The sequence below is a fragment of the Charadrius vociferus genome, unplaced genomic scaffold (assembly GCF_000708025.1).
Source record: "Charadrius vociferus isolate BGI_N301 unplaced genomic scaffold, ASM70802v2 scaffold192, whole genome shotgun sequence".
In the NCBI taxonomy this organism is placed as follows: Eukaryota; Metazoa; Chordata; class Aves; order Charadriiformes; family Charadriidae; genus Charadrius; species Charadrius vociferus.
In genome coordinates, this window is record NW_009647437.1 from 248327 (window position 1) to 320415 (window position 72089).

Genomic DNA, 72089 nt, shown 5'->3' on the forward strand with positions numbered 1-72089 from the left:
CTCAATACCCCTTGGAGGAAAAAGATATATTCCTGGCATTGTTTCATTTTTCTCTGCCCCTTAATCAGTGTCATCAAAGTATCAAATTTAAATGAGTTTTCTGCGAGCCGTCTTTTCACACACAGACACACACACACACACACACACACAAAGGCTCTTTCATGGATACTCATGTGAGAACATGTTGAAGGATGGTGTAGGAAAGAAAGAATAGCAAAGTAAAACCACTTGAAAGAGTTCCCCAAAACTGTCTTGGGGAGCACAGTTTTTGTCCCCTTTTTTTACCCAAATGTCTTATGTCCATACAAGTGCACATTAATAATCAGTACAATTAAATTAACTTCATGAGTTTTAAATATTTGGGAGGGGGCATTTTGTAGCATTACTATTTTACACAAGTGATACTTTTCTTAAAAATCCAGAAAATTGATCTTCTGTGTGTACTCAATTTCTCATTAGCTTTAAGTGTCTGCTTAAAATATTCCTCATCGTTAGAGTGTGTGCAGCTACTTCCTACTTCATGGGAGTTTTCTTTCTTACTTTTATTACTTAAAGTTTCATTATGGATGGTGTGTGAACAGATGTGTTTCATTATGGATGACGTGTTCATTATTGATCATGTTGGGCCTTGTAGAGACAGACATGCTTTGCATTGAATTTTTCTTAGGAATACAAATTTCAAATTATACCTTCTTATGAGTTGATTTGCTCTTACAGAGGTATATTCCAGTTTTTCCAAGATGCCCAGTAGTCAGTGGTAGCGTGCTTGACTTTGTTGCTATTGTTACTGTTCTTTGCATGGTGATGACTCTCCTGCATGCTGCGTATTCTCTAATCGCATATTGAGAGAGGAATTAGTTGTCATAGTCATAGAAGCGTTGGTTGCCCGAGACCTTTCAAGGTCATCTGGTCCAACATCCTTCTCAAAGCACGTTCATCAGATCAGTCTGGCTTTGGTTAGCTTTACTCTTGAAAATCTTCATAGATGGTGATCACAGAGTCTCCCTGGGTAACCTATTCCAGTGCTGAAGTACCACCTGGTGATTATTTTTTTTTCCCATTAAAGTCCAGTCTGAATCTCCTAAAATATTGACTTCAATGTGTGGCCATTATACCTTGTTATGTTGCTTGCTGCTACTGAGAATAATTTGGCTATATTATCTTTGTAAGTGTCCTTCATGTCTCATTAGATCATACCTTTGCTACCTCTTTTTTTTACTTTGCTGTTCTTGTAGGCCACATGCGGTAAGCCTCTGGCCATGTTAGAAGCCTGTTACTGGAACCTCTCCAAAGTCTCCATATTCTTCTTGGAGCAGGGGTCCAAAGCTTGATTAAGTTCTCCAGCTGCAGCCTCACCAGTGCTGTGCAGAAGATGGTGTCTTCCCCATCTCTCCTGCCCCTGTTCCTCCTGATATAGCCTAGTTCTGCAGTTTGCCTTTGTTGTGATGGAAGTACACTATTGCCTTGTATATAGGTTGGCATCTGCTGTAACTGCCAGGCTGTTTTCAGCAGGTGCTGATACAGTCTGTTCTTCTGCCCCAGGAGCTGAACTTTTCACTTCTTGCTGAACTTCATAAGCTTTCTGCTGGGCCAGTCCTCAGGTTTTACCAGGTCCCTCTGACTTGAAGCTCCACTGTCTCATTTCTGTTAAATTGTTTGAATTCCTGACAAAAATCCTGAATTTGCCATACACTGAATATTTGGGGCTTGAGAGAGTACAGCAGTCACCGCCTCGTGTAGTGTTTTTGCTCTAGACAACAAGAAAGTAATAAATGTCAGAGATAGTCTTTCATGTTAATATCCAAATGATATGTTTTGATTCATTAAACTCTCCCTAAAGACATTTTGGTTGATCACAAAGGCATTTTGGAGACAGATTTCCACATGGATATAGTCATTTCCCAGGAGACAGTGATTAAACTTGATGCATGCAACAGTGGGGGCCTTGAGAAAGAAGTGTGCCTTCTTTCTCAATGAAGTTTGTTTCTGTTGCAAGCAGCTTACAGGTATTTTGTAAAGTTATCCTCCTAGTTTGTGTTCACTAGCATTCATGAATGGTCAGGTCATACTACTTTACAACAAGATTAAAATCCTTAGCTGTTACCTGTTTGTTTTGAAAGCTTCCTATTAGGATGGCCAAATCTTTCTGACATCCTTCATGGCAGCCTCACGAGGACCTTATGTAGCCGGGGCCTGAACTACCAAATTTAAAGTCAGTAGATAGCATTTACGAGGCAGTATTAGGAATGTAAAAGTCAAGATGGCCTTTAGGCTTTTCATGTTTAGGAAACTAAAATTTAAAATGTGTTCTGTAATTGCATCACCTTCCTGAAATCCTTCTCTCCCACTGTGTCGACATCTTTGTTTATCTTCTGCTCAGTGTCTTTCAGAACTGTTTGTGTCTGCCAATGAATCTGGCAGTTACATTGCTTTATCATGTGGGGTTCTTACCTGCCAAAAGGCATACAAACACGGGGGGGCGGGGGGAAAATTATGAGTTTTTACTGGATGTCTTCAACTGTGCATAAAGAAACACCTGAGGGAGACTTGTAGACATTTTCTGAGGTGATAAGGTTTTTTCTGATTTTTGTGTGCTGTTTTAACAGTGACCGTTTTGATTGGTCTGCTTGTCAGTGATTTAGTTCTAAGATTTCCATAACAACAAGACTGTTGATCTGTTGTTTTAATTCCTTCATAGGAATTTCACCGCAGATCTGATTTCCAAGTGGTGCTACAGGAAAAGATCTCAAGGCCTTTAATAACGTTCCTGTAATGACAGCATCACTGTCCTTTTGTGTTCCTTTTCTTTAGGGAAAGTTATAGTGATGTGTTTCCATAAAATGTATTCCTTCTGTGCTACCCTTGATGAAATTAATTTTGGTACTGGAGAGACAAGAGACATAGTTGTCTCCCGTTTTCCTCATGCTGCTCCCCTCCTTTGTGTAAGGATCTGTGCTATCTTCAGGGATCACTGAGGAATCCAGAAGATGGGGACAATGAAGGGAGGAGGTGGTTCTATCTTGTGGCAAGGGAAACCAATCTTCACGTAGATTGCTGCAGTATGTTATATCTGATATAAGTGGCTATTTTTGGCTGTCAAAATGGTTTTGAAAGGAAAAAAAACCAAGCAGCACATATTGTGTTGGACTGTAATACTTATGGAAATACCTGCTGATGTTCCAAGAGAGTGGTCCTGGAACATCATCTATCCTGTCAACCTGACAGATCATTTAAGTAGTGTATATTTGCAGTCTTGGAATACTTAAGAAAGGAAACAATAATATCAGAGTGAATTTATGCATTCTGGAGATTTTTTTTTGTTTAAGTAGATTTAGAAAGTACTATACCAATTTCTGTTAAACGTCTAACCTGGTGTAGCTTAAATAGACTTCTGAACCTGCTACTGCTGGCTTCAGTGATGTATCTCTTTGTGTGGAAACCTTTGCATTTGAAATTAATGCATTAAAAAAAATAATCTGAAAGCCAGTTCAAAATTCTGAAATGGTTTCTAAGAAACAATTGGGGAAAATAATTTCTTAGCAGTTTTCACTGTTTTCATTCACACTGCCAGGTGCTACTCGTATGCTTTAGTTAAGTCCTGTTGGCTTGTGGATTTTTTTTTCCACTTTCTGCCCCAATTTCTAGGGTTATATAACCCTTGGCTGTGGAGCTTTAGCCTGTTCATCTAAACCTGAAGGTGTCAGTATCATTTTTGGATACCAGAGTGTTTCATCACAAGCAAAATTCCTGGTAAATAATTTTTAAAAATGGGTGGAGATTTATTGCTCTGTTCATTTTTATAGTTTCTTAATCTGGCTTGAGTCACTGGGAAGGAAGCCACGGATTCTTTGGTATAGAGCCTTTGAGCAGCCTGTGTGTTATTGGGCTGAATCACAGCACCTGCACCAGCCTAAACAAATCATTTTTCTCGAGCCCCTGGAGATTCTAGACTTAGGAATAGCAATTTTCTTGCCCAACAAATATAATTATAATAAAAGCATCAAATATTTTGAAATGGATAAATATTCATCTGGTTATACTTGGTCTGAGCATAATTAAATTACACCTGATGTTTATGATGCATTCTATTAAGACTTAGAAGTGATGTTTTTGTGGTATGAGAAATATTCTGAATGTTGAATTGCTTTGTGTGATACACTTTTATTATTATTTCCATATGCACAAACCCTGGGAGTTTTATTATTCATTTAACTTCTATAAATCATTACGAATTACTGAAACATTGTTGCTTAGGTCAGATTACATTTTCCATAGTTACATTAAAATATATTTTGTGGTGATATTTTTCTCTTTTTTTACATTCTTGCTGCCCTATGCATGTTTTCTATGCATGACTTTCATCACTAAGACTTTACAATTATTAAAAGTAAACAGAGCAGGAAAAGAGAAGAGGAGGAGGAGGGACACGTTCTTTCTCTCAAACTGACTTACATTTCCTGTGTGAATTTGGGCAAATCAGTTAACTTCTCTGCGTCTGTTTCCACATCTGTACAGCAGGAGTAAATTTCCCATGGGCTTTATAAAAATTAATTGATATTTGGAAAGTACCTAGAAATTCTGAAATAGAAAGGCCTGTAGATTCCAACATCTTATAAATTACATCATGATGGCATTGATTAGCTTAGGACTTTGTCAAAAGAATGGACAGATTATTTGTACTTTTGTGTCAATAGCTATAAGTGGAGCTAATTTATGTTTCACAATACTATATGGTTATCACAAGCTCTCAGCATTGTGCTCCATGGTTGTATACTGTCAGCAGTAAACCTGACAAGTGTTAGCCCAAGCAGATTTACATTACTCCTTGAAAGTTCAGCTACTAATAAAAAAAATTGGAGTAGGTCGAAAAGTCTGGACTTAAAATAAGAACTACTTAAAAAAAAGTATTTGTTATCAAGGTAAATTTTCTTAAAACTCTTTGCTTGCATTGTTTTCACTGTGGCTTTATTTTTTGTTCGCAGCTTCTCTAACCTGTTATCGCTCAGTGTTTAACCTTTCCCTTTTGGGCCATAAGAACAAAAAGGATTGAATATTCGCGAAGCAATGTTACAGCCATCTGGAGAGCTATGCCTTTGGCTTTTTTCTGTATATTTTCATGGCAATTGTACTGGGTTTCTCAGTTGACCTTGTGATGGGCATATTGACACTGATTTTTTTTTTTTTAATTTTTTTTTAGATATTAATGGGAATAGCAATTAAAGCAACCAAATGCACTTCAGATTTCTTTTGGATGGACCTGGGGATATAGCTAACTCCATGCTAAGCAGGAAGCGTCAGGTTTTCATCATCTAGGGTGTGACAAGGCAGTTGTCTGATGATGTCTTTGGTGTCCTTCTACATCCAGTCAACTGAAGTTGTCAGTCTGACCCAGCCTTTGCTGAACAAGCAAGATTTTCAGGTTCTGAAGACTTCTCTGAGCTGTAATGTAGAGCTGCAGCATAATGCATCATAATGTTGGGCATTATTATATGAGAATTACTCAATAGCAAGAACTGTCACCTGAGGCCCTGGGAACATAAGGCAAAATATAATTCTTGATGGACAGCAGTAGTAATAAACAGAAAGCCCACTAACAATTAGCTACATAATTACTCCAGCATAGACCTCTGGAAAAGCCATTTTCCCCACACCCTTTTCTTCCTCCTCCCCTTTGCAAATCAGCCCTTGCCAAATCTTAACATAAAGCGTTTGGCAGACATAACTAGTCATCTCTTACTCTGTATAAAGTACCCTCCATGTGAGGCACACATATAGAGAAAGTTTGGGTAATGGTTGGCTTGGCAAAGAGATTTTTTTGGACGGATAAAAATTCCCAAGGTCTCTGTTTATTTATATAGTTCTTGGAATAACCCTGTTTTCAAAAGGCTGCTAGCCAGCTGCTGAGACAGCGTTCCAGCTAATATATTCCCAACGCAATCACCACACTTTGCTTTTCCCATCATGATATCCCCAAGGCTGTTTTTGGTTAAATCTCATGACTGGAATATAGGAAAGTTCACATTAAGTCAAAGCTCACAATGCCAGAATGTTTCTTTTCTCTTTTTTTCCCCTCCTTTTCTTTTATTTCTTTTAACCAAGCCTTTTTAAATGGAAAGGTGCCTATTTCAGCTGCTTTAGCCCAGGATATTTCTCTATCTGTGGGGAGAATAAGGCATCTATAATGCAGTATACGGCTGCATATATAATGCCAAGAATAAATGGATTGCTACTGGGGATCTCAAAAAGTGTATGTGAAGAGGTCACTTCTCTAGCAAGTAGATTAAACATTCTATTTCAGTGACTAAGATAAAAGCAGAGCCAGTACTAAGGATCTCTGTGGTATAAATGCCCTTTTAGCATTGCATTGTTCTTAGCAACCAAACCACTAAGGCAATGAGCCAGGACAACAAACTACACTTTTTTCTGTTTGTTTTTATTTGAACTTTTTTTTTTTTAAGTCGGAAAATTAAAGAGGAAGACTCGTGTCTCATGGTCATAGTGCAGAGAGCCCAAGGGAATTAGAAAAGTTTACTTTTTTTTTTTCTGATTAGGTAAACTACTGTCATTGAAGAAAATCATTGCCCGTTTCTACTCTTCCTGCCCATGGAAAGTCTTGTATTTCTTCCACAGGTGTGAAAATAGAAGTGAATAACAACACCTACACAGAACAGAACAATGAGCCAAATGATTAATTTAGGTCTATGGTGCCCATCTGTCCACGTGATGAAGGCAGGACTAAAGGTTCACCAGGCAAAACCAATTCCTGTATGCTTTCACACCACAGCTCGGCCACAAGAAAGATGGTTGCTGTACGCTGGTCTGTGGGATGTACAGTCTTGGACTAAGCTTTATGCAAGAGAGTACATTTTTAGCAGAGGTTGGAGACAGGCAGAGAGTTGGGCCTAGCAAACCTATTTTGTAATATAACTTTACTCAAGGTATTTGAAGTGTCTGCAGTTCTCCTGCCACCGCTTGACTACACCAAGCAGCCAGTAAGACTGTTCTGGTATTTTGTTTGTTTTTCTACATAGCTACACTTCTTGATTCTTGTATCCAGGATAAAGCAACTTTTCACCACCGATTTAGCTAGTTTCTCTACATTCAGTGAGTGCCACCAATTTCTTGTTATGGAGATCCTGTCAAATTAAATGTTTAACCCTTCTTTCACCCCAAACCCATATGCGTAGGCAGAATGGAATTTACAGTCTGGGCAGTTCTTAAAATCCATGTTTTGTTTTCCTCCTTCCTAGGGCCTGTTTTGCTTATCGTTAACCACAGCTCATCCTCACTGTGATAAGCAGTGCCACAGACATCTCCTTCCAGTGATGGCAGGTCTGGCTTTGTGCTGTGGGGGATCCTGTGACAGACATTTGCTAAGACAGTAATTTTAAATAGAAAGAGATCACCCACCCTGAGAAGGGCACTGGAAGAAAGAGGTTCAGAAGACAGGGTATTTCACTTAGTGAGGGATAGCCAGTACTACAGAAGTGGCTTTGTTGAGTGTATTACTCACCTTAAATAGTTAGCCAGTAATAAAATCTGTGTTGGTACACACCTGCACATCTACAGAGCTCCATTAATTTCAGTTAGACTCCAAAAACATACACAGGTGAATTCAAGTGCTGAAACCATCAGCACATCCTGTGTGAGAGACACACAGGAATGGAGCCCTTGAGGACAAACACGTATTTTCAGTTTCTCTCAGGAAATTAGGGTGAACTGAATGCAATGAATAAGAGGTCAGCCATACATGGGAATGATTGATGTTTCATGTTGTTCAACATTTTAGGGCATCTTCCCCCTGTAGTGCTGTACCTTATTTGGGGAAATACATAGACAACACAGCTGTGCCCAGTATGCCTGGACTGGTTTACTGGCTTGTTCTACTGCTGTATCTTGAAGCTTTTGGATGAAGACATGCTGGTATATAAAAGAGGAAAATATATTTAGAAAATATAACAAGAACTTTTTGTCACCATATTTATGCAGAGAAACTAAAATTACTATAGAGCAAATAGTGGGAAAAGTGGCTAGCAAATAACAAAGTAATAGAAACTGAGTTGAGCCCCACGTTTCAATACCCGCAAGGGCTTCCAAACCCTGTCACTGAGAAGAAACTGCATAAAGCATGGGCGCTCCAGCTTCCATAGAAGTCACTCTACAAAGACAATTACTTTGAACTGTTATTTTTGTATTTTGAGAAAAGAAGTGTTCCTTTCCTCTTGCCGGTTATTATGAACATTGTTTCTTCTGTATTAAAATTTTGTTAGTTTAGAGCTATTTAACTCATCCCTTCTGGGCGGGATTAAGTTTTCTGAGCACCCAGAGAGATGGATGTGACTTTCCCAAAAGGCTGGATATGAACCTAAGGACACTGCAGATTGCATGTCACAGGCAGAAGGTTGTAAGATCACTGTATATTGAAGGTCTTGGCAGCAGAACTCCAGGGAAACATTTTTCTTGAGAACCCCTCTGTGTTTTATCAATGGCAATATTAAAAAGCCTGAATATTTTTCCTGATGTTCTGTTAAATACACAAGGGAAAGCAGTATTTTATGTGAAAAGGAGCCCAGCTCACGTGCACAGTCTAGTTTCTGTTATCATCACTTATATCTTTTGTGCTAAGAGTTTTTTATGTTTCCAAAATCTCTTATTTTATGTGACATCGAGTATCTATTCCACTTGGATTGGAGGACAATAAAAATGTCCCATCTTCATTTGTAAGATGCTTTTTGGGAAATATAAAGCAAAGCTTATGTAGGTTATTTTAGAATCTTTCCAAAATCAGGGATCATGGTAGATTAGGAAAAAACCACAACAGTAATCATGGCTATGACTAACTTTCCATTACTGAAAAAAAAACAAAATATTGCCCTGTTCCTTCGATCAACTTCTGCATAAGAATGTATGTATCTGAGATTATATACCTGTGTATATATGCGTACACTTTGTGCAGTGCATATGAACACTAGCTGTTCATGTGTGCATACTCTTATGGATCAAAAATTTAGTTGTCTTTTAACTTTGCACAGGTTATATTGATTCATTTTTCAAAAATGCATGGAAAAATTATAAACTATCATACTATAAGATGTATGCAAAGGCTTCACTAGCTCCTGCTTCTTTACTCTGCATATTTATACACATACATATACCTAGCCTAAAAGTTTCAGTATAAATAGCTGCTAGGGGAGGGAAGGGTCAATCAGGCATAATATAGATAGATGTGATTATTCATTTAAAAGCTACTGGCTGGGCTACTTAAATAGCTAGATTTGGTCAGTTATATCTGGTTTCCACATGTGTTTCCTGTTTTTCTTCTAAATTCTATACTGCTCGGGGACCTGGGGAATGTGAGTCCAGGATTTTCCTGAAAGGAAGGACTGCTTTGTTCATTACTGCCATGGGAATGTGTTAAATTTAAGCATGTGTCATACAGGTCTCAACTGTGTTTCTCAAATAGCAGGTACAAGTTTAGTTCATTAGAAATGTAAAAATGTAAGAATAAGGAGAAAGCAATGGTGGACTACTACTTTTTTCTTCTTTCTTTTTGTTTTTGAGTGGGTAGCAAAGAGGAGGGGATGTGTGAGTACTGTTTACGCTAGTCCTCTTTTGTTGTCTGTCAAAGTCAGTTCAAGCAAATTAAAACAGTGACTTTGAAGTATGCAAACTAAAGTAGCTCTGGTTTTCAGCCTAGCAAAAACAATGTAATATACATCAGTGGTCTGGTACACTCAGGAAGAGATAAAACATCCCAAGCAGAAAACCTGGGACCATATCAAAAATGTGTTTATTTTAAATCTGTGACAAGGCACAATTGTATTTTTCTCTCCTTAGACAATACTGTTTTAATTATGAGCAGTTCTGTCTCTTATTATGGTAATCCACTATAAGCCCCTAGAAATTGCTTATTAAGAATGAAGTTTCTGACTATCCAGCTAAGAGGAATAAGATGCTAAATCTGTTGCAGCCAGGTCATTATCAACATATTTTTCTAAATGTTGTGTGCACACTATTAGCAGAATTACCATAGTAAAAACTAGGATTTTTCTGACTAGCTTGTCATGAGGGAGGAGTATAAAATATATTCCAGTATTAAGTATCATAATACACCCAGGGAAGGCATTTCTGCAGTCCACTCCAGGCCTCTGATTTTAGGTGAAAAAGTCAGAGCATGACTTCTCTAAATTCCTTCTGCAGTTGATAGAAAAGGTGCTCTCCTGCAGAACAAAACACTGCAACACGCAGTTGTTGCGAGAAACATCATCTCCATCGAATCCTCAAATATTATCATGTTCAAACTTAGCCATCCCTAATGTTGTAGCCTCCAGCTCTCTGCAGTCAAGCAGCTCCTGCTTTCAGAGCACCTCACAGTCACTGCAAGGGACCAGGCACAAGCACAGCTGTAAAATTATTTTGGGTTGGTAGCCCCCAAACAGTTAGCTAAGCTTGGGATAATTAATTTCACTGGCTTCATACTGACTACCCAAGACAGCAGAAGAGGACCTAATAGCTTCCTAGCACACCCTTCTTCCCTGTCAACTCCAAATTTAGTTCATCAAATTGGGTGGAAGCGTATAGGTGGATCTGATTTCCTGACTCCGTGCCCAGTTTGTGACCAACCTGTACAGTCAGCTCAGGTCCCTCCATCTGGACTAACTCAAGACTGCCTCAGCACTGAGCTTCAGCAATTTACCTGATATCTAGGCAGGTGGGGAGACTCAATCAAACTGAAGAGCCAAGTCTTAATGGAGCCCTGGGTATTGCTTTTTTCCAAAGTTTCATCTTTAATACCCAAAGCCTGATAGTGAGTGCATCTGTGTGAGTGAAGGGGGGGCAACAGTTTGATCTCAGACCAGAAAAAAAAAAGGTGTAATGTTGAACTGATGCTGGAACCTGTATATGTTATCCAGGTGGCATAAAGAGAAGAAGCCATAGTGACAAAGTCATGTGTGTTAGTGAATTATGGTCTTTAGGGGAAGGGAGGTGGAAGCATTCTTAATCGCATATTATACACATTGGATTTTTGTTCAGCTGATTGTGGAAAATGTTGCCCAATATGCTGTTATATCAGGTCTTAAGGAATCAAATGAAGAACTTAGGCAAGATGAAAACTAAAACCATATTTCAAAATGTCAAGAGCTGGTTTGGGATTTCCAGTATGTCTTTTAAAAAAGGATTTCAGAGAATCATTCTTATTACTTTTTAAGGAAACCGCAACTTTTGGAAGAAAAAGACAAAAGGTTATCTGTATGTGAGTATAGTTAACCATTCCTTCCACTCAGAAGATTCTGCAGAAGGCAAAAGCTTGCTTGTACATCGTGTATGTTTCACCAAATTTCCGGGGAAGATTTTAAATAAAGGTATGTGACTTGGAGGGTGAGAAGCAAAACTAATCACCTCGATGAATGAGGGAAAAGGTGGATAATAAAATCATAGAATAGTTTGGGTTGAAAAGGACCTTTAAAGGTCATCTAGTCCAACCCCCCTGCAGTGGACAGGGACATCAACTAGATCAGGTTGCTCAGACCCGTGTCCAGCCTGACCTTGAATGTGTCCAGGGATGGGGCATCTACCACCTCTCTGGGTGATCTGTGCCAGTGTTTCACCACCCTCACTGTAAAAAATTTCTTCCATATATCTAGTCTAAACCTACCCTCTTTTAGTTTAAAACCATTATCCCTTGTCCTATCACAACAAGCCCTGGTAAAAACTGTCCCCATCTTTCCTGTAGTCCCCCTTTAAGTACTGAAAGGGTGAAATAAAGTCTCCCTGGAGCCTTCTCCAAGCTAAACAACCCCAACTTTTTCAGCCTTTCTTCATAGCAGAGGTGTTCCATCCCTCTGATCATTTTTGTGGCCCTCTTCTGGACCCACTCCAACAGGTCCATGTCTTTCCTGTGTTGAGGGCTCCAGACTTGGGTGCAGTACTCCAGATGGGGTCTCACCAGAGCAGAGTAGAGGGTCAGAATCGCCTCCCTTGACCTGCTGGCCACGCTTCTTTTGATACAGCCCAGGATACGGTTTGCCTTCTGGGCTGCGAGTGCACATTGTCAGCTCATGTCCAGCTTTTTATCCACCAGTACTCCCAAGGGGGCTGCTCTCAATCCCTTCATCCCCCAGCCTGTATTGACACTGGGGGTTGCGCTGACCCAGGTGCAGGACCCTGCACTTGGCCTTGTTGAACCTCATGAGGTTCACATGGGCTCACATCTCAAGCTTGTCCAAGTCCTTCTGGACGGCACCCTCTCCCCGAGGTGTGTCAACCACACCACTCAGCTTGATGTCATCTGCAAACTTGCTGAGGGTGCACTTGATCCCACTGTCTATGTCACTGATGAAGAGTATTGGTCCCAGTATGGATTCCTGAGGGACACCACTCATCACTGATCTCCGTTTGGACATTGAACCATTGATCACTACCCTCTAGATGCGACCATTGAACCAATTCTCATCCACCAAATGCTCCACCCATCAAATGCATCTGTCTCCAATTTAGAGAGAAGGATGTTGTGGGGAACCATGTCAAAGGCTTTACAGAAGTCCAAAGAGATGACATCTTTAGCTTTTCCCTTGTCCACTGGTGTAGTTACTCCATCATAGAAGGCCACTAAGTTGGTCGGGCAGGACTTGCCCTTGGTGAAGCAGTGCTGGCTGTCTTGAATAGATAGTACTGGAGAAAAACAGATCTCTGAAAACAGGATTTTGCTCCTCACTGTTTGAAGAAGCAACAGAATACAGAGATGCCGTAGAAAAAGATATTTTTAAAAACAGTAAAAGGAGTATTTAATGTTTGCAGATAAGCATAGAGCTGAACAACAAGATTAGGTGCTGTTGAGGTAGGAAAAGTTTTATAACAAAGTAACATAAAACCTAAGTTTGTGAAGGAAATTTTGTGTTGTTTTCTAATGATGTGCCACATAGAAAACACCAGGGAGAGGAAGAATCTACCATTACTCAAGCAGGAGTGAAGAACTCACCTAAGCTGCTACCATAATTATAAAGCTGTTTTGCTACCCACTCTGAAGGAAATATTAGAAGCCTCTATATGACTAGATTAGCCTTGCTAAATTATAGTATAAACAAACATGAACAAAACAGTGTGACAGATGAGGTATTTTGGCAGCTGTACGTTACAATATTAGAACTTTTCCTTTTGACTTCTCCGCAGTGGTCTTGACCTTGCTTCAGGTAGCAGTAGAGATTTTGTTCAATTCTAGTGGCCATGAGTTTTTGATATGTATAATAGCTTTTCTTTCAAAGTGAGTTAAATTATTTTTCAAGCAGTGCCAAGTTAGCTTTATCTCAGCCACATTAGACAGAGCTCTGCACCTGGGCACAATGCTGCTGCTGGTATGCAGTTACCCTATCTAGTATGAATACCTTGGCTATGTCTAACTTTGATCGAATTGCATTTCTTCTTTTTAATTTAAAACAAGTATTGTAGTACTTCATTTAGGAATATATATTAGAGTTCCTCTCCTCTGTGAAGAAATCTTGGTATAGTTTCCAGATAAAAAGTTCAAATGTGGCAATTTCTCTTTTGAGATCTGGAGCTCTCCAGTTTAACTCCTGTTTATGTTGGCTGAGATGATGTTTGGGTTTTTTGGTCTCAAACTGAGATAGTAGTGGGTACAGTTTCGTGGGAAAAACTTCCTTTGATCTGAAAGAGAGTAAAGATTACTAGTAAATTTATGTAACAGCTCGTGCTGTGTCTCACTGCAGGAGACAGGAATTGTCACTGTTCCTGCTTTCAGAGTTGTCTGTATTTCAGTACCTTGGTCAAAATTGCTTTTGTGATACTGGTATATAAGAACTGGTGCTAAGTTAGAGTAATAATCATACACTTAAACTACTGTGATATGCTATAATAAGGACACAAATAATGTAACTGAACACTGGATTGTTGACTCTTACAGTGACTTAAAATGAAGGGACAAAGGTTGTCATAAGGTCTGCTGGTACCATAGAGGTGGTTTCCATAAAATCGGAACATGCTTGATAGGTAAAGCTTTAAGTAAAAGTTACTAAAAGCAATCGATGTTTTTGTGTGTTACTGTGACGACACATAAACTGAGAGTGGTTGGCCCTCAGATGCTGCACCTGAGTGCTAGTGTTATTCCTGGTTTGATGTACACAGCCACAAAAATTGTGGGACTTTTTTTCTCTCTTTACTGGTTCTTGTGAAACCAATTTGACATACTTTGTGCTCAATTTGAATTTTGAAGTTCACGCTCAAAAGTTCTGGCAGCATATGATTTCACATTTTTTGTGTCACAGTTTAACAGCACAAGTCTGCATAGGACACCTTTTAGTAAAAATCCCAAGAAAATAGAAATGTATTGTTCCATATTTTAGATCTGGAAATCTCTTGATCTGGTCTGTGGGCTTACATATACTATGAAACTGTTTGCCATAGAATGATTTTTTTTCATAAGCTAAGTTTGAAATTCTGAAGTTTCTTAGAAGCATAACAGGCTTTGATGTTGGTGATTTAGGATTACTTGACCCATTTTAATGAATCTGTTTCTAAATTTCTTCAAGATCAGGCTGTCATAAATCAATGAATATTGAATTTTATTTTTTACATTTATGTCAATACATGCCATACTAAAGCTATTCTGTCTATTCAGAGGGTCAAGATAATAGTGGAGCAGTTCTTCTCTTGATGAAATTAAGTGTTACTGGGTTTTTCTCTGACCTGATCCAAGAACTTGAATGTAGAATCCAGGGAGCTTTCAGTTAGGTCATAGTATTGTCATTGTCACTATGTCAAGAAACGTGTATTAGAGGAAGAAAAAGAAATATAAAATGACAGTTCTTCTTTTGACCTGACGTGCCACAAAGCAAGCTGGCTTGGAGACAGGTCCTGCTAAGTGTTTTGCAAGCAAAGAAAATTTTGAAATAAGCTGGAATTCTTGATGGAGCAGTGTAATTATTTTTTTCGTTGTTGTTGCTATTGGTACATATTTCTCTTGAACTGGGAAAAAAATATTTTCTTATAATATAATTTATGGATATGAAAAGATGGTTAGAATGTCTCTTCTGAAAGTCTCTTCCTTTTAAATTTCCACTGAAAATATTTGTCTTCTTTCCTTTCTAGTAGTTGACAAAATTACAATTAGTGTTCATCAACATTCTTAAATCACCAGAAGGAAGGTAAATATTTGTTCGTAACTCCGTTTCCCAGCAACTATGTCATGATGCAGAAGTTAAAATAAGCTTCTTAAAATTGTAAAATGTGCTGAAACTAGTTTGTTACAAAATTCTACTTGTTGAATAACCAGCTAACAGTATTCAGAACAATCGTCTTACCAAAGGAAAGTAAATATCTAAGTGTAACTGATAACATGATGAATGACAATTGTCAAACTCTTTTTTTGAGGAAAGCTTGTATTCTATCATAGTTGACCGAGCATTAATGAGCCCAAGGGGAAGAGTCTGTTGAATTCTCTCTGGACCCACCAAAGATTTCTCAAAACAGTCTGGAAACTCAAGTTCATACACTAAACCAAATAACCCTGGGTGAAACCCAAAATCAACAATAAAATGTTAAGTATATGATGTTAAAGAACAATACCACCAGAGGTAGGTGTTTCACATAAAAATGCTGAAATTCGAAACAGTGACTGGTATTGTTGGAGTTCAATGACTCCTCCAAATTCTTATTTTCTTAATTTTGATCATTGCATCCACAACATGGATTCCATTACCACCTGGTTTCTTATTTTTCTACTCTGATTTTCTTTAGTGATTTAGTGCTTTGGGAACTCCTATAGTCTAATGGAGAACTACAATAAGAACGAGAAGAGAATAATGTAAAACCTCTAGGGGACAACTGGGCCTCAAAGGATTTTTAAGTTAACCTAAAAGTTTTCCTCTAGTAAATATGTTAAAACCCTGTCATGGTACTGTGCAGTGTGTTTCTGATTAAACAATGTTGACACCTCATTTATTTTGGCTATATTTGCCATTAGCTCTGTTATAAAATATACTTTGTTGAGTAATTTTTTTGCTTTTGATTATTGTAATGGCAGTGCTCCAGATACTTTTTGGAACTCTTTAGATGTTGCATCTCTCAGTATAGCTTGTATTTTTCTCCTGAGAACTGGACAACACATACAATGTGTAGAGGGTTTTGTTTGGTTTTAGGTTTTTTGTTTAGACTATTAATAAAGGTCTTTCTTCCTTTTGGAATTATTTTTCCTATTTTAGTCCTGATGTCCAATTACAAAGAGTTCAAGGACAATTTGCAATGGAACAGATTATTTGTTGGCTTCTAAATTTCACCTTAAATGGAGAAAATTAGTCTGGACAGAGTCCTGGGCAAAAAAGATGTGCAATTGGTCACATTTTTACAATTCATTAGCAAGTGTAACACAATAAAACATTTTTTCTTACTATTTGTTCCAAATATTGAGGAATTTCCCTTCTCAAAATCTGTTTTCTCCATCAGAATTAACTCTGAAATTCACCGTTGGTATGATCCAACAAAATGGGTCAAATAGGTATTCTGTGTAAAATGTCGTGTCCATGTAATGCTTAACTTTGTTTTAGATCTCCTTTGTGGTCTTAACTTTTGTTTTAGACCTCAAATTCAAATGAAAACCAAAACTAAAATACCATCAAAAGTAAAACTGAAAAACAGTAACTTCAAAATGTTTTCCTGTAAGAATTTCTGGAATTCTGGATGTTTGGCAAAGATGTGTGACCATACAGTTAAGCTTTATCTTACTTTCTTTATGCTGTCTTGTAAATTCTGTTTGTTTGAAGACACGTTATTTTTAAACATTATCAGCAAATAATATGGCCTGCTTGTCCCTTCTTTGCAATAGTTTTATAGTAAACTTTTAGATTGATACCAATTAGGTTGTTCTATAAATTTGTAAAAAGAACAAAATAAGATATATATCTGTGGGAAATAATTTTCAGTGCATTCCTCAAAAGTCAGTAATTTGTCCTGAAAGCTGGTTTGGGGAACTTCATTGAAACATTTTATCTCCCATAGATCTAAGAATAATGATTGAAAGAACGTCTGTGCTTATTATTTGTATTCTTCAGAAAGTCTTCATACTCTACAGCTGCAGACTTGAAGTCCTTGGGAAGTGTAATCTGTTTATACATCCTTATGATAGAAGGTTATTAAAAAGAACTTGATAATGCAGTTAAGAAAGCAAAGTTACTTAAGAAAGCTAAAATGCTGATAGTGACTCCTAACCAGTTGCTGGTATAACTAATTCCAACATAATAAATAATCACTTTGTATTGTGCTAAAAGGTCTTCCTGCCAATTAAACACAGCCTTTCCAGAGATGATCAGATAGCTGATCTGGGCCAATGGGTGTTATGGTGGTTGTATTTCTGTTGCTATGCGTGTCTTGCATACTGTCTGCTGGAGAGCCCTTGTAGGAGATTCTTTGGAATAAACAGAAGATGAGATAAATCTGGATTTTATTATTTATTTATTTCAGATTGAACGCTAATGTTGCTTTCACCAGTCACAACATTGGCTTCCCTTTAGCAAGTACTAATAAAATAAGAACATCACTGGATTTCTGGACATTCTACAAAGATGGCTTTATTTTCACACTCCTATCATCTTGACTAGCAGCTTAGAAAATTGGAAGTGTGATAGGCAAGTTAGTCAGAAAAGTTTTGCAAGCAAAGCCTTTTGTAAGTTTCTGTAGTCTGTTAGCCTGCTGTGATTAAGTTATATCAGTTTCTGTAGCTAGAATGGGATGTTTGTATTTCTATACACGCAAGCCCTTGCCTCCCTTCTTGGGTCAGCAGTAGGAAGGCTTAAGCAAAAGTTCTGAGCAAATATCAAACTAATGCCTCTGGATCCATAGCAAGATACTTAAATCTTTTTGAGGCCAGGGTTAGTAAAAGACAATATCCTACCAGAATCTTCTAGCTTAATTTTTGCTTGAATCCCCTTTCTCCTCAGGTCATGGACACGTGTAGTTTGCTCCTACTGTGCTGGGGTTCTTGCTCCATTTTTGTTCCTTGTGTAGCCATTCTGCAAGTGCCCTCCTGGGTAGCACACTCTCTGCACCCTTCAGACCTTCCTGTACCAGGCCGAGTCTGGACTGAAGCCCGCTACACGTGGTAGCCTTGCATGCAAAAGAACTGTTCTAGCAGAGCAAAGTATAGTCCTTAATGTAACACCAGGCTCAAGTTGGAGTTGCAAATTATTCTTATTTGCAACTCACCCAAAAAGCATCCTTTAGGACAGATGACAGAGGAAAGTGTGGGAGAACCAGGGGAAGAGGTGCCACTGATGCGGTCAAGCTATATTATAGTTGTTCATAGTTAAACAGCCTTTAATTAATTTGACCACAGCGTCAAGACCATTTTTCAAAGTCTTTTGTGTTACTGAAAACAACTTCCTTTGCAATAGAAAACTGAGAGGGAAAAGAAAGAGATACTAGTGCTGGCTGGGTAGCCTTTTGAACAGTTCTTGAGATGGGGTGAACTCTTGGACAGCTAAAATGTGCCTGCCAGATCTGGGTTGCTGTGGTGTAGAAGCACCCTGTGGGCTGAGCTGATGGGTATCCTGGACCATCAGGTACCTGGGGAAATGTGCATCCTGACCTGCTTGGGATGATAGATCTAAGTGGCCATTGAGCCTACTTGTATTTTAGCTCATTCCCATCCCACAGTGAAATGGAAGAATTAAGGGGGAATCGCTGTTTCTGGCTCATGAATAGCTCCTTGAGCTCCCTATCCACTGAGTTCTTTGCAGTATGAAATATGTATTATATAAGGTTCTTGGGTTTATGATGTGGCATGTAGGATTAATAAGGCTGGACATTCCTAACCTAGGGCATTTTTAGGTATTTGAAGGTTTCTCTTTACTAATTCATACTTTTTTTTTTAATGAAAAAATACAGTTATCAGATCAAAAGTTTGGTTTCTTCTTTGTTTATTGATCCAGATATCGACTGTGAAGACATAACTATGGTTTTATAAAGGAAATATGAATTAATGACAATCTTAAAAATGCAATTTACTTGACCTGTGTTGTATTACTGTTACACATTTTATTTGGCTATGGTCAGACCAAAACAAAACTTAGGATTGTTCTTCGTGATTATTTCTAAACCAGCAAAAAGAAAGAATTGTTTGACACTTAAAGCCGTCAACCTTGACATCCTCGATACTGTTTGTTATATACTAGAAGATGCTTCAACTTGGTAATAGAATGATGTACTTTGGATTTTTTTTTTTTAGTTATTTTTCCCCCCCTCCATCTAAACCTGAATGTTATGTTCTTCTGTGCCACGTAATAGTTGAAACTTAGATAAAGACTTTGGGAAGTCTGGAGTTTTAGTCTGACCAGAAAAAAAACTTGTGTCTTATATTTTCCTTTTCTAACTAGACAAAAAAGTCTCATATAAGATGTTGGCTTTGGAAGTGATGTGCAGTATTTGAAATAATCAGTGGTGTCATAAAATTATTGTGTAAGCTTATAAACTTCAATTACTTTGTACAATTTTTGGTTCTTCTGGAAATTCTACAGGCTATTATTAATGTTTAGTTTAACCTGCCATTGTGTGCATCAACTAGCTATAGCTTCATGACAATGCACTGTGTGGCGACCATGTAACCATAGTAAGATTCGGAATAAATTCATGGTTTTCTGATACTTTCATGCACTATCCAACTATTGTATAATAATCATGTAAACTAAAAGTTCTGGCAAGAGTTCAGAGTCTCAGGAGGCATGAAATGTTTTAGTCCTTTTCAGCAACAGCTCTGTCATTTGCTGTGGGCTTCTCCAGGAGAGTTGGCCTATATGTAAGAATATGGAGCCCCTAACTTTCAGGTATTTCTTTCACAATTCTATTAGTAGTTCATGCTTAAGATGTTTACAGCAATTACTTATTGCTGTTCTAGTGATAAGTTGGCACTTTCACTGTTGTCCTAGTCAGACCATCAACAGAGATCAAGCTGATTAGATTGATTTCTTTTTTCTTTTTTTTTCTTAATTATTCTTTAAGAAGTGCAATAGACTTTATAAACATGGCATTGTCAGGAAGGACAGACAGAATTTCTGTGAAATCTTGCCAATTGCTTTAATTATTTCTGACAGCTCGCCTGTCACTTTAATAGGCTTCTGTTTAGGAAAAACAATTTTTTCCCCTTTAGCTGCCATGAGAGAGGTCAGGAACAGAATAATTGATGTTTTATGATACAACATTTTACAAGAGTTTGTTGTAACAAAGGCAAAAAACCATCTGTAGCTGCAGAACAAAGTATAAAAAGTCAGTTCTTGTATAAACTCTGATCTACCCGTAGTTGGTATATTGCAGGGACTAGAAAGCAGAAAATAATACCAACAATAAAAATCACTACTCAAAAAGGAAAAAAAAAACAGTTCTTGGCAGCAAGTTTTCTTAGGCAGCTTGCCAGTATCCTGATTCAGTGTTTATGGGAACATCTTGAAATGGCTCCCAAATTAATGACTATATCTTCCATCACTCCAGTCTGATGTCTGAACATGAGGAGAAATAAACAATAGTTAATGATCTGGAAGCTGCTGGCAGTTACTGTATTAGTTCTGGTTCTTATTTTCACTTACTAACAGCAAACTGTTCTGATCAGATGTTTATCTTTGAAAAACATATGCAATGGAAAATTGCACCTCAGATTGCTATCCATTTCAATTTCTTTCACTGGGACAGTTTCACACAGAACAAAATTATTTCATTTTGATTTCATAGCTAGATGCTTTTAAGAGTAAAAGATCTGCTTTAAAACAGACTGGTTTTCTCCTTTTTTTTTAAAATTTTTTTTTATTTTTTTTTTTCGGCGAGGGACCCTAAGCACCTGAACATACTGTACTGTGGGGTTCCCTTGAGAACTCAGCAGGGATAAGCACACAACTGTGAAAAAAAGACTTTTTCCTGCCCAAAACCATTGGCCAGGCCAAGCTGCTGGGGAGATGCAATTAGTTTTTTTACACAAAGCAGTCAGATGATAAATTGCTGTAAGATTCAAGATCTCTCATTTTACATTGAGTGTGTATATATGATGTAAAGGGCTTCTGTGACATTAGTTGCAAACGCAAAACTGGCTTTTATTGTTGTCCCTTCCATTTATTTGGGAATGAATTTATTGCTTAGATGGATACTGTCATAATTTTTTTTTTCTTTTTAGAAGTTTTGCAGTCTGGTACAGTATGTAATTGTATGCAGAAGTAAGATCCATGTGGTAGATTTCACAATCATGTGATAAATGTTTTCAAAGTCAATTCTGAATTACCTAATTCTAACATTGGAACCAAGCCTCTCCAGGTCCCTTAGCAGCTTCATAGGCTCACGTGTTTCTGCACAACGCTTTTTATTTTTGCAAAGGACTATTCCATAGCGACTGGGGACATAGGACTGGAAGGGTGCCTTCATTTATCAAGCCCAGGCCCCTGGTGTTACAGGCACCACGTTAAATAACTCCTTCCCTGTATTTACAGTGCTGAATTTTAAGACTTCTTTCTCCTTTCCTGCCTCCCTAAATGTGGAATTCTTATCCCTCCTCAGAGAGCAAGAAAAATCATTCACTCCCTTATATGTAAAGGCTGCAGCTTTTTCTAATATCCTTTTGGCCAAGCAGAGAGAGAGGAAGAGTGTGTGCTTTATGTTGTCCACTCTCTTCAAAATACCTATTTCTAGTCCTTGAAGAAAAAGACTGAGGCATTATAATATTCTGCATAATTTGATTAAAAAGTTTGTCTTATCTGAAGGTAGCACATATCAAATTTAACATTGCTCTTTTACTGAGTACCCTTGGTTTTGACTTATGTTACGAAAAGACTAGAGCCTACAGTCACGTTGTATTGAGAACTACAATAATGCTTTTTATATATATACTTTCTGTGGTAATTATATCAATATGGTGTCTTAAAGAAGTTCTAGAAATCCTCATTGGGGATGACTCGTAAAAGGCATCATTACTACGTGTAATTTAGAGTTCTCCAGCTAAGACTGATGAAAATCTTTGTTGCATTTAGGAAATATTAGCTTCTTATATACTTTTGGGTCCTAAATTTATTTGCTGGCTTACTCTCCAATTGTTCTCATTCCAGCTCATCTTAATAACTTCCCTTACTTCTCCTCTAAGAACCGTTACTATTTTTCTAGCTACATTATGAGGAGCTATATCTCTAATGATATGCTTCATACACTGCTAGGGTGGTTGAAGAAATTGCTCAGAAATTTAGAGAAATGTGAATTTTTGTTGTCTTAATTTTTTTTTTTCTTCTTTGAACACTGTGTCCTGAAGTATGCATATCAGATGTCATCTTCAATTTTTTCCTTTCTTAGCTTGAGACCCCTTACCAGGGATCTTGTCTGCAAACATTGCTAATGACCTCCCAATCCGTTTTAATTTCAGAGTTTCAGAACTATGGTATGCAGTGTATCTAGTCCCACAAGAAAATACAGACTATTTACAGGAAGCTTCCAAAGTAACAAAATTGTTTTTATAATGGTGGCTGCTGAATTTCGGGTGCACATCCATTATTAAACTTCAGTTAAAATGTAGTTTAGGAAATAAAAATAGAGTTCCACTGGGGACAAAAAATTCACCGTTGTGTATTGAGTCTGGGTTAAAAATTTACTCTGTGTGAATTCATTGAAATATAACTATTTTCTCAGTTGAATGAATGTAAATCTTGACACGCAAGAAATTAGCCTGGACCTAAACATGGACAGAAAATGTCCTTTTAAAGAAGACTTCTTACAACTACTTTAACAAAAAATGAAATTAAGTTTTCAGGAGCCAACAATTACAATTTCAAGTATAGAGGAATGCTCATGAAATTGGGGCAACTTGCCAGACCACAAAGGCCTTTCCTGTTCTACAGTTCTCCTCTGTATTTGATATAGGAGAAGAGGCAGGATGTAGCCAGACCTGCAGCTGAATTTGAGAGCTCCTTTTAGGATTTGACAGCTTTAAGTTAGGTGCAATCACATCAGTCATGTTCAGCACCTCTGCGCTTTCTCGTATTTTTTGGTTGAAACTAACAGAGTAGATAGTTCTATAGATGGTCTCCATAGCAGAAATACTGTATTTTGTAGCCATAAATACATGCTAGTCTGCAATTCCGTTCTTTCATCTAAACTGCTTTTATCGACTTCATCCATTTCTGCTTGGGACTATATTTGGCAATAATCTCAAAGGCAAGTGGGAAACTCTGCAATTTGCTGCTTTGACTCCTGTAAGCCTGCCACAGAAATGAAATAAACATTTCTTATGAAACCACTTACCAGGCATAGACACATTCCTTTTACCCTTGTATAGGAAAGGTCTATAGTGAAGAGTACTCAAGGCATCAGGGTTTGGTATTCTGCTCTGGAGCTGGGGTGCATTTACACTTTGCCCTGGTTTTGCACCAGCAGTTATTTTCAGTTGATCCAGCTGCAAATAAGTGTAAGTAGGTATTTAGTGATTGGCAGAGGAGGGAAGAAGAGGCGATGGTACCTGGATACGATGCTGCGTTTTATATTAATAGCTCCAGAAACAAATCTGGTCTAGCCCTAGTTTCTTGTCTGGAAGTACATCTTTCACCTATTTTATGGATGGTTAGGTGCAGTGCCATATCCACATATGAAAACATGAGTTGGTGTCCCATATGAAGAGATGATGTCATAATACAGATGCAGTGGAGTTGCCCTGATTATGGCCAGAGATGATTTATGATTTTAATTTATAATTCAAATTAGTACACTTTTTCCTTAAGTGCAATGGAAGTGACAGATTTTTTGTAAAATCCAGAGGTATTTTCTTTATCCAGAGTAAAGATCACTCTGGATAAGCCTCACATGAAAGTATCTCTAGACAAAAAATGTGCGCTCAGTTTTAAAGTTTAACAAGAATTAAAAATCAAAAAGGACAAACCATGGCCTATTGAAAGAGAAATTTATTTTAATTTCCTGTCAACTATAAACCATACTTGGATGTGGGAACTGTGGACAAATGTAGGTTAAGGCCATTCCACCTATTTCACAGTATGACTCTAGAAATGGCATCTAAATTAGATAAATACTCATAGATTTTGGAACTGAAAGGATTGGTGTGTATCATCTACTTGGATATTGTCCCTAATGCAGGTGAAACAAGTTTGCTTAGTATCTGACACAAGGAGCCTAGACCTTCTGTTTAAGCTGTAACACATCTAACTATAAAATTCCAAACCTTAATTTAAAATGATGGTTGCTGAAACTTCTGCTGTGAGGTTTTAAATGGATTTTTTTTTTTTTTTTTTTAGATAGGCACACTTTTACAACGTGTACCTCATTGTTGGTTTTAATTTGACCATTGGCTCTGTTAGCCCTTTCTCTGCTGGCTGGGGGAGCTGAGGACTATTAGAAATTTCCTCTTCGTAGACGTTTTGTTTTATTACTGCTTTTGGCTTTGTGTACACTTTGCAATTTCGACAGTGCCAGAGTGCCCCCCACCTACTAGGATGCTTCACTGCTCTAAACGCTCAGGAGGTGTTCACCAGTCACCTCTGGGCTCTTTGCTGATGAGCAGCTTTAAGGAAACCCTTGAATACTGTTAATAAGAAGTACCTTGGGCTTTTACAAGATCTGTTTAAATAAATGTCCCATTCAATACTAGAACAGCACAAGAAACGTTGTGAACATTAAAGAGTATTATTTTTTTTGCATCAAACAATTTTCCCAGTGTATAATTATGCAATTATTTAAGTAATAAAGTTTTAAGCTGGTACACGCCTGTAACTTCCTTATACTTCTCTATTAAACCAAAATGCCCTTAAGCATTTCCCTTTGTTTTCTATTCACTTCATTTCCCAGAATAATTAAAGCTTAGTCATTCTTTATAATGTCATACAGGTAGCAACATAGGCCTGGTTTACAATCACAAAGGTAGAGCCGGGTACTACTTTCAGTGTACTTTTGTAAGAGTAAGAAATTTTCAACAAAGTTCTCAACACTCTGCATTACATAATACAAAAAAAATCAAATTCAGTATCAGAACAACGGGGGTCACATTCGTAGTTGTATAAAGAAATAGAACCCCCCTGATTTCAGTACAAAAATGAGGTTGCACTAGCTAAGCATCTGGGCCTATGCGTTTGAGCTAACTTTCTATTGTGTAAGCAGTACCTAAAGTTAAGAAAGGCAGAGGCAGATTAACAGGGTCACTGTTCTTTATTTACCTGTTTTATGAGACCAGAATTTTAAAACCTTAGTTGGGGTTTACAGGCAATGCATGAGTGCCCACTGTAGGGTTTGCACCAATGTTTATAAGCCTAATTTGATGAATCTCAGTGCGGGGCTTTGGTTCACGCGAGTCCCAAAGGCAGCTTTCCAGTTTCGTTTTACTTTTTTCTCTAGGCTGTGATAACATTCTTTCAGGGTTCCCTCTTACATGGCAGAACTATCTTGAAGCTTATCTAGTACTGATCTGTGTCATTTAGGAAATGTTGCTTTCATCTGAGAACTCATAATATTCAGTCAGTGTGTGCCATTCATAACTAAATAGTCTCTGCTTTTCATTGTTCCTTTAATTAATGATTGCTGATTGGTTTGACTTGCTAGACATTGTTGCCAGGCATGATCAAAGAAAATCCAAGATTAATCTGCTAAACTAGATGTCAGATTAGTAAATTCCTCTGTGCTATTATGAAGATTTTTCTCCCTCAGTAAGGACCTGTCAGAGGATGATGGCTTGGCTATACCTTTGACAGGTCAGTCCAAAGGTCAGTCCTTGAAAACATGCACACATTAATGCAATAGAGCGTGATGACTCGTTTATATCCAGTTTAGAACTCCAAGCACTCTCTTCAAGAATGTTAAGTCAGGTAATGCTGAGAAAAAGGTAATTTACTTTGATTGCTTTGGAATACAAGTGAATAAAAAATTTATACCCTATCATGCTGTGCCTACGTGCGGGTTTTTCTCAGGTCAGTAGTGGAATCAATCAGTTTAGGCCAGAGACTACAGTGTTGTGAGTGTCTTTTCATCAGCTGGCATACCTCCATTATTTGTATGTAACCCCTTTAGCCAGAAATTGATTGACAATAAGGAGGACCAAGCTTCCATTTAGTGGAAGTAATAAATACTGGGCTGAAGCCCCAACCATAAACTTTCATAAATTTCGCTGAACTCCCTAGTATTCAGTAATCTAATTTTCTCCATTTATAAACTGTCTTTTATGAAAGGGGCCCCAAAAAGATCCCAAACAAACAAACAAAAAAAGCCCAACCCCAAAACACCCACTAGCAAAATGTATAAATGCAGTAAATGCATATAACCATTTTATAACCCTGTCTTTTAGCGCAGCTTTTCTGGAAATCTTAAGTTGCTCCCTGTCTTCTACAAGATCAATTTTGAGTCTGGGATTGTCAGACCCTGCTAGATAGCAAGGCTAGATTTCAGTTGCTGATGATCCTGTGGTGCAAGCTGCTTTCATCCCTCTCAGCATGCTGCAAACCCTTCCTTTCTCTGTCTGCCACTTCATTAGCCACTGCAGTTTTGGTGTTCAGCTCTTAGCCAGAATGCAGGGAGTTTAGTACAGTCCTTCTGCTTAATACCTAAAAGATGTTTAAATGAATCTCCTGTTTTCATCCTTTCTTTCATTGATAACATCTGTGTCCCAGTGCTGGAAGCTATTGGTTGAGACGAAGGATTGAAATCATTTCCCCTAGTGACATCGATGTAGCGGGTTGACTGGGCTTCTTTCTTCCACTTCATGAAATACTTCCTTATCTCCAGAAATACCTTTTTAGCAGGAGAAAATAAATAGACGTGTTTCAGGCCTGCCCACTGGGCCCTTTCATTTGTCTCATTTTCACCATATATCAACAGAATAATTCTCCATTTTAGCCTCTTCCCAAGTGCAGAATGTCTTTCATGGTGCTGGCCATATTTGAAGCATACGGCTGCCTTTGCCGGTAGACCTCTGCCACAAAGCTTATAACTTACTTAATTTTGCTTAAGTTTTGTGTTGCCTTTCCCCCCCCAAAAAGAGATCCCAAGCTAACAATCACAGGCACATATCAATGTTTTAAGAATGTTTTCAGAGTTTGTTTGTGACCACCATATCTTTTGAGTTCGTTTATGTTGAGTTAGGGAAAGCTTGTCCTTACTCTGCATATAACTGAGTATTTGAAATGCCACAGTGTTCTTCCCAAATTGCTTTTGCTATTAGTTTATCACACATGGTCAACAGATTCAATATCATTATTTCTATTAAATGATCATAAAATGTTTGCTTTTCAGTGTAAAGGTCAAGGAAGAAAAATTTAGTTCAGGACCTGTCAAGTTGCACACCTCAGTTGCCTTTCAAACTTCTAGACTGTTATTCATTTGTCCTCCTACTCATTGAAGAATTTCTGGATCTGTCCTTTTTTGCAGCCTAATTAGCTCTCTGCCATGAACAAAAGATATTTTCCAAAACATCAGAGTAGGCAGTGGATTTATGAAGTGGCAAAAAATGCATAAAACATATACGTCTTTTTTGTAAGGGAATGGGTGGCTCAGGCCAATATTGAAGGAACACCGTAGTTGGAAAAGTGGAAAAGAAATTACCGCTTCTTTTATGTTTTTAATTTATAGCAAAGTTATTTAATTGGAAATGTTGTTTCTTCAGACAATTGTTGATTCTCTGCCAGCAGAGCACTGTTGCTTTGTTTTGGTTTTTTTTATGTCAATTCAGAATCCACAACAAAAGTAGAAGATTTAGCTTGTTCTAAAATCGGGAAAAGAGCAGTATCATCTCCTGACTTATATTTTGTTACAGGTCACAGTATTTCCACAGGCCATAGTACTTAAATGCTCCAAGGATAGTATATGGTTTCCTGTAAATCTGCAAACTGAACTGAGGTCATTTTGCACCTGAACTTTTCCATGCATGTCAGCAGATTGCTGTAGTTTCCTTAAGACAAAAGAAAAAAGCAGAGCAGCTGAAAATAATTAATATTGAACTTGACACATCAAAAATGTAATTTGTCGCTTGTGATTAAAGCCTCTATCTTTAGTTCTATTTTTATATTCATCACGGGTCTCCCTTAGCTATCATTAGGCTCCACATGGTTGGAGTTAGTCTGACCTTTGATCCATCACCATAGACAAAGGGATCTGTTGCTGCTAAATTGGAGGCCAAGCTAGTCAGCAACAGTATAGATCAACAAATGCTAGCTTGGTTAATAATAATCATCATCAGCTTAGCTACTCTGATTAATTTTTAAGTCTATGTGGCTAATGTACTTGCTGATCTGCAAAAGAAAGATTAGAGTCATGACAAAATTTAACATTAGGAATTCACGCTGCAGTAATTTGATCTGATGTGAAAAGTAAAGATGGTGAAAGTGATATATATTTTCAGCATACTCATATGCTATTCAGCTGAGAAAAGAGAGTGATAGTTTTACAAACTTTTCTATTGTTTTTCCCTTTCTCTGAAGCCTTCCAGAAGTTTGCTGATTGCCACAGATAGTGTGGTTGCTTATTTTGTGAGCACAAGGAACTGAAATGTTTGACACGTCTCTGCCCTACCACATCATTGTCCTACCACCACATCACGTTCTTGCTTATCACTGTAAACCCATTCTGTCAGACTGTATAGAAACTGAAGCAATTCATAAAATATGATAAATTAATATTTTCATTATCAGCTGTGTCTTTTTTCAGTACAGGCATGAGTAGCTGAAGCCAGCAATATTTTTATGGGTGATTCTAAGCAGTGTCTTTTTCAGAAGCAAGCCATTATTTAATTCACTATTTAGTCACAGAGAAAGGCTCAGACTGCAGTAGTGAGTCTCAGTGCCTCTTGTTTAAACTAATTTCAGTATCTCACTTAAACCCAGACTATGTGTTCTGTGGTGCACTTCATCGTGGATGTGACGTGAAACTGTTTCCTGACCCTGTGTGCTTACTGAATATGTCCCGTTGCTTTCCACAATAATAAAATCCTAAGCCAAGCCCTCACTTGGTCCCTGTGAAGTGAAGCTCCCTTGTGAATAGAGTGAAGACTATTAGATTTGTAGTCCTATTATTTTTGTGGTGACAACTTCATTATTTTAAGGTCGTTAACACACTTCCTCTTTTACTGCAAGTGATTGTGCCATTAAAGCCATTATTTTAGGCATCTATGTTTTGTTTATCAACATCTAATCAGAAATAGCTCGCAGTTGCTGGAAGTTGGAACAATAGCTAGCAGAGAGTTAGTATCCCGAAGACCAGTTTTCACCCTTACACTGGCTTCAGCAAACACCTCCACGCATGTTTAGTGTGGAAACGCTCATGACTAAATGTTTCAATCTGAGCATTTGAAGACTGAAAGCAGCGAAGCAACGTTGTGTTTCCTTGATGTGCATAAACACAGGGCCCGTTTTTTCAGCAGTTACCTCTGCATTGAGTCACATAGCTGCCCTTTGCTATAAAGTGCATCTCCTGCCAGGGATCTAAGGACAGCAGGCTGTCACCCTGTCCTTTGGCTCTGACAGTTAAGACATAATTCACTCTTGGTTTAGGTTCATTTTGGTAGTTTTGTCAACAGGTTTCGGTGTCAAGTTTACCTCATTGATGTGAATCTCCAGTTCTTCTTGTTTAAAAGTGAGACATATAGCACTGATACATGAAGAAGTGAAAAATATTTCTTCTCTGTGACCTTTAGATTTTCATTTGTTTTATGACTTCCTGAATCTGCATTTGTGTGGCAAATGTATTAGTTTCTTTGGAGACAATGCTCTGAGCAAATTAGTACATAAGTCAGTATTTCCACCACCACTTCTTGTACCAAGCCAAATAATTTAGAATGACTTGGTAAGGTCTAGTTTAATCTTCAGACACCTCAAAGAAGGCCAGTGAGAATTTAGAATGAGGGCAAGGAATGCAGGTTTCTGACACATCATAATACTGTGACAGCATTTTAAACCACTGTTAGTAATTTCGATCAAAATCCTATAGGATTTCTGTCATCCACTTCAATAGGCCAGGCTCTTTCTCACTTCTCCCCCCCGCCCCATTTTTTTTTAATTTATTTTTATTTTATTTTAGGTATGGTAGAACTCTCTTTTAATAGCTCGGTCCCACAGCCCTCACAAAACCATAGGATTTCTTCAGTAATGGTCCTGTACTTTCTTGCTTGCAGAAGTGCTGTTGGAGTGTTTTAGCCATTTCGGGATAATACCATGCTGTATAAAAGTAATGGAAAAATCTTACAACATGAGAAAATTTCTCTTTCTGTGATGAAAATGCTGTCCATCTGGAAGGAGAATGATCTTAAGACTTCAATATCAGACCCTAATCCCATCATACTTCTTTCCCATACTGCTGCTGTCCTGGTTTTTGGTTCTTACATTTTTTTCATGAAAAATCAGTAGTGATAATAGCTATTTGACAAAATGTAATTGCTCACCACCGGTTTATTTAATTTTTTATTAGTCAGATTTGTAAAATCAAGTGTTTTTATAAATCACCTTTCCTCTGTACACTCACACACACATAACACCCTCCACCCCCCCACCCCCCCCAAGACAAACCAACAAAAAGAAAGGACTTATTGTCACACTTGTCTCTCCTGCTTTTTGGATAATTCAATGTTTTGCCTTTTTGGATCCAAGGTGACAGTGTTTCTACTCTCTAATGTTTAGTAGCACCACAGAACCTAGATAACTCTCAATTTCACCATTTGTTTCACATCTATTTCCATTAAAGTTAAGGAGTCTTCCAGTTCATTTTTTGTTAGTGTAGGTTTTAAGTTTTTTGCACTTTATCAATAAACCAAATTATCTTATTTTTTTAGGTCTTCTGCTGACCCTGTTTCCTGCTTCTGTGAGGTCAGTGCTGACACCAGTGAGACCACCGGAGAAATAAGGTACTATTTGATATTTTATTATGCTCTAAAAGATGGTGTACTTTAAGTTTTCATTATTTTATATCTCTTAACAAATAAGGCTTAAGCAAGTTATTAATGAGAAAAAGAGCTAAATAAAAAGAGAACAGTTAGAGGATATAACTCTTATCTATTCCAGTTTTACCAATATTAGGCCTTATATAAAGAAAATATTTGCCATATTTTCAGCTGTTAAACTATGGTGGCAAAAACTGTTTATGCAGAGAAGCACATAATGAACAGTAAAACCAGCTAAGCGATTGTTTTACGATTTTCATCATATTCTTATTTGGGTACAGTAAGAAGTCAAAATGAACCTAAAAGTTTCCATTTAAAAAACACCTCTTGTCCCTTTTTCTTCCCCCTACCCCCACCCCCAGTGGTAACAATTTTCCTTGGGGGAAGAAAAAAAAAGTCTTATTTTCTAAACAATAAAGTATGAAGTTTTCTCTCATAACCAGCACCATTTATTTGAAGTCACATATGGTTACACTTCACTTGTGTAAATGTGCTTAGCACTTATTCAGCTTTGGAAGTGCGGTTCCAGTTTCATACCAATAAAACTGATCATTGCCCACTGGTGATTTTTAAAACGGATGTATTTCGGTTCAATTCATTTTGTTCTTTCCTTACTGTAATGTGAATTTTGCCATTTTGCTCTCTTTACTCCTGCAAAGGGCGTTAATGTGCTGCTTGGGCAACTGGTTGTTGCTAGCTAAATATAATCTCTGTTTTCGCAGTGAAATTGCCAAAGATATTACAAAAAATTAAATCAAACAAGTGTGTCAGCCTGGAAAGAGTTAAATAGGCCATATACTGGAGTACTTCACCGTGGGGGCAAAAATAAAAGTGTTTTTCCAAGGCAGTCGGTGGTAGTTTTACTGACACCTTCCCATGGCGGGGCTGAACGTCTCGGTTTGGAAACGGCGGTGAGCTGGAGCCGGTGGCTGCCGGCTGACATACATCTGTGCTGCCGTGCAGGCCTTGGGAGAACATCTCTCTCCATGACCAGGCCTCTTAGACACCCATTTTACACGTGGTGGGCGCTGGGATGTTACTCCTCCGAGCTCTCTGCAAGCAGGGGTGGTCCCTGGTGCCCTCCTACCTCAGGTGGCTCTGCCAAAAACCTTAACAAGCTTTTTGCACCTCTAAAGGGTGGCTCTGGCTTTCCAATCCTGAATCCAACTTTGAGTGCTCCTACTGAATATGGTGAGGAGAGAAGGAGAATTTGAAGAAGCCTATTGGGATATTTCACGGCCTTAGATATTCGTGCTGCATCTTATAAAAATACTGATTGTGAGTCCTGGTTATGGTGCTCTTTCCAGGACAGGCTGAAGGCAGCTCATGGCTGAATATAACCATGAATAAAAAAGTACATTAGAACACTGCCACCTTTTTTTTTTTGTTTGTTTTCTTCCCTATGTCCTTCATTCCTCCTTTGATTTTATTCTGTTTGTTTTTTTGTGTTACAAATAGTTTTGTTTGTTTTCACTACCAAATTACAGAACAAAACTTTAATTACGCAGTTTGTACAGAAAGCAATTAAGACACTAAATGTTTTTCTCTTGCTAGCTGGATAGTTATGTCTTGTCTGGCAAAACAGCAGTTGCAATGCCTGTTTGTGTAGGAGGTTAAATCTGGTGTCAGTGGTTTGTAACTGACAGTTACAATATGTTCCTATGGCAGTTACAGTGCCATTAAGAAAAAAAAAAAAAAAAGGATTTTGCTGTAAATGTCTCAGTAGGTTGAGGGTTGTGTTTTAAAACTCCTGATATGCAAAACACCAGGTACTAACATTTTGTGTTAAAGTGGCCGAAAGCCCCTCAGGAAAACAGAAACAGTACGTTCCAAAGACTGCTTATAATAAAGGGATTTACAAATGTTTAACTTGCTCCCATACAAACTAGCTCCAGTCAGGAAACCTGACTCGAATTGCACTGACTTGGGACACCAAATACTCCAGCAGCGTAAGTCACAGTAAGAGCGGGGGGGTTGCTCGAACCCCTGCGATCTTGTCATGGGGCCTTCACAGTTTCTTCTGGTTAAGATTGACCCCTATTTCTCTGAAAGGACACGTATCTTTTCTCACTCACACATTTGTTCTTGTTTGTACGGAACATTCAGCAAAAAGGTTCATAGTTTTAAGCGGAGGGTAAAAAGGGAGCGGAAAAAATTTGGACCTTTGAGTGCTTCTCACATGAAAATAAAAGATGTTTGTGCTAGCAGTCATCTTTATTACAGCCAGTTCTGACCTGAACAAACTGCGCTGGCATTAAAATGCATAAGAGGATCCAATGGTCTTCCAACCTGGGAACTGTAATTCTGTCTTTTATAAGCAAATCTCTCCTCTTTATGAACAGTTGCTGAAGTTGAGCCTTCTTCCAGAATTCCCAGGTGGTAGGGCAGCAGCTGTTGTGGGGCTGGGTCCACAGCAGTGAGCATGCTGTGTGTACTTAACTTTGTCTTGGCTTCTAGCAGGGCAAATGCATCCCTAAACTTCCTGGAGAAAGCATGGGGAAAATGAAAAGACCGAACAAAATTAATAGGAACTTACTGAACAGCTGTATAAACCGGCATTAGGAAAGCTGAGGAAGGTGTCCACCTTTTATCTTTCTTCTTTTTAGAGCTTTGGTACCTACTTCTGGGCTGCAGAGACACTTATGTCAGATGAGGTCCATCACATGAAACTGATATATATATTTTTCTCCTCTTTGAGGTCCATTTTATTTCTGTTGTAGTTCATAGAATCATAGAATGGTTTAGGCTGGAAAGGACCTTGAAGATCATTGGGTTCCAACCCCCCTGCTATAGACAGTGACAAGTTAAATATCTTGCTCATAATCTTGAGCAAATGTGGTCTGGATTAAATTTCTAATAAGCACATTGTTACCATGAGCCAAATTGTCTTGTGTCTAGGAATGTGGAATAATTGTAATTACCACTGTTGCTTAGGACTGGGAGAGAAAGCTTGGAGGTAGGGTAGAAGGAACACGTGTAGGGCATAGGCTGTGCGTCCTCTCATAGTGAATTGAAACTTCTACCCTGGAACCTCATATTAAGTTGTTCTTCATGCTAAATTAATACATATTATGAAAGGCTTGATCAAGACTTTCAGCTTCCTATAATGTCTGGGCTCAACTCCCCTCAATTCGTTTGTCATTTAAAGGGAGAACAAGAACAGCTTTTCAAGGAACCAGACAAGAAACCAAGTTGTAATGTTGTTTGTATCACCTCCAGGTGAGAAAAAGAATGAAGTGAAAGTAATGCTTTATATTATTAATGGGAAAATCTTTATATTTGTCATGTCAATGTGATTTTTTTTTTTTTTTTTGGATGCATAGACATTCCAAATTACAGTGTTTTCAGACACAGGAGAGTATTATTTAAGATAGTGTAAACCATTGCCTTTTGAATAGAGCTTTTTTTTTCCTGGTTTGACAGTAAATGAGGGACAATAGTCCTTCAACTCACTCTGTAAAGCAGCATGTGTCTCAACAAGTTTGTCAGGCAGTGTCTGTTGATTCATTATTTCAGACAGACAATGGAAGCAACACCACAAGAAAACAAACATATGTAGTAAGTGCATGGTAATTTTGCTAGGAATTGCAGAATACGCAAGGTAAAATAGAAACCAAAATAGGAAATAAAACGTGGAAATCCCCAAAGCTGAAGGTGGGAATCCAGAAAAGAGTAAGCATGTACGGTTCCCATGATAATGTAATGTATCCAACCGTGTGAGTGGTTAACATCTACAGTCATATGAGGAATAGGTGTCACTGTAGAGCTTTTATTTGTGATTCAGATTTTTATTCCGTTGTGCCTTTATGGTGTTTGCTTGGGAGCACAGATGAGAGGAAAATGAAGATGAGGTTTCCTCAGGAAGTGGCTTTTTCTTTCTTGCTTGTGGAGGTTCCCCGCCCCATTTTGATACTGTATACAATGAAGCTTAGCTATTCGTGATTGAGGGAGAAAAAGGTAAGTGAGTCAGAAATAGTGGAAACACTGGGGGTGTTCATGTTGGAGGCTGTATTGTCCTTTTAAAAGGAATGTGAGAAGGGAAATCTTAACCTCACTGAGGTCAATGACAAAATTACCACTGCTTTGATAAGGATAGCACCTTGTAGCTGGGAGCAAAGAGTTGGTGAGGAAGAGAGATAAGAGAGTCGGAGATCTTATGTGTCAGAGGGAATGAAAGACTAAGAGGTAGAAATGGCCTTCACAGAGCCACTGCTTATTTCTAGTGACATAACTAAGTAGGAAGCATTTGAGACACCACACTTTTTCTATGCTTTTCAGATTGAAAATCTATAGTCAGAACGTATTATCATTTTCTCCTTAAGTGAATAGTGCTTAAAAAAATACCGAACAAACAATCAACTGATAAAACAAGCAAAGAAAGACTAAGCTTTTTAGTTCACTTTTTGTTTTTTGTAATCCTTATCTAGAAGACAGGCAATGGTGAAGCAAGATATGGTAAGTATAACTGTAAGATATATTTTCCCAACCCTTTAGCTCAAACCCATCTTCCTCAAAAAAGCAAAAGAAGGTTCGTTTACAAAGCCTTGATAAAGATGTGGAGCAAGTATATATTCAGTCTTTAACTTGTTATTGATTGCTTCAGGAATCAGATCCTGGGTGAGTGACAGGCTGGCTAGCTTAGGGTTACCTGGTAACAAGTCAGAATTTCTGTTTTTACAAAACTTCTGGAGATTGCCTATTGGAAATATTCCAAACTTTCTAAAAGTAAACGCAAATGATCCAGAGAGCTCCTCACCTTACTTTCTCAGGATTGTCAGGCACAGATTTTGAAGGCTTGCTGATTTGGGGGTGTTTTCTCTTGGCAGCATGTCACTTGTTGCCATTAATTTTCTAAATTGATGGTCTTACAAAAGAAACAGTTACTGAAATTCAGTTATATTCCTTTTGCCTTTTACCAAACTGTTTGTTTTTGTACACAGTTTAAGACACTGCCCTTTCCAGTCAAAAGGAGTGTGTTAATGGCTTCTGCACTACATGATATACAACAAAACTAAAAAATTAAATACTATTCTTACTTACTGTAATAAAAGCCAATGTACGCTGACAAAGTTACTTCCTCAGTTTAAAAGTTATGTCTTTGTATTTTCTTAAGAAAACACAGAAATGTTTCAGAAATCATGGCATACAGTAGCACTGATTGTTTTTCTTGGAGAGTAAAGCTACAAATAAGTAGCTTGTGAATCAATAGCAAGAAGGTTTTCTTCCTGGTTTTTATTAATTCCTATGCTATTTGCCCCTGATGCACAGGGCCAAGGAAAAACAATTATAACTGAAGTGCACCGACCTGCTGAGCTACTGAGCCATTTTACCTTTGCTTCTCTAAACAAAAGACTATAAAGAACAAAAAAGTGGTTTAAGGAATTTCTGCATTAAATTGCCATTTTGAACTCATAACTACTGAGAGCTGTACCAACTCTCAAAAAACTCTGTGCGTATTTTTCATCATAAAAAGGATCAAAAAGGTATAAACTCTAACATGACATTGTCTCTGAGAACAATCAATAAAAAGTCATAAGAAGTTTGTTCAGATTGGCAAAAAACATTGTTTTAATGATATAAGTAAGATTATAGCAAGTCAAACACTGGATGTTTCAGAAAAATGTGCTGATCAGTGAACCTATCAAGAAAGGATTTACCAAAATGCCATTCTCTCAAGATGATAGGAGTAAATGAACCCTTTGTAGGATGGCTATTTTTAAAAAAAGTTATGGCACTCCATATATAATGATAATGAACTGTTAGAAAACCTCACGCTCACTATGAAGTTCGGATAAACATTTAGACCCTAAGTTAGCTGTTCGTGTTGCGTTACCTGTTTTAGACAGGAATATACAGGAAAAGTTTGTGTTCGGTTCATAATTGTGTCTGCATTATAACTTTAGAACCATTTTCTTCCCGTTTCTGAGCTATGTGGGAATGCACGTGAGGTGGAAGAGTTGCTGTGAGTTACCCTACAGATGCATCCAAAGCTCTGGATCTGAGTTCTGACGCTATCGCTTGAGTCAGGGCACTGTGTAACCACCGTCATTGTTTTATTGAACACTGTAGGAGAAATGTAGACAGGGCTATCCAAATGAATAGGCTATGCTTGTCTAAACCTGAACTTGCGTAGTTTGTGAACATATCTTTGTGGAACAGAAAATCTAATTTAAAATGAAAATTATTTATTTTCTTTTGCTGGAATGTTTACATTCTTCTTAAAGATTCTGGGGCCAGAATGGGGGGGGGCAAAACAGGATCTATAACAAAAAATGGATACAACTGTCTTAGGATGTGGACTGAGTACCAATGATGCTGTTAGACAAAGATTTTTTACATAAGTAACAGATGACTTGTAAAAATATCAAGAGGAAATAGTGTGAGAGAATGTCTCTGTTATTGCTGTGGAACAGAGGGCAGGATTCCTCCTAGAGATCTGTCTTTCTCCAAATATATTTTAACATCACTTGGAAGTTTTTAATTTTTTGTATTTATTGTTCTGTCCATTCTATTTGTTCTTTTTGTAACAATTTACAAAATATGAGGAAAATCTTAATGTGTACACCCACAACAATATGGTATCTTAGTCTGTCAGTTTCCTACATGTCAAGTTCCTCTAGGGTGGATCACTCCTGGTTGCTGCTTTGGATGTTTTTCTAAGAGTAATTGGATTCTAAATAGGTCGTGGACTTGACCACTATCAGAGCAAAATCTAAGCTCGCTGTCTACAGGGGTGGATCACTCCTGGTTCCTGCTTTGGACGTTTTTCTAAAAGTAATTGGATTCTAAATAGGTCATGGACTTGACCACTATCATAGAGCAAAATCTAAGCTCGCTGTCTACAAGCAGCTTAAGAAACGAATGTTAACTTATTTTCCCGACCTACGTTTAAATTATTGCTATACTACTTTTGCGTTATTTTTGTGCTCAAGGAAAAGTTATCTTTTAGTCAATCTTTATGGATTGTCTGATAAGGCATGAGTTTGCACTGCAGCCTTTTCCAGTTAGTACAAAGGTAATAGTATGGCCTTTTAATGTCTCATTGGTTTCCTGTTTTCATGGAATTTGTAGGTACAGTGCTTCTGGCAAAGTTGATTAAACTGGCTAATATATTCAGAAGTAGTTGACAGGTGTGATTCAGTGTGACTAGATAGATCTTGCTTCCACCACAAAAGGACTAAAAATTAAAATCCTGAGTACAGACTTTGGACAAGCTACAGGAAACTAGGAAATAGAATATATCAATTAATCTCAATGCAGTTATTTTCTTACTGCGACATTTTCAGAATAATAGTTTTATTATAGTATGCTATCCGATATTACTAGGTCAGAATCCTACAAACATCAGCACAGAAGAAACTTCACTGACAAATATTCTTAGTCGGTTTAATAGAACAATGTAGGTGCACGTAAGTTTGAAACTTATGAAGCTTTCCTTTCATGAATACCTTCATGTACTAGAGACAATTTAAAACAATACAAATCTGAGAAAACTTGTATATTACAGTAGTTAGGAATAGATTTTATTAATTTATGTGAAAATTAACTTGTTCTTCTTGAGCTTTTCATTAATTAGTATATCTGGTTTGTATCTGTGAAGTGAATTACTTCTGGAGAATATCTTTTACATAGTTTTAAGAAATATTCTGAAAGCATTTGAAGATTTGTATTTTAGTTTATTTTTTAAACTTCTCTCAAGTACCTTAAAAGCCAAATCACTTTAAAAAGAGGTTTAGCTTTGTAAATGTTCCCTTCTTTCCTTTCCTTTTCCTCCTTCACTAGAGGAAAGGAGAGAAAAAATTATAATAATAACAACTAACCAAACAAACACTCCTATATAAATAAGTATGTAAAGACATATAGAAACATGCACCACAATTTTTGTTATGTATGAAGTAAAAATATTAGATAGATTACGGAATGCTTCTAGTGTGAGAAAAAAGCTCTGTATCTTGAATTAAGAAGACCCTACCTTCCTCAGTCCGATTTAAATGCAAAACATACTCTGTTAGGAGAAACTCTGATATATGCTAACAAACTGGAATATGGCTGAGACAAAAGCAAGCAACAGAAAAACTGCTGAATTCATGTGTTCCGATACACTTCAATTTCGATTAATGCTGAAATGATCTCTAGTGTCTTATCTTCCCAGTCTAATGGAATTTCTGTATAGTGCATTGGCTGGCTATGCTTTTTTTTTTCTTTTTTTTTCTTTTTTTTCCCCCTAGAGAACCAAATTCAGTTGATAACCCCTCTTGTGAGCTTATTTTTGTTTGTAACTTTATTCCACTTCCGGTTGCATTTCCATATTCTCTGTTCTAGGGAGAAGTATCACTTCTGTTTTAGAACTGTGAAGACTCAGATAAAGCATAGCAATGGTGCTTTAACTTCTCTTTACATTTTAGGGACTGCTTTTAAAGGCAAAAAAATACTATGAGAGGCAGATAAGAAACAGTTTTCTTCCAGCGGGGAGGGATTTGCAAATTTAGGCTCTATACCCACCATGAGTGAGTGCAAATCTCTACTTCATGAACATATTGAGACCAGGTGTGAGTCTGATCCTTCCTCTCTTGTGGGTCATACAAGTTTCTATTCACTGCTTGAACTTGCACAATGGTTGTCATCAAACTATTACCTCTCATTATTTCAGAGACCAGTCATCATCCAGACTGAAAAACTTCAGGTTTGTCGCTTGCCCAGTAATACATAAGTCATAACATTGCTGTGAGGTAACACTAGTAGAATTTATGTGGCCGATCTCGGATAACAATAAATAGCAACCTCTTTGTAGTGGCATGTGCTCTACTTCCTTTTTTAAAACAACAATAGAGCCTTCAGGTACTTGTGAAGGAGTTGTGTTAGGCATGGCATGGGTTTTAGAGACATCAATATAATAGAAAACAAAGTCATTAACATAACATACATTCTTATTTCTATTCTTTTTAGAAGCAGTTGAAATAGCCTCTGACCATATGCTTTTCCCTGGAACATCACAGAAGGAATTTATTAAAATAGTGTGTTTGGGGGGGGGAGGGAAATTTGCATACCTTTTTGTGCTTTGCCTAGAGGAAAGCCCCAAGACTTTCTTTTCCCATCCCACTTTGGGACATTGGTCTGGATTTAAAATCTGTGGTTTTGCTAGAACTTCCTTTATAGTAATATAGTAATTTAACAGTATTAGATGAACATAGCCTAGAGCTAGGAGGACTCATTATCCTTATACCCTGTAACATAGCATAGGTACACTATGACTAGGTATAGAAATTTACCTCATTGTTTAGTTCCTAGACAGTCACAGATTCGTGATGAATTTCAACATGCCTAATTTCACTGAAATGAGAGCTTTAGAATAAAACAACATTGTAATTTAAATACAAGGTTGAAATCAACACAGTGCATCATGCAGTGTGTAAATAAACCCTCTCAGTTTTTTCAAAATTACCTCCCTTCTCCCTAGCTCTCCCCAGTGGATGTCTAAAGCTGATAAATGCAAGGAACACTTGAGCAATATTCTTTCTGTTCCTATCTGGAATAGGCTGTTCCATGACTGACAGTGTTTTCTCACTTTCCAAGAATACTTTTTAAAAAATTGGGGGGGGAGGGGATGTCTTTCTGAACAGCAGATATATTTTTAAAAAGGAAATATACTTCACCTTGAAAGAAAGAGCTTTTATACCATAAGAACAAACCTTTGACTGCTCTAGTACATTTATTATAAACCTTTAATATTTTTGCTTAGTGTTTTAAACCTCTGACTTTCAAAACACATTTGTTACTAAAATTCATTAACGCAATGTCATTAAACTCTTGCTTTTGGACAATATGTTCCTGACATTCTGCTGAAGGAAAACTTGGGAGGTTGTTCCTAGTCAACCCTCATCAGGAAATTTTATGAACGTTATGAAGTAACCTTATGCTTGTGAGAAGGAGTTTGCTATTGCTGCACAATCTTCCTCCCTCTAGGTTTTTGTTCTGTTTTAAAATGACAGTAGATAGATTTTTCTATCAAAAGTACATATCAATCCTTTGTTCTTCATAACAAGTAATTTCATGGACTTACATTTGAAAATAACTACCACAATGGCTCTCAACTTCTGAGGGCTGAAAGTGTTTGTTCCTTTTCAAATTGATAGTTGCATCTCACAGCTGTTAAAAAAGAAAATCGCAGTAGTTTTATTGAATGGAAATATCTTAGCAGCTCAGAGAGTCTAACAGCTAAAGAGACTTAATGAACTTTTTTTTTTAGCCTTTACATTCTGAAACACTGCCAAGTACTTACCAAGGACACTTATTGCTTTCTTCTGTCGGTCACTCAGGATCAGTCAGTACGTTGAAGGAACAGGCTGTAACAAGCCAAGGTGCACATACACGCTGCAGACTTGTTTTAAGGTCAGGTTCAGTGACAACCAACGCTGTGAGATTCAGTGCACAGCAGAATATCTTCTGGTTCTGAAGAGGGTTTTCGTATGTTTTTCTTGTCATTGTTTTGGGGTTTTGTAACTGCAAAGGTCAATTTGAGATTTTTGCTATAAAGAATAGCAAAACTTTTGCCACTTGGGCATAAATTTCATAGATACAGGCTGCTGGAAAATTTCAGCTATTTAAACAACGAGGAAAAAAAATTAAACCTCTCTTTGGTTTCTGATTTTTGTAGAAGAGAATTGGGGACTGAACCTGGTATCTGTGAATGTCATGTGTTTCATTGCACGTTTCTGTTTGGCAGCTTTTCTGGAGGATTCAGAATCCTGATATAGGAAAGCAGAGGGTTGTATATTGTGCCAGCAACCAATAACTGAATTGCAAGGCATAACAGATAGCACCAGGCATGGCAAATAGATGTGGCTCTCATCGCAGTAAAGTCTGTTTCAAAATTCCCATTCCTTTTGAAAGGCCATCAGTTTCTGTTATCCTCTATGGTAATTATCTTCTCTTTCAAGTATACTGAGACAGAAAGCTTCGAAGTGAGACTGGAACTGTGAGAAGTAGGTAAATTCCAGATAACATCTGGATCTCATTTACATAAGAAATAAAATATTGCGAAGAGACATAAAAACCTGTCATAGCCAGAGACTGAAATGCTTGAAGGGAATAAAGGAAGTACCATATTTTGAGCTAGCTAACTTTATCCCTCTCCAATTTACTCTGATACTGCAGTCAGATTTGTGGAGCAAACATGTTCTTCTGCAACTGTTATTTGTTCAACAGATTCAGCAGAGTTATTTCATTGTCTATGGAAATAATTAAGGTTTTTGACCTCAGCCATGGCTGGCACCGTGTTTTCTGCACTCTCAGTAGACTCAGCACCTTGCAGTATCAGGCTCCTTAATGATATGCCTTTGTATCTTGGCATAACTTCTTACTAAATATGACCATCCAGTGGCACGTTTAACGTCACAGTTGTCAGCCAGTCAGCACGCTCTGACCACAGGGACAAATACTGGCTAGCAGAAAATTTCCTTTAAAAACGAGAATGTGGTTCCTAATGCTTCAGCCAAAGGCTAATTTCAATGTTTAGGGTGAGAGCTCCCTGCTATTCCATAGTTGGAATGCATCTTATTTTGCTTGTGAGCTGAGCTAGAATATGCCATATGGACAGCAAACCTCCACATTTACAGACCAGCTTTTGTCCTGTCAGAAGGCTACATTTTACCATTTCAGTATGTCATATCCAGTAATTTCATTTACTACTTGTAATCACAGCAATTGTACTTGAACAAATAGAACAGGTACCACTATCATGTTCTCCTTGAATTTACAATTTAAAAATTACAGTGATATTTTTCAAATAAAAATGTTAACTCCCTCTAAAGTTGTCCCATAAACTAAGAATATTTAATTATTTCCTTAGATCTTCCCCTTTTAGAATAAAACCTTCTTAAAAAGTTAAGATTTGTAAAATGTCAAATGGCTGTAGCTGCTAGTTGGTGACTAATGTTTACATTCTCTCTCTGCACTATTATCTTCATGTCATTTAGTGGATCTTCTAGTATAAGTAATGTGGATCAAATAGCTTTCTGGACTTTATTTGCTTTAATAACAGCTTATGCTGAATGTCACTGGAGGAAGTAAAAAAGTCATGATGATCAATTTGCTGAACTGTTAATAACACTAAAGTCTTTAAAATGTTCCTGTGTATTTGGAATTCACATGCAGAGCTCTGCCGAGCTTTTGCTTAGAGCCATTCATGCTCCTTTTCTGCAGAGTGTGCACAGTAACTGCTTGAGACAAACTTTTGCTTGTTTTGAAGCTGCCTCTGTTCCTAAATAAATATTTATACTGGCAGCAACCCCATTTGTTTACCAGGCATTCACAGATTGGACTGCATTTGGAGAATTAATTGCCTTACATAAAGATGCTGTTTATTCTTTGACAGCATGTTTCTGCGTTGCCCCTCTAGATGGCATTTCTAAAAACAATTTCAGATGGAAACACACCAGATATTTCTGTATTCCCCAATAGCTTTAAAAATAGTTGCCTCTGCATGATTCACAGGGCTCTCTATGTGCACTTCTGAGTTGACCTGAGCTATAAACTCTTTATTTATAAAGTATGCTGAAACAGTAGATACACTTCCCCCCAGCCCCCCCGATTGTCTTACTGGTTTACTTTTTTTTTTCTTCTTTTTTTTGTTCTCAGAGACGTTAAAAGAAAACGATGCTTATGTAGAATTAGATGATTTTTAGATAAGAGTATCTTATGGGGCTTCCTAGGGTGTTTGGGTTTTTTTTATGTTTACATGAATGTTGTAATCAGAAGACATTCATGAATCAATCCTCAGTCCACAAACTGCAAATCTCAGTGTAATGTACCTGAAGATTTGACTTTGTGGTTTAAGGCAAAACATCCTCTTAGATACAGAAGCATGACTTGTTCCAACCCGCAGGAGCCGGATTATGGAAATGAAATCTTTCTCATGGTGTGGAACAATAGCGAAGTGCTCCAGCCGTTACTGTAGCCTGCAGGCTACAGGCAAGGAGGAGTCCTACTCCTATTCCTCTCCCGTGCACTCTGTACTACTAGATACAAAATGCAAGAAGTCAGCCCTCTATGGCTTATCTCGTGGTTGGATTGAGTAAAATCATTTTGATGCATTTCACACCTGTATTCTAAACATGCAGTAAAATCTCTGGCTTTCTCAAGCAAAGAGATCATCTGTTACAACATCATCACTTATTAATGATTTCCTTAAATTTCTTATTAAAAATAAGGTAGTCAGAGAGTCAGCTTTAGCATCTATGCTCATAGCTTGTGCCCATTAGGAATTCTTTTAGATGGCTATCCCGTTCCTGTCAAGGTAACACCATCAACCCTGGGGTTTTGTTCTTTAAATGCTAGATAAACTTTGGCTTGTTTTTTTTTCTAAATAGTTACTCAACAGTAAACTGCTGCTTATCAAAATGTTTCATGCCTCTTAAATACCATAGTGCTGTTCTAGCGAGCTTTTAATGGACAGTGTCATAAAATGTGGGCTTTTTTCTTAGCGAAAGATAACAGTCCAAATTACAAGATTGCCCAATAAGGCTGTAAGCTGCTGGCAGGGTTCTACTTCTCTGCTGGAATAAAGGAAATATGAAAGAACATCTGTTATAACAAGAACCAAACTCCTCCTTGTGTAGCAGCTGTGTAGTTAACGGGGTTACAGATATGTGAATGCTTCTCAACTGACCCAAGCTGAGAAACGCTGAGTTAAAACTCATAGCATGGGCTTCAGTCAACCTTGAATTATCGCGTTTTATGAAAAGGTGGTGTAAAATACAATCTGTATCTTTCAGCAAAGCTGAATGAAAGAGAAGCAGATTAATGGGTTGTGAGAAGAGTGTGAGCGGTCATGGAAGTCTTCTCTTTTGACTTGTTTGAGACTAAAGGATCCTTAGCAGACAAGCTGAGGAAGTTGGGGGAGGTCAACTCATTCTTCCAGTAAAGCTTTTCAGCATAGGGACCTTTTGCTGTATGAGAGCAGACTGTGACATAGGAAGACTTAAGCTATTTCCATTTAATTATTACCTATAGAGTCTGCTGGGAGTAGGAAGGATCAGGGATCTATGTGTCAGACCTGGTCCATTTCTGAGATGAAGGAAATGTGTTTCCAAAGGAGTGACAAGAATCAGCAAATTGGTTTATAAAATAGCAAGAGAGGAAAGGAAGATGTTATGTATTACTGGATTGTTCTTATGAGATCTGCTTTCTTAGGTGTCTTTGGATTTACCAGTGGGGGAAGAAAACTTTTCGGAAGACAGACAATGCTAATGTTGAGTTATGAATCGTTTAGTTAGTTTGCTGTGAGGGTTGGTTTATCCTAAATAATCAGGCAATAGTTTTTGACACAGTCCTGTGACTTTTTCTCCTGATTAGTTTCTAAAGTTTACAGAGTAATTTAATTATATTCTCTAAATCTTTTCCTGAATTAAAATATCTAGTAAAAAGATCAAATAACTTACAAAGGATACAATGGGTTTTGATTTTGTTTCCGTTTTGTTTTTTTGGGGGGAATGGGGGGTGGGATTGTTGTTGTTTTATTCCATACACCCCTCCCCCCCCAAAATAGTTACTGTTCTAATTATTCACAGACTTTGGCATTTGAGTTTAGAGCACTTTCAACTTTTCTAAATATTCTTATTTGCAAATGCAAAATTCCAGCATTACGTAGATGGTATAATTTTGTCTATTGATGTTTGATTTATTATTTTTGTCTGAACAGTTACTTCATTTTGATTTTGGAAGTGTTTGCCAGAAAACTGGGCATTTTTCACAGTCCCAGACATCACCAAGATTTAAGAGGTGATGTTAGTTTTGTAAACATTCACTGCGTTATGTATACCTTGTATTGCCCCATGCCCTGCCATAAAAGAAAGATACATGCAGTGTTAGTTCCAAAGGAAGGAATATTTTTCCCTTATCTTTCCAAGCCTGTAAAAGTAACCCCAGAGATATTTTAGAGAAGATTAGAGTACGTCCCACTGCAGACTTCAAATGCAATTAACAGCTGGCGTGCTATCTATTACAGCGGAATTGGCTGTACGTGCTATACCATTTGAGCTTCATGCAAGTGGATCACTTTCACGGACAGAGTAGGTAGTAAAGGGTAGCTCTGTGAATATACTCAGAGCACTGGAATAACTTACTAGAGGTTTAAGAGAAAGAAGCACATCAGAGCAAAATCACACCTGGTGTTTTTTCGCTACAGCAAATGTTAGAGATTAAGAGGCAAAAATGAAAGCCTCATCAGTAGGCTTCCTCTGCATCCTCAATATTTCCTGACCAAAGCTGAAAATGGTGTAAATTTTTCTTTTGGTACTCAAAGTAGAAAATGGGGAGGGTGATAAATCCTGTGTAGTTCATTACCACTAGCTGCTAATGATGGTGATTTAAAAGGATATCAATCAAATACTTCAAGGCAGAAAGAACAGAGATGAGCGAGTAGTGCACACTTAATAATTCTGTTTGAGTAAGTTGCTTCTTGGTAGCCACAAATTTTTATTTAAGAATTTCAGTGTTGCTCAATAGGATTCACCCCACAGCCTGAACAGCCTGTGTTCAAAAAAAAAAAAAAAAAGTAAGGACATCTAAATTAATGAATGAACTAGATCTTTATGGGCACAGACTTCTATTGTCAGTCTGTTCTAAGAAGGATTTAAGGGTTAACTGGAGCTAGCTATCACTTTGTCGTGTACCAAGAACAGTCAGAAAGACAGTTCTTGCTTTCTTGTCAATGCAAATTGAAATGTCAGTGATCGTTTGTACGCTTGGTTGTTTACCAACATTTTGAAGACACCCCTCACACCCTCCTCCCCCTCCTGAGCCAGCATTCCTGATTTGCTCTTTATAGCCCAAATGCCTCGACTGAATCCCAGGCAATCTGAAACCAACTGAAAAACTTACGTTCATTGCAGGGGGATTTGGATCAGGTCCAGCAACAAGAACATTGCAAATTAGGAATGATGTGGAAAAGTGGGTGTCATGACAGAAATATGTGCGTGGGCGCTTGTGTAAAACCTGTACACAATATGCTTATGCTGTGCTTTTCCAACTATTATTTCTTTTTAACTGGCTATTTAAAAAAAAGCAATTAGAACCTTTAATATGAATTTGATTCTGATTTTCATTTGAAAAAAAAAACAGGGAGAATCTGTATGAAGGTATTTTTCTCTTAGTCTGCAAAAGCAGGCAGAATTTGAAGGCAGGGAACAATTTGATTGAAGTACTCTTGAGAGACCCACAGGAATATAATCCTCCTTTTGAGAGAAGAACTGAAGTGCAGAACTGAGCTGTACCATTTGAAAAGGGTTCATATGGAATTGTTCAGCGCATGCCATGTGTAATTAGTGCACACTGGCCGAGTGATTATTTACACAATAAACGAAGATTTGGCCAAACAAACCTCTCTTTGCGTCACTGATATACTTTACTGGCTGTGCGTTTCTGGCTTCATCCTAAACTCTCCCTCCCCTGTACCTCTTGTTTTCTTTTTTTCTGCAAGGACTTCCAAATGCCTCCGAGTGTGCTGACAGCAGCAGGCATTCATTACTGGGAGACTCGCTGTCCAGACAATGAAACTATGCAGGGCAGGATGGCGTTGTCGCTATCTCCTTCAGAGTCTGCCTTCAACATGGGAAAAGTTCTCTGAAACAGCTTCTACCCTGGCTTCCCTCAGGTTGTTGCGACCTTTTGTTTTTGTGCAACTGGAGCTTCATTAGTTTGTTGCCGCATGCACAATTTCCAACGGCTGCTTTGAAGACATGTTAATTATAGTAATAATTTCCAACTCATTTACTAGTCATTGCCTATTTTCTTGCAGGGCAAAAGTGGAAATAAGATCTTGCCCGAACCACTCCTCATTGAACAGTAATGCCTTAAGTCAAATCTCTATCTGGATTTTTTTTTTTCTCCCGTAAATTTTGCCAGCAGCAGTCGTTTTTCCAAGGTCTGTGCAAGGAACTGCATAATGCAAACACTAATACTCTAGATCATTTCACACGTTAGTAATAGGGGAAGCATTTAGCCATCAGAGGAAGAAAAAAAAAATCTATTAGATAGAACACTTCATTTACTGAAAGCTAAATAAGCTGTTATTCTGTGCAAGTTTGCAGTTACAGTGCTTTTCCTTTAAGCTTGTGAACAAGCCTTTGGGCTGCACTGCTTATTTGATCATCATAACCATCAGTAGCTTCACTGTAGAAACTCCAACAAGAACTCTCTGTTTTGGGGCTTGATTCTGCAAGGAACTGAGTACCACCTGGAAAGTATTTTATGTCCACCGTTGCTGGCAAAGGCAGTTCCAACTGGCCTAGGCCTTTGGCCAGGATTGATCAGGAGAAATATAGGTATCTTTTCAGAAGGAGCCAAAGATAGTCATGTGTGAACATAATTGGTAAATGCACACTGCTGTCCATTTGCACATGCAAATTTGCTAAAGTAAATACATTCTTGCATGCGTATTCATTATTTTTATGGACTCAGTCTTGTTACCTGCTTGAATTTAGCCCTCAGCATTAATAGTTTCTCTGGTTGAACCATATATTTTGAGTAGATGCAACCAGAAGGTCTGAATTAGGGTTCAGTTTTGGTGTTGTATTCCATGAAGTGCGCTCATTGAAGATTGTTTGAATCCTACTTAGTTGTGTGATGCGCAAAGGAGAAATCCCTTTCTCCCAGCTGATCTATGGGAAAGGAAAGTACGCATACATCATCAGCCGTTCCCTCCTGCTGTTGTATGTGACTGCAAACGGAAAGTCTAACTATGTATTTCTTGTGGGCACTCTTTTTACAGATGATTGGTATCTCAAGCTGCAGAACAGCTGACCTTCGGTGTTAGCTGGTGGTGCGCAGTGATTTCCTTGAAAAGTCGAATGCAGTAGTGTACCAGCTCTTGAGTCGTTTTGTGCGTATTTTATCTTTTCTTTGTTTCCTGCACTTGCTGGAATGGCAACAGTCATGTTTACAATATGGTAGCAAGTTAGTCATAGGGTGGTATTTAAAGCTTTACAACCAAAGGTGACCACGTTAGGAGCGATACTAATGGTGGCAAGCCTGCTGCTGGGAGCTGGGGAGATTCCTCCTTCAGCTAAGATGATGCCCCAGTGCTTTTGCGTGGGGTGCTTGGGTAGTTTCGGTTTGAGACAGGTCGTCGTGTTTAATAGGCACAAGTACTCTGACCGTTGGCAGAGGGAGAGGAGCCATGGCTTTGGAGTGCCTCCAGAGGAGCCCACTGCAGCCATGACTTTGATGCTGTGCAGGCCCCCCACTTAGTAGAGTACAACGTTTATTTAGGCACTCTCTTAAAAGGGAAATGCTCAGTGAGGCTGATCATATAGTATGCATTTCAGTGATGGCTCCTTCGTCACAGATCTAGTAACTGAGCAAATAGTTCAGCTTTCTTTAGAAATGGAGGTTATTTTAGTCATTTTTAACAATAATTTATTTCCACTAATGCATATATGAATCCCCAACATTTTAGAGTTTTGTTCTGGAGAAGCATCCAGTAGTCTGATTACTTGCCTAAAAGTGTTTTGGTTTTTTTTTAATTAAAAGCACAACTCACACTGGATAAAGAATTTTCTAACGCTTCCTAGTTAAACTGTGCCACAAGTTTTTCAAATACTGTAATCATTTTTGAGTTTTAGAGGTTTCTACTTTTTCATCATGAGGGGAGGGCTTTAGTAACAGCTACTGAAAACCAGCATTGATTTTTTTTGTCTAGAATTTTCAAAGAGGATTATTTGTTATTTTTATTTGAATGGTGGATTAGAGTTATTGTTTGTGAACAGAGGGCAAACATAGATGAAAGACAAGTTTTAGAAGGATAATCTCTTGTCTCAAGTAATTATTGTGGATTTTCTGATTTTATAAAGTTTATAATTTTTTATAAAATTAATTGTAGCATAGCAAATTTCTTGTCATTTCAAGTATGATTTTACGTTTGGTTTCTTTCTGTGTGGCTATCCGTTCATTTTTGGAACCTGAAATCCGGGAGGAAATCTAGAACTTTCTTTTCCATATCTTTACAAATGAGTTAACGTTAGCACAGAGCAAGTGATGACACAGCTGGACCAAAGGGTGCGGGGTGAAGTTTGCTTTTGGTAAACTATAGATCAGATTTGCCCAGACCCAACTTCTGTGGCCAATACTGGCGACATTTGCTCAGGCATAGACCACTGAGCAAAGGGACACCTCTGCCTCTGTGGGCAAATCAGTGCAGAGGTGGTGGAGACGTTTTTTGAAGAGTGGAAGGAGGACGTTTGCAGGAGTGGGAGATGAGGTTGTGTTTGCGCACAGGTGGCTGAGCACCCACTATCTCCTTAGCTGCGTAGGAGAAGGAACATAGATGCAGAAGCTAGTTTCTGTCAGACCAGTTTCAAAAACCTGTTATTTCAAAGTTTATTCATATATATGCATTGTAGAGGGGAGATGGGGGAGATTGTTCTTTATCTAGCATAAGTCCATGAAAATACATTTCCGGATCTAGTCCAAGCCATGTATATAAATACACTCCTTCCTTCGTTATCAGGAAATTCAGAAAAAAGTTTTCAGTGTTTTTTGTTTGTAATTCACACGTGTCAAATCTCATAAGCGCGTAGTCATTTGGATTCTCCAGGCAGTATGCTGTCTGTTGTTTCAGGGTGTTGTCCCTTGCGAACCCCAAATGGGGTGCTTGTTGTCTTATTTCTCCAAAGAACAGAGATGCAGGCATGGACAGAATATTAAAAACATCTTTCATTTTTTTTCTGTCTAAAAAAAATGAGTGCTTTATTTTCCTTCCATATAGAGCATTTCATTGCTGTCTTAAAAAACAACAGCCTATGTAGATGATAAAAATGTCTATAGTCACATAAATAATTTCCCACCTGTAGTAAAATTCTGGCACAGCTGTGCCAAGCTATGCAATTTGACAAGGGACTGATTTCAGTTTGCTACATAGCTAAAAAAAGAAACCAGGTGAAACAACTGAATGCTGACATTTGAGTAGGACTAATAAATCAAACTGGTGGGTGGGGGAAAGGAATGTTCCTGTCTTCAGAAAGAAGCCTGCTTTTTTCCATGTGAAAATGAAATGCACTTGCAAAGGGTGGCTCAGTTACAACCCATATCATTAGATATTAAAGAAAAGACTAAACAAAAAAAAAAAGCAATAGCAGACTGTTAAATAAGTTCTGTAGTTTATCAGTATCGCAAATATAAAATTCATTAGAATTTTTTAACACAATAATTATCTTTTTTTTTTTTTCCTCTGTTGTGCCAGTAATTTCTGCACTGGTATTCCTGTCACAGCTATCCTTTAGTATCTGTTTCTCAGTAAGAGTTTTCATTGCAAACTGAATTGATCAGTAGTCTCAAAAATAATCATTAACTGAGGGATATCCCTAGGTCAACATTAATTTCATCCATGTTTTTTTCTGGCATGAAAGGAAGCACGGTCAGTGAGGTGAGATCTTGTATCTGCAGGAAACTTGCACGAGTTGGGTTGAGGAGCGAGGGGCAAAAAGCTGTAATAATTTTGAAATGGCTAGCATAGCACAAGCTTTTCATAGTAGGCAATAAGGGAATTTGCATTGTATAACACAAATGATTAGTCGCTTTTGGAAGATTTTGTTAATCAAGTTTCTGTTCATGTCCCACCCTACTGTTTACCTGTGAGGTCTATGTTCAGTTCTTTATTATTGGGCTAAGGATTACTGTTGTCAACCTGTAATGATTTTCCAATTTGTCTTTGGGGAATTAATTCTGTCATGGTCAGAGGGAAGGGGAGAAACAAATATTTTTTTCCTGAGCAGATGGATTCTTTGTTGGGTGTATGTAGTGCATACAGATAAACCTCTTGCCATTTTCCTCTTACAATTCCTCCCTCTCATGCACTAGGACCTACAGTTAGGGATGAACGCTTTTCATCATCTAGTGTAATAAATGTCATCTTAAAATTTTAGTCTCTTAACTTGAATATCCAAAACAAAACTTATATGTCTATAGGACTGAATAAGAAGTTCTCTTTCAAAAAGGAATCATGGTAAAAATTAGTCTAGCAACAATAAAAATAATTTCTAATGCATAACAGAACATTTGAACTCAGATATGATCTTCCTATCACTGATAGCCTAACTGAAATTTTCTTTGTATTTCAATTAATGGATTATTGAAGTATGTCCACTGTGCGTTGAGTTTACCAAACTTTTGTGTAATTTTGGCACTATTGCCCACAGATGAGTTATCCAAGTGACATATACAACATTTCTCATTTCCAAACTGGATTTGTATAGTTTTGTATATGAATAATGAAGCCTCTTAATTTATGCTGCGCAAAAATGTCTGTGAAATTTATTTGTAGCTGTTAATTTGTTGGCTTTGCAGGAGTACTTCTGTGCTAGCTGACCCAATGTGGTTCATCTGCTGGCTCATAGGAGAATTTTCAGCTCACTGCATCTCTCATGAAAGAATTGTTGCCATTGAATCCATATGATAGAAGATAACAGAGCTGGAAATATACCCCCTACCCTCCTTGGAAAGATCAGCCCTTTCAGTTGTGACATTTCAAGGACTGAAATGAATCATGGTAATATTAAGTCATGGTTATTTTTGCTCAGAGATGAATGTATGTAAGACTTCAGTGTGTAGATGGACTATATATATATTAAAAAAAAAAACAAACTTGTGGAAGAGTCAAGTGACAAATGGGTTTAAAGATTACTTGAAAGTATAGCTGAATGCCACTAGGTAGAATTGCAGTGTGATGTTACATCCACCCGGTGCTCCAAGGGACTCCTGAAATTAAAATTTAGGTTATTTCCCTCCGTGTTTCAGTGGTATATGCACTGCAGTTCATAGACTGATGACAATATATAATGTGATCTTTTAAAATTAATGTTAATAAGTGTTGTGATTTGGGCCGGACTGGCCACTGAAACAAATGACAGATTCTCTCTGACCTCTCTGCCTTCAGGGAGAGGAGGAAGAGAGAGAAAGAGACTTATGACTTCAAAAGAAACTAAATTACTTTAATGAAATATTAATAATAAAATAAAAAGAAAATAATGAAATATATACAAAACCATATCAAGCTTCAGGATGATGATCATGTCACTGGCAGGTACTGCAAAAATCCCAGACTGGACTGATTGACAGATGGGAACTGGATTCTAGTCTGGATTCAGGAACGCACAGATCGGGATCAAAGGCAGATGAACAGACAGAGTCCTCCTTGGACACCGGCCATTGAAGAAAGAGGGCTGACCCTTTGATCCCTCAGCTTTTATACTGAGCATGAGGCAGATGGGACAGAATACCCCGTTGGTCAGTTTTGGGTCCCCTGTCCTGTCCGCTCCTCCCCTCAGGTGGGACCCCTCTACTTTTCTGCTTTTCTGCTTCCGACCCTCCAACGGGGCAAGTGACAAAGTGAGCTGCCCTTGGCTGTTGTAGCAATCAGTATAAGCAGGAGCCTCTCTGCATACCATGCCTGGGCATAAATTATAAACAATGAGGTCTTATTGCACTGGAAGTGGACTACAGTCTTAAAAATACACTATTAATTTCAGAGAGTTCAGTTAGTTAGAAGAGGCTTAGCTGCAAAGTAAAATTACCGAACAGAAAATCAGTTCTGTTTTACCTCAAATCAGGACAATGAGTTATGTGGGTCTTACGTGGATTATAATAGTTATTATCATTACAGAAATGAGAGAAAGAAAGGGAAAAGGTCTGTTTTACAGAAGGCCACCAATCTGCTCTCACAGAACTAACGTATGAATATTAGCAATATTTGCAGTATAATAACATTCTGATAAGTAACAGATGAGATGGTGTAGTGTTGCAACTGTAGTGAAAGAGGTATCAATAGTGCTCATTGTTTGACACTAACGAGTGTAGATCCCCTGAGCTGCACCAGATTTTCACCTAGGAGAAGGCAAGGGAGATCTGCTCACAGGACTACCCAGACCTCTTCTGGGTCCTTGTTCTGAACCTGGTCGAGATCTGATAGATACCTGGAATTTGTTAATGTGCACAGAAAGCTGAAATGAAAGATGGTGACTGATGCCTTCAGTTCCATAACAAGATCTTCCTCTGAGCGTTTTAAAGAATCTCATTGTACTGCACCTTCTTCAAATTCTATTAAAAGAGCACTCTAATTTGGTAATGCCTAAGTTAACTTAATCTACAGGTAACATAGGTGGAAATAATTGACATTAAAGATGCCTAATATTTATAATATCCTATCTTCACTTGCTTACAATATTGCCAATTTTTAATCATTTCAGTTAATATTTTTTACGTGGGATGTCTGCCTCAGCCTAAATGTTCAGCAAGACAGGTGCAGCCACTGCTACAAAAGCATCGGGAGGGGTTAGTGTGCTTAGGTTTAAATATATGTAGCTAATGTATCAAAAAATTCTAGTAACTTCATGCTTTTAGGGGATGAGGGGCAAGTCAGAATTTGGTGGTTGTTAATATCTTTTGTCTTTCTGTGAGAAAGCTGTTGAGTTTTTTTTTTCAAATTATAAGCCTCTAAAAATCTCACATATGTATATATCTTATTGAGATTTGATAGAATTTGGCAGGTTCGTCTGATGGATCCATTCACATTAAGCATGTTCTGGCCCCATCTTTCTCTAGTCTGCTAACCGGACTGTGTGTCTGCCTCATGGCCATAATTTGTATTCTTGTCCCGAGCTGTAAGGTGCAATCAGGATTTTGCACTCATTTTTCTCCTTCCCTAGCTGCTTGGATTCGCTGTCATGCAAGTCACAAAAGACAATAGCAGAGATTTTTCTCTGAATGGAAAACAGTGTTATGCCCCAGTTAAAGACCCATATCATAGTACCAATTTGTGTCCTAACTTGACTGGGGGTATATATTAATATAGTTGCTGCACATGAAGCTGAATTCCAGCCTGGATTACACTTGTTTACTCCTGAAATTACATATAAAACCCACCTGTGGATATAGGTTCTCCACAGGGTTATTTGCATGCAGAAATATGTGTTGCTTAATGGCGTTTTGACTCATTACAGCCCCGGAATAACCATGTTAAAGGTGCATGACTGAAGTTTGTGGTGGTTGTACCATCTGGAAGCTTGAATTCATAGGCAAGAGCACTCCTGGAGAGCTGAAGGATAAACCTTCTCTCTGAGGTTTAAATAGTTTATATAGAGCAGTCTGGCAGTACTACATACTCTCTACCCAAAGTCTTCTCCAACTCCTATCTAAGCCTGGGATTTGGGAACATGCTTGACTAGTTAGCTGCTGCAGAGTTCTGTGTTTTCCAACCCATGATGAAGTTTTCATTTTAATCAAAGGAGTGAAGAGTTTCGTGGTGAGATAACTTTTTTCTGACATACACATGAGGATAAGGGAGAAACAGAAAGCTGCAGATATTCTACAGACACGAATTAATTATCCTACTTTCTCTAACTACTCTGTAGAGTGCTGTTTAGCAAGCTTTGTGTAACAGCACTCATCACAGTGTTGGTTCCATCATGGCAGCGGACTTCCTTCTTCTTTGAAAAAAGCATTAAGCAGATACTAAATTTCAGCTGAATACACAACTCCAACAAAAAAGAAAAAAATCCTTTTGTTTTCTTTTTTAATGGCCAGCCATTAGTGATTCTGAAAATAGAATGCATTTCAAAAGTAGTTTAAGAGCTGCTTTCATCAATCTTTATTATTTATTGGTTGACTCAGATGACAGATCTGAGCTGCTTTATAGTTTGAGGTGTGGCTGATGGTTTGCGTGCCCTTCTTGACCTTGTCAAGGGCAAACATAGTTTAAAGTTGTTTATAAACTATAAATTTAATGGTAAAGAATGATGTGAAAATAAATCTAGTGTACTTCTTAAATGATTAAAAGTACATTGAGTAAACAGGATACTGCAGTGGGGAAGTCTCTGAAGAGTGTGATTCTACTCCTCAGACTATTCTGAATGGACGTGTAGTACAAGCTGATCTTTAAAAAAGATTTCTGTCACTACACTTGGTGAGAATGGCAAAAGTTTTGTGGGTATTAACAATAGCAATGAAACTACTAGGAGATGTTGATATTTGCAGTTTTAAATAAATTAGGTAAAGGCAAGTTCCACTAATATTTCAAGAAACTATTCTCAGCGATTGGAAGAGACTGCTCTGTTCCTGATCTCCTGAGATTTTAGAGGCATATGGCTTCTCTTTAGTAAGAGCAGGCTGCGGTGGCTAGGACACTCAAACTCAAATTGTATGCCTATGGCTGTTAGGCATTTGCCCTTTAATTATATCGATTCCAAGACCTGCATTGTTTCTGGACAAGATTATTATTTCTACAATACTGGACATACATCTCCACAATCTAAACATATATTATACTTTTTGAATGTAATCAGTGTATAAAGGGTATGTTACTGATTGCTACACCGTGCATAACTTAAACAAGGCAGGACAATGAATAAAGAAAAAAGCAGGATTAGAGTAGATGGGAAAATGATTTGAAATGTTTTTTCAAAGCAAAGACTAGCAATCGCAAGACTTGAAGCTCTAAGAAAAACAAGCTGTATGCAATACTAAATGGACTTGCCACGGCATGTGGATGAATCTGCTAGTTTATTCATGGTTCACAGGAGTGTACAAATTACTGTGACAATATTAGAAAGTTTTGATCCTAGAGAGCTTAAACTGGTTGCAAAATGGTATAAAACTGTACAGTTTTGGCACTCTAAAACTACTGCGATAAACTGGTGAAGAAAATTACATATTTACAAAAAATACATATTACAAAAAGGATTACCTGCTCACATCAGTTTCACAAGCTCACCTTTCATCTGAACATAATATGGAATTTGCTTCTCTACTTCCTGCATGAGGCTTTAAGTCTTCCCCTTGTCTATGGCTTTCTAAGATTGTTTTTGAATGACATATTATAATCCTGTGTTATTCCTCCCCTCTCCACCCCATTGCTAGTTCAGCCATTGCAATTCAATACCTAATTTATTTAATTGCAAAAGTAGAACTAAATGACTACTATGACTTCTACATAGTTCCTACTTCACAGCTTAAATTCCTTTGTACATTTAGATTATTGCTCTGGTACACAGATCTTTAAATACAAAATTAGCATGTGAGTCTGCCTTACCTTAGAGGTGTGAAAAGTTGGGTCTAGACTTCAAACTGAGTCGGACCCTGTTAATCTTTTACACTTCTCCATACCCCTTTTACTAATTTCTGGAATACTTAGAAATAATTTAATTTCATGAATCCCACTGAGTGGTGTTCATACTGCTCTGAATGAGTTTACAAAGGGTATCTCAGAGAAAAAATTCTATTTAGTAAATTTCAGAGATTTTTAAAGTATATTACACATCTCTCTGTGATGCAGTTCTAGAGATGCTTCCTTCTAGCATGCAGAGGTAAAAACTCTAATCAAGGTTTGGTCTACTTTTGCTCTGTCAATATAAGCTTTAAAAAGATCCTGTGAGAGCTGATCTGACCCTGTAGAGAAGTTTTGGTTTTTTTCAAAATTGGAGAGCAGGACCACTTTTAATTCCACGAGTGATGCTTTTCATGCAGTGTTTTCAACCAAACTGTAAAAAGAAGGTGCTGGTATGTGAAAATGAAAAAAACAGCTAGACACTAAGTGTGTTTCATCCTCAGTAGGGCCTGCAGTGGAACTCCTTTAAGCCAATCTCAAAACAGCTCCTCCTTTCCTGGTGGAGGTGTCGAGAGATGAGCTGTGAATTCTACTGCTTCTCTTCTGATGGGTGATGAGTTTGTGAACATTAACAGATAATGAACGCATCTTTCACACATTATACTGAATACATATGTAAGAGATTTTGATTATATGGCTAAGACTTCATATTTATTTGTGAGGGGTGTGACAGTAACCATGAGTAAAGGTGGCTAGAAAAAGAAATAGATTCATATCACATAAATAGTACAGGTAATTTCTTTATAAAAGAAAATGTCCATCATGGCTCAGGATACAAAGTGAAAAATACAAAGATTTCTAAGGAAAGGCATTCTATCAAAATATCAAATTTAGCATAATTAGGTGGGGTGATGTTTGTTTCGGTTTGCTTTTCTGATTTGTGAGGAAAACACCTATGGATGTTTCCTTCTACTTTTGTAGGCAGCTGAAAAAATCTTTCCCTTTGTGGATAGTCAGGAAGCTATTGTTATGCTTTTTCCCATGAAAATTGAAGTTACTAGTTTCTATAGAAAAAGAATGTCAGTTTTGCTAAGAAGCTTGCTTTGAAAGCATTTTTGAGCAGAATGTTTCTGCTGGTTTTTCATTATGATTAACATCTACAAAATTGGAAGCCAATATGCAGTAAACAAAAGATGAGGCAAAGCGCAGTGACAATCTCACTGGTTAAATTGGACTTAACACAAAAGGAATAATCAAGAAACAGGAAGAAAACTTCCCTGTTGTGCACAACAGCTTTATTTAGGTCTCACCAGCTTTGCTTATGAGCCTGTCAGAATCCAAATTGTCTTCAGTAAGGCAATAATAACAATTAGGAAGAAAAAGGGAGAACAATATGTGGATTTTGTCATTGGAATTTAGTGCAATTCCACACAAGGGGAGTGGAAAGGAGTAGCAAAGGATGGGGGAAATATATGGAAAGTTATAAAGTAAGAGGTCACAAAATGCTGATTTCTTTGTAGGAAGATGGGGGGAAAAAAAAATATCTGGTTCCCAGTGCTCCATTTGAAAACTAACATTTTAGTATAAAACTGTTCATGCTCCGGGTCTTAGCAGGCTGCTATGCATAGTTTGGAATCAAACTGCTTCTATAACCAGTGTGCTCTTTACTTATCTAAGTTACATGGCAGTTGGGTGTTAAGTTCAATTTATGAACTAAAAATTTGGATAGAGATAGAGAAGCACAGATAGGCCCATACCAAAAACCACACTTCAGACCAAATTTAAATCTAAATAAAAGTTTTCTGACTGTCTCAATTTAGCATTTTGAGCTACTTACAGCCAAACCAAAACTATATGATCAAGCACTAAAACCTTTTATAATACATGGTGGGCTTCAGAGTATGTATCCACACTAGAATTTTCCAGCTTGGTCATTTTTTGTGAAGCCAAGTTATGATTTTGCTTTTCATTCCAAATACTATCACAGTCCAAAATCGGTAGACTGACTGTTGCAGATGCTACAATCCATTCATTTGTGAACGAGGACATTGGAATCTGTTCCTGATTGAGCAGCAGCATCTTTGCAGGTATCTAACAGATACTACCTTAACCAAGTGAACTTATTTCATCAAGCTGATAGGTACTGCCCTTCTGACCTTTAATGATCAAGAGTGAATATTAAAAGTGGAAAACCCACAAGAGGATGTAATTGATATTCTTATAGCTCAACTGATCCCAAACATATTTTTGCAAATACGTATTCCAAGAACCACCCACACAGACACTGATCTGAGCAGACTAAGCAGCATCAAATGTGGTAATGCTTTTTCCTTTAGTGTTTTTTGATGGTTAGCAGAGTTGCCGATCCATTAAAGAATTGTTCTTTTCTATCCACTCCAGAATTGCCAAATATTTCTATAAATTGATGAGTGGATGTTATTTTTTGCTCTTAGGAAATGTTGCAAATCTTCCTAGATAGCTGTTGGTGTGGTTTTCCCTTATTCCAGTCCTATTTAATAGCCGCTAGCCTAAATGTTTGTTGGTTTTGGTCATAAGAGGAATATATATCCAAAGTACTCTGGGTGTGTTATCAAGATAGGCAGGATTTATTCTCTATTTGCGTGTGACTGCCCTAATACAATGCTGCTGTGAGGAAGGAAAATAGTAATACAACTGCTGAAAAATGTAGAAGTGGTTTATAGACTGTATATATGTACTTCTCAGATAGGCAGGCTAATTTGGTAGACGATATACCTGTGGCATAGATTTTTAAATAGCTTGACTGAGATGAAACACAAACCTGTAGTTGAGTCAATACTATTCTAAATGATGACTGCTCTAACTATAATTAAGCTCGATCTCTTCCAGCTAAAACATGTTTAGCATAAACCGGAGTGGTCTATGTGGCAGACTTTTTATTACGGTAGAACAGTGTATCTGGTGTAGAACTCCATGAGGAATTTGAACAGCCTCTGGCACACTGATTTTTCAATAATATTTCTGTCAGGTTGAGAAGGTGGGCCCCATCTTGGCAGATGTAGAGAAAGAGGTTGGACAAACTCCAGTGTGGGTTCTTTGTTTTGCTTTGTTGCTTTTCAATTAAAAAAATAATCAGACACAATGCATAGACATTTTCCTGAAGATGAATGCATTGAATTGTTTGAAACTTTTCAAATTTCTAATTGTCTGGCAGTTGTAGAACTGATAGTGCAATACAGTGGCACTGTATCCTCCAACAAAACACTTAATTTTCCTGTTGAAGAAAATTAGAATATCTCTCACCATTCACAATGGTAAGCAAATAGAAAATTCATTATTTTATCTAAACAACATGTTATTTTAGATTGGGAGCTTAGAAAACCACAGTGACTACAGTGGATTAGAGTTAAATTCTTAATGAAAGTCTGAGAGTAATTTGCACAGCACACTGCTTATTAAATAATGGCTTGTTCCATGTGTATTCAGATCAACAGACTAGTATCAAGTTCGGTGGGCTGCGGCTGGAGCTGAAATTTTCTTTCAAGCTACATTTCCAAACAGAGATGAATTCAAAGATGAGTATAAAATATGCTGTTGATTCTGTCCTGCTCTTTGTACTCTTCACCAGTCATAAATGTATATTTTACTATTTATGGGGCTATATAGTACTTAAAAGAAGAAAACTTCTGAAGTTGGTATGAGCTCAATCTTTACTCCATTAGCCTTACTCAGTAAATTCACTCAAATACACTCAATTTATGTTGTTTTTTAACTTCCACTCTATTCCCATCACATAGCTACTTGCAAATTCTCCTTGTATTTCAAACCTATGTGATACTTGCTCCTTATTAGATAATAAGAAAGCTGAATTCAGTACAATTCTGGTAAAAGAATAAAGGGTCTTGGAAGAAAAAGTGCAATCGCCGTGACATCTTTGTTTCTAAAATTTCAAGTAGACATGACTCAGAAAGGGGTAAACAAAAATTCCCTAGCTAGATTATTATTTCTGAGACCCCGTTACATGTTGGAATAATTTTGAGTAATGCTTTAATGGGTGTAAATATCAGTCATCTTCAGTTGCTATTGGCATTCACATTATAATAAGTGATAAGTCTTGCAGATGAACCACAGATAGCTATTGTGTTCCTGCTTTGATTTCCTACAGCTTTGCTGAGATGTCAAACATTTTACTGATCTGTGCAAACGAGGTATAGCTGTCACCACTGTCCACCATCAGATCCCATAATATCTGTTTCTCCAGAAGCCTAAGGGCTTCTGTCTCTTCTGCTAAAGATAAGATATTAACAGTCAGCCCATAGATTCCTCAAGGAATCTACGTTAAGCCTGGATTTTCCCAAAAATCTTTTAGACATAGCTCACACAGTGCTGCTCCAGCGTTAGCTTTCCCCCATCACAGGGGATACCCACTTTATCTCAGGTTTTGTGAAGACTGATGCAACATATTTCCAATCTTTAGAAGCTCATATATCCTCTCATATTCTGTTATATACATTTACCCCACCCGATCACAGGATGATTCAGGCTAGAAGGGACTTCAGGAGCTCTCTGCTCCAATTTACCTGCTCAAACTATGTTGCTCAGGGCTGTGTCCAGTCATGTCTTGAAAACTTCCAAGGACAGAGGTGGCACAGCCTCTCTTGGCAACTGGTCCACTGCCTAACCGCGCTCATGGGGAAAAAGTTTCTCCTTATATCCAGCCTGACGGTCTCTTGTTTCAATTTGTTCCTGACGTCTGTCATCATCCCACCAAGTAGAACTGTGAAGAACCTGTTTCTGTCCTCTTGATAACCCCTCCACAGGCACTAGGTGGCTGCTGTTGGTCTCCTGCCAAAGCTATCCATTCTCCAGGCTTGAGTCCTTCAGCCTCTCCTCACAGGGCAAATGGTCCAGCCTCATCCATTGCAGTGGCCTCCACTGAACTTGCTCCAGTTTATCCATGTCTTTCCCACACTGGGGGACCTGCAATTGGGCAAAGCGATGTGGTGTAATGACACTTTACCAATTGCTCGCTCCTCCCTTTGCTCATCTGCCAGATCAATTTCAACCATCATCCCATGTGTCCCAGTCAGAGCTACTAAAGTGGCATTGACCAGAACCAGGATGCATTGTACACAATCTACTCTTATGATAGGTAAAAACTGATGACTCTGATTTTCCACACAAGAATTTTTGTGTTAGGAGTCATACAGTGGTACAAATTCTAAGAGTTCTTTGATGTGAATGAGGTCTGTCCAAACATTCCAGCAAAACCTTTTTTTTGGAGGTTTTCTATACTAGATATTAAAAAAATGTGCCGATTCTGCTTAATTTGCAGAAAAGATTATTATTTTTTCCCCGAACTTTCTCATTAACATTGTTTTCCCTTAAAAATAGAGAGGTAGCAGAAGATTAAAATATTCCCTCCAATCAGGCCTCTGATGCTTTCTGATCTCTAACCATAATACACAGGAAAAATGTTAGTTTTAAATAAAAATGCTTAGAATATTAGCATAAAAAGTACACTAGGTCCAACAGATATTTGAAAAAGAGGGCAAAATAGCTGAGGTCGTAATAAAAATTAGTTGCTACCATATGTGAAATAATTCTATAACAATCTTAATATGCTTGTCTGCGTGTTACCATTGTTTCAGTCTCACTGTATGGAAACATCTACTTTTCATTCTAGTTATGGGTACTTACACACGCGTCATGAAACAGAATAGGCCTCCTTTGGGTGCTGTGAGAGACGGAGTCTTGACAGCTTCAAGATCAGCCTGGTATGTGAGGAAAATTATTGAAAATTCCTGTGGTCCAGAGGCCGTACAAGTAGCTGAAAGGCCGTGCTGAAACTGGAATTACACCCTAGGAAAATTTCAATGAAGATGAAATTTAAATGAAATTGAGTTATATCACTAGTAAAAATAAAAGAGCTGAAAGGATGGAGGGATCTTGGAGAATGACTCATTAACTCTGAGCTGGATGTTACATAATACAGACGTAATTTTACAAATAAACCAGAGCTGGTTCCTAAAGACAATATCGATTATACAGAGAAGTAGAGGTAATTATTCCTTAAAATAGTCAGTAGTACTGTTAATCCCAAGTAATCAGTGAATGGATCAGTCTCTGAAAATCCTGAAACTGAATTCAGACCTATAGGGGTTTCCAAAAATAAACCCCCAAAAAAACACCACCACTCCCAAATCTCTCAAAATGGGGAAAAAAGTGGTTTCTTCTCAATTCACTGCTTTTGGAGACTTTGGAAGACATTGTTACTCTTATCTGCGAGAGTAGGGCCTTCCTGCCTTGTTACATTCCCATTTAGTCTCCTAATTACGTTTAGGTAAAATAAAAAATATTTGAGATACATTTAAAAAAACACCCCCAATAATTAACAGTAACAACAGAGCACCAGTTTTCCATTACTTTTCAAGCTATTAATGATTTATGGTAAGCATTCTGCAAATTTTATGACCTACATCTTTGAAAAATACTACTGGGTTTTGGTGGCATACTGTAATGAGGCTTGCAACTTCACAGAGTTGCAAGTACTGCTGTCCTTAGTCTTCATCTCTTTGTGATAGCTACTTTAAGTCAAGGGGCTATATCCTTCTGTTTTATGTTTTAAACTGGTAGTATTCTGAAGATAATTTTAGGGTTTGGTGGGATTAAACCACAGGTACTATTTTAGTAAACTTTTTTTCTTATTTTGCTAAACTACTTTTTCTTATTTAGGGAGCAATAAGAAAAATTATGCATAACAAAAAAGGCAAAGGCAGAGGCAAAACTACAAATACATTTTTTAATGCTAGATGCATCTTTCATATTTTTTATGGCATGAGAGTCAAAGCATTTAGGGAAAAAATGTCTTTGGTCAGTCTTTGGGTATGTTTTGAATATTTAAGTATTAATTTATTGTCTGCATTTTGATTGGCACACCCATTTTATTTTCATATTCAATATTAATAAACAGTCTTCAATTAAATATCCAGTGGTCAGTAATATTTGTATACACTATACAGTAATATACTTATTCATTTTCAATAATATTCATGTAGTTTTATGGCCTATGTTAAGTAAATTAAAATCTGTCACACTTTTTTGTAATGAATACAAGGATAATACTGCCTGTTGTTTGGATTAAATTAAGATGTCAGGATTCCTGAAAGCGAAACATCCCAGACAATGAAATAGTTACCAAGGGAATAATCTCATACTTTATACTTTGTATTAAAAAAAATTATATATATATATATCCAAGCAGCAGCAAAAAAGAAAAAGAATTAAAAAGAAAAAATGTTTACTGGATTTGAAAATGATTTAATATTGACAGCCTTGGCAGGATTTTTAGTGGGACAATGAAAAGCTTCCCATGGGACCATAAAATAATCCTGGGAAACTCTTTTCAGTTTCAAAAGGCTCTGTTGTCCCAGTACGTATGCTGTATCTCCCTTCAGTCTCCACTGGGCACCCTCAGATGAAATCGTTGCAAAGACTCTGCGTCAGGCTGGCCTCAGAAAGACTTTTCTAATGTGATGTGCCAGAATCTAAGGACAGCATAAAAACATTATTCCTTCCCCCCGTTACTGTGATCACAGGCCAATCAGTCACTCAAATATTCCCACAATGTGCCCTGCGTGCCAGGCAAAGCTTTTGAAACCTACAGTCTAATTGCTCTCTACTTACGTCTTCCACTGAAAATGAACCCGTGTCTCTGGATACCATTTACAGCCCAGTGCAGTGGACACAAGGCTCGTATTAGTGGTTCAAAGCCTTTGGAAAATATATCACAAAATACATAGGAAGTTGTTATTTTCTAGAGTTACTAAATATTCTTGCCTTATCCTCTTGTTCCATGGACTTCTCCAAGTAAAAAAGTTGGTTTTGTAGCCGAGTGAGTAGAAACTCTTTAATTTGGAAGGTCTGAAAGTTACTCTTGTATTTCTTAAAAAAATATTTTTTTTTTCAGATACACCAAGAAAATTTTTGAGGATAAGCTGTATTAATTCAAAATAGTTTTAAGTGTGTGAAGCTCAGAATTTTTTCCAGCCCCACTTTTACTGTATACGTATACATTGGATAGTAGTAACTTTGTAAAATTTTATATACCTGTAAAGCCAGATTACTTTCTTACATTGCTTTACTAAATAAGGTCTGTGGTGCAAAGCCTGGAGAGGGAGGAGCTTTCTGTGGTTACCTTTTTGTGAACCTCGGGGAGCCTGCAACTCTGTTAAGAGATCCCCATTGACAGAAACTCTTTATGGAGGATAAAGCTTCCCTTCATTTACTGGTGAATAAGCAGAAATGACAGGATAGGTCAGACCCTGTTGAATTTTGAGATGTAACAGCTTGGCATTTGAGTCAGATGCTGTTAAATTTTAAGTTTGCGGATAAAATGCAGTTGCTGCTGAGTAACGTAAGAGAAAAAGAAGAGTCCTAAACATCCTAGAGGTCCTCTCATTTCACCCCTTCTCCTCCCCCTCCAATTAATCTTTCTTTCTTTGCCCAAAGGACTCTGTGCTGGAGTCAAGCGAGTTTGCCTGTTTACCCAGGAGCCCAGCATTACATGTAGTTTTTCAAGCTCTCTAGGTGGGGCTTTGAACTTCTGTTATTTAATTTCTTTGGGTAAAAAAAAAAAATCCCTGATTAATCAGACCTGTTTTGTTGCTCTGAGAAGCTGAAAAGGAGTTGTACTAGAAAGCTAAAATTGAAAAGACCTGATTTTTACTAATTCAGTGCAATAAAACAGGCATTACTAGCAAGGCTGGAGTGGGAGAATCTCTAAAACTGATGGGTGACAAACTGATGGGTCAGATCCTGTGTTCATTATCAGGCAAACCTTGCTAATAAAATCAAAAGTGTTTTTGTCAGAGTAGAAGATCTTCAGGTTTCTACCTGGTATTTTAACAATTGCAAATCTGCACTGTATGCATATTTCATAGGATTTTTTTTAATCAATATTGGCCAAAACTAACATGTTCATACGTGGGATTTGGACTGAAATCAAATTTGGAATATGTCAGAATATAGGGTTTAATATCAGCCCATTGCTTATTTTTACGGTTCCCAAGGTACAGTTCAGATTTTCAGAGGGTGGAAAGGGAGAAAAAAGAAATATAGTATTAAGGATGATTAATAGCAAACAGTTATAATATTAGAACAGTTATAGAGCTAGAATATTGCCACTTGTGAAAACATTTTAAAGTGGAAAACTTTTTAAATCATTAGAAAAATATGTTAAATAAACTTTGAAGTGTATTACTTTCATATAATTTCAGGAGAAATCACCAAAATAACTGGTGGGACTTAGAAAAAAAGTATTCAAGTTTACCAAAGCCTGGAAGATCTTTTAAATGGATGTTATACACCCTGATTCCCAACGAACGTGACACTGATGCTTATCATTTAACTTATGATATCATTAATAATACTGAAATAGACTATAATTATATAGATAGTTAGGATTCCACAAAAACTAGTAAGCAAAAATGTATATTTATAAATACTAATTTCTCCAACAGAGGTTAGAGCAGGGATCTTCTGGATTTAATTTAAGGGTCTTCAGTTTACCACATGCTTTAAATCAAAACAAAATCAGGATGCAAGTTCAAGTAGCTACATGATGCTTTTTGTTGTCTTAAGTAAATGGTGTTTGTGAAATTAAGAAGTTAAATGAAAAAGCTGTGGCTGCAGGACAGTCCTTGTAGTTGTCAATATGACAAACAATTTCTGAAAGAAAATATTTTTGCGATGTTGCCAAACACAATCCAAATAGAAAGATTTTGTTATACAAAATATGCTATTGTTAGTTTATCTACAATCTTTTGCTTATGGTTTAAAAGGAGCATGGCAAAGCAAGATAAACGATACTATCCCTGTGAGATTGAAATCTGTGAAATAAGATGAAAGAAGAATAAAGTAAGATGTTACGCTTAAACGTTTTAGCAGGTGTATTCTTATAGAATCCTTTAGGTTGGAAAGGACCCTTAAGACCATTGAGTCCAACCGATGGTTGGTTCATCAGGTAGCACCCCGCACAGACTAAGCTGCCTGAAATGGTGACTGAGGTAGTGTTGGTAATAGCTGCAACTTTAATCGCTGTGAAAGGGGAGGCGGCCTCTGTTTTTTTTCACTGAATAGAGAGGAATTAATACAGGAATTATATAATGGAATACATAAATGGAACGGTTTTTAGAACTGATTGTTGGGGTTTTTTTAATCCCACCCACCCCCGTCCAGTATCTGCTCTCCGGCACTAGTTAATTTTTCAAATGTAAATAAAACCCAGTTCATTGCAACATTTGTCTGGAAGTTTACTAGGTTCGCTCAAGCGTGGGAGAAAAGATAGACTTGCTGTGGGGTTACTTTTCCTGATCAATCCCTCGCCAAGATTAAAATGGACAGCCGAGTTCAAATGACTCTGTGTCTGCTGCCTGGATTCTGGTCGGAAACACTTAAGTAGTGTAGTGCGATGCAAATAACTGCTGCCACAGAGACAAAGCTCCGTCCTACGATGTGTTGGGCACCGGATACCATCCAGCTGGACCAATCAAGGTTGCATTTTAAGTAAAGCAAAAGGTCATGCAGGCTGCAGTGGGGCAGGTTTTCAGCAGAGTACGGCTGCAGGATGGAGGGAGGGAGGGAGGAATGAAGTAACCTTTAAAGCAAACAGAGTTGGTTAAATAATGCCATGAAACTTCCAGTTCTCAACAATGGTCAGAGATCAAGCTGTGTTTGTATATTCAGGGTTGAAGGTTAACCAGTAACTAAAGACTTCCCTGATTGCCACAGGTTTACATTCTCTCTGTCACTGATGTTTGCCAAGTGGGATTTTATGAGATTAGAAAGAATACAGCTGGGCAAACGGGTATATTATAGGGTTTACCCAAACAGAGGGAGAGAGGAGGACCACACTGATACGATACATATGGTGGGTTCAGACCACTCTGAGAGGCCTGATGGATCGTGTAACAAGCAAGGGCTGAATGCAGAAAATTTTAAAGGGAACTCTGTAGCTGAAAGACCACACTTCCCTCTCATTTTGTATTTCAAAGAGGTTGCAGCAGTGCATAAGAGTACTGCCATTGAAAGAAGATACAAAAGGATTTTTTTTCTGTTTTCCCCAGTGTATCCTCTGTGCCATTTGACAGCCCTTTTCAGAAAGCCAGTTTCACTCTTTGCAGTCTTTAGTATTCACACCACTTGCTGAAAAGATCCTGATAGTTAAAAAGCAGTGAAAATAACTTCTCTCGGTAAATGGTAGTAATGAGAATAATAACAAGCAGCACATGATATGTAATTGCAATGATTTTGTCTAGTAATTTTGAAAGAACTGATAATGGAGTGAAAGATTGTTTCACTTATGGAAATACTTTCCTTTGGCACTTTGTTCTTTCCCTTTCCATCAGCCAAGCAGAACTGGCTAATTTATCTCCATTCTTTATGCTTCTATTTCTGCAAGCTCTGATGAGAGCTTAACAAATGTTTATTGATAAAATATGGGATCTTGTTGCCATCTCATTTGGCTGTTGAACTTCTTTGCTCGTTGTTTACAAGAAGAATTATTTGTATTAATCTAAATATTACTGAGGTAGAAATTATTTCTGATACTTATAAATGTTCTGGCAACAGACACAAAAAAGACTATTGAGATGTTTAAGTCTGTTTCCTATTCTAGCACTTCCGTGCATCCAGTGCCCAGTACAAGGTGACTCCAGTTGACCATTTCGCTGCAGGGGTGCTCTTGTACTACAGTTGATAAGTAACAGTAAGAATTCATGCAAAGGGGTGAACTTTGGTAATCATTTCTTGCTCAAAAATGTCGTGCTCAGCGGACACCAAAAGTGAATACAATTTCTCATGTCTAGCAATAAGAATTACTAAAAGTTGCCTCCGTGTGTTTACATGTGGCAGGAAAGGCTTTAAGACAGACCTCTGCTAAGGGGAATTACTCTGCATGGGTAATAATTTTCTCAAGAATATTCCACACAAATACTGACTCTCCTAATATCACAATGCAAAGTTTGGCCTTGATCTATTATATACATCACTGGAATATGATATATTTACTTTTTAAAGCATATCTTATGACCCTGAGTGAATGAACTCTCCTAAGCACGTCTGCATTGTAAATGTATTAAAAGCAGAGAAATAAAACAGAAGACAACATCAGAAGTACAAAATCTAAACTGAATTCCTGAAGAATGATTATTTCTTTCAAATGTTGTAAACATTTCTAAGAATCACACTCCTCCATCTATACCCATGCTGAACAGCACTTTACTTTGGACTTTCAGAGACTAACACTTGATGTAAGCAAGAGGAGTAGGCACTGTCTCTCAAAAGCAGCTTCAAATTTATTAAAATTCTTTACAGTTTGATTTGTAGAATTACGATAATCTGCTAAATTGACAGCCATTTTGGGTTGAAGAATCAAATCCATACTAAACTCCCCTTATTTTTGCGCTGCTTAGCTCCTGCAAAAATAAAAGCTTGAGTGAGACTATTTGGCTAGTACAGCAAAGGTTCATAACAGAGCCTGGATCAGAGACGGGGGGCTTTAGTTCTGTAGTGGTAACTGTATAACGATATCACATATTGAGTTTCATGCAACTTATGCAGGAGTAATTTCTGCATTATAGGCTCCATTTCTGCATCATAGCTTCAAAGATGAGAGTTTTTACCTATGTGTTTTACCTGAATCTGACTCTCAAGACTTTGATGCTTTTCCTTAAATTAAAAATATTTTATTTACTCTTAAACATCTGCATTTCTTTTCTCAGTTAATGTTATGTAGAAACATATCCAGCCAGGTGCTTAAATCCCTCCTATCCCTTGTGCTTCTGTAGACATGGGGTGCAATCAGGACCTTGCAAGACTGGTATGAAAATTTCTGGCAGTTTTGAGTTTTGTATACTGCTTCCAAGGGGCAAAAGACTTGGGCACATGTATCTGCTGGTTCAGATGGTAAAGTTCTTAAAGAGCTGGAACTGTATCATAAGTTTTCACTTAATTCTACTTGGTAACAAACCAGGAAAAAAATCAAGAGCTTCAGAAATACAAGGTCAAAGTACACCTATTGTAACATTTTATTTACTGACCCTTGTACAATAGAAAGAGATAAGTAAGTGATTAAGGCTTTTTTAAATTAGTGTGATTAAAACACTAATTATATCTTTAATCTTAGCAGTTTAATATATAGTCAGCAAAACAAAAGACCTATAAAAGCATTTAGTAAGTAAATATTTGTGCATGAAGGACTAAACAAAGATAGTATTAAGGCTTATTTACGATTTGCTGTTGCTTACTAACGAAAGCTAATAGGCTGGATTCAATACCAGCTTTCAGAACACTTCAAAATTACTTTCGGCATTGTCAAGAAGTAAATAGCTTTTCTTCAGATACTCTTACCTTACTAACAAAGGTATATTAAGGCTTCAATGTTAATATAGTTGGGCACCTTCTTGTATTCATTAGGTAAAATTTTATAAGGAACAGTTAAATGGTTGAGATCTGGAGACCATTGAGAGGACTCACATTTTTCTCTAGTACATGTTTTCTAAAACTTGAGCAAATTTAACTGCATTTCTGTTGAGAACCATACAGGTGACATCTTTGTAGACTTATAGTCAAGTTAGCCAGTTTGTCACTCCATGTTTGTGTATTATTGAATAAATCCTTGACTATGGGATTATTTTTTATGAGCTCTTCTCCTATTGGATCTCTTCATGGGAATAAATCAACTCAGATTGTATGGGCCAAAGTTTCCAGATAAGTATTGGCTAAATACTGTCCAAATTCTGAGGCAAAAATGTACTCTCTGTGTGAGCAGATTTCACTATTAAGTTACGGTTTTGTGATAGTGACTTCAGGATTAGAATTATATACACAAAAATTTTGATTTTAAGATTTTTGTGCTAAAGCTCAAGGAAAAAAGGCCATACTTCTTAAGCTACTGATTATCACTGTTCAAGGTGCTTCTATGGGTGGTCAGGGAAGTTCAGTGCAAACATACAGTTTACCCATAGGCTTTTACAATGGTTCCTTTATATTTTGTAAAACTACTTAAGAATGTTAAGTCTCTTCGTTGTAATCCAATTTACAAAATGATCCTATAATCCCTTAGAACGTGAAACATTTGTTTTAGTGTGAATGATTTTATAAGGTAATAAAAACCTGATTGAACTATGTAGAGAGAAAGGTGGCTGGTTTCATCTTTTTTTTTAATCTGGAAGTGAGTTTAAAATGGAGTTTACAAACTCTGGCTGATTAGTAAACAATAATAAGCACATCAGCAAACAATTCATAGTTTGTTTTGAGGGACTGTCTGTAAAATCACTGATGTGTGTTAGAAAATGTTCACATAAATAATCCCATTGCCATTATTAAAAATACTCATAGGAGTAAAGCTGCTCACTTAATACTTTGCAGAAATTGGTCCATGTGCCTGAGACAGATTTCACTGACGAACAGGAAAAGCCAGGGCATCACGCAAGGACCAGAGTACGTGGAAGAGCTGCAGAAGTCCAGCTTGAAAATTTTGTCTGCACCATTTCAGCCACTTTCAGGTTAATCTATTTTCATTTTGTATAAATAGCAGAGAGTCAGGCCAAAATTTTGCCTATTCTTTCCCAATCTGTGGTTAGTAAATGATGGAGTCAGTTTTATGTAACCAGGCTCTACTCGAGAAACCCACAGGGCAGGTTTATTGCTTCCCCTGCGTGGTATAAAATGGAGTCTCGCCATCGTGGGTTAACTGTCTGTTGCAATATGTTTGTCCATATGGCCCATCAGTTCATTTTGTGCAGATGTAATTAGCAGCAGGAGTGCTGTATGGTATTTTTGGCTACAGTTTACTCTGTGAAGAGTTCTGTGTGTTTGAGGTAACAAACTGGACCTGCATCAGGAGTGGTTCCTAGTTTTTAGATTAAAAAAGAAAACCACCCGAAGAAGATGTAACCTAAGTCTGAGAAACTATTTCAAATTCCTGTGTTGCTTTTTGTACTCTGTGTAAAGGTGCAAGCGCTCAGCTGTGTTCATGAAACATGTTTTACAGACAACAAGAGGAAGCTGAGGCTTATGAGACACCTCTGTTTCCTCAGAGGTATTCTGTACCTGTAGATAGTCCCAAGACACGTT